This window comes from Bos taurus, chromosome 1 (genome assembly GCF_002263795.3).
Source record: "Bos taurus isolate L1 Dominette 01449 registration number 42190680 breed Hereford chromosome 1, ARS-UCD2.0, whole genome shotgun sequence".
NCBI classification, from domain to species: domain Eukaryota; kingdom Metazoa; phylum Chordata; class Mammalia; order Artiodactyla; family Bovidae; genus Bos; species Bos taurus.
In genome coordinates this window covers 7,662,500-7,734,588 of record NC_037328.1, presented here as the reverse complement: position 1 = coordinate 7,734,588, position 72,089 = coordinate 7,662,500, and positions in this window count along the sequence as shown.

Below are 72,089 nucleotides of genomic sequence, written 5' to 3'. Positions count from 1 at the left end.
AATTCCAAGAAAAAAACCAACACTGTTTTTGCTGATATTTGGACCTATGGAGGGCTTCCTGGGTGGCTCAATGGCTTAAAAAAAAAAAAACCTGTCTGCCCATGCAGGAGATGCAGGTTTGATCTCTGGGTCAGGAAGATCCCCTCAAGAAGAAAATGGCACCCTGCTCCAGTATTCTTGCTGGGATAATCCCATGGACAAAAGAGCCTGGCGGGCTCTAGTCCATGGGGTCACAAAGAGTTGGACACAAATTAGTGACTGAGTATGCATGGATGCAAGCACCTAAGGGACCAGGAAGAGTAATCATGATCTTAGGACTGCTTCTTTTCTATGGTTTCCCCTGATAAAACCATTTCTATACTTTATTCTCTCTCCTTACTCCTATATGTTCATGTGATCCTACAATCATGCCCATGAACCTGACTCTCTTCCCAGACAGTGTGTTGAATCAGGTGGGAGCCTGGTGAGGGAGACTCATAGGTTTTAGTGTTATTGAGGCAAATAAAACTGACCACTCACTAAAGGACCCTGATCCTTATAGCTTAATATCATTCAATGAATTAAACTTGATTTCTTAAAATGTCCCATCCCTGCTCTGTCCAAAAAAGAAAAGTCTAAATATGTAAAAACTGAGAGGAAGACAGGAGATCTTTAAAACGACTTTGGCTTTTCCTCCTTAACTGTCCTTGGTTCACTCAATTCTGTCCATTTACCTTCTCCCCAAACTGCAACTGTTGAAACCCAATCTTTCAACATCTAGCCTGAGGAATCCCTTAGGGAAGTTGTCCTTGCTCTGGCCCTAAGGAAACAGGCTATGAATTACTCTGTACCCTGAGCACTTACTTCTGTTGTTGGTGTTCAGTTGCTCAGTCATGTCAGACTCTTTGCAACCCCATGGACTGCAGCATCCCAGGCTTCCCTGTCCTTCACTATCTCCCAGAGTTTGCTCAAACACATGTCCATTGATTCAATGATGCCATCCAACCATCTTACCTCTGTCATCCCCTTCTCCTCCTACCCTCAATCTTTCCCAGCATCAGAGTCTTTTCCAAAGGGTCAGCTCTTCACATCAGGTGGTCAAAGTTTTGGAAATTATCAGCTTTACCATAAGTCCTTCCAATGAATATTCAGGGTTGATTTCCTTTAGGATTGACTGGTTTGATCTCCTGGCTGTCCAAGAGACTCTCCCTTGAAGCATTCATTGTGTTTTTGTATTTTGTGGCATATGAGTGTGACTGTGATTGGAGTTAATGAAGCAAACACATTGTCATATAAGCAATACCAATTAGAAGGGTTTCATGGAAACATAAGCCATGAATCCTTTACCCCAACCTCACCATCTCCTTACTGAAAATAACACTTTCCCTAACCTAACCTAACCCTACCCTAAGCTCTTCCCTCCACATTTTCAAATAGCAACAATGTGATTAGCCTTCCATTGTATTTCCTTATCGGTGATGCAGTTCTTCTTTCCACACAATGGGAGACAGTCATAATTGAAACTTTGTATAATGGATTGGCAGAGTATATAGTCTAAACATCTGGATTCCACTATACATGGTTCATTAGCTGTTGCTGCAGAAGCCAATATAATCTCTATACTGATGCAATTAAATGCGACTGGAAAAATACATGCTTCCCATATTTTTAGTTATACATATGTATATATTTGGCATACAATTCAATGCAGTCACAGGAATTTTTAAAAGAAACGCTTTCTACAACCATGTCTGTTAACCATCACTGTGCTACTTCCTGGAAGCAGAGGGAAAATGAGTCCTGCTGGGCCGCCAGCCACTTCAGCACATTGCCATAGTGAGAGAAAATCTAATGATAAATACATCCAGTTGAGTATCAGGATACTTAGTCTGCTCTTCCTGGTGGTAAAAATAGGCTTCAATGTGAAATTGTCCAGAATTGAGTACAAATGAGAGTTTTTAATCCAGTATTGCTTAATTTGCAAGAATGTGAAAAGAGGTGATTGTTAATAACACTCTCACCCATGTTGCTGTTGTACTAAAGTGACCCGAAAAGTGTGTGGCCTCACACTGGGTCAGAAGGAGAACACAATTCATTAACTCCACAGTCCTCGGAGAGCCAGCCCAGAGTGAAATCCAATAGCAGGGGAATAGAGAGAGAGGCAGGCTATTACTCTTTCACTTTCGCTCTTGCAGTCCCAATTTTGCCCTTTTTGAGGCCAAAGGAAAGGAATCTACACCCTAACTGGGGTGCTCTTTTAGTCTTTCCTTTTCAAGTTTCTGTAGGCATCAGAGGCTCAGAAAAAAAGAGGGCACCCTCCTGTATTTCTTCTTTTATAACTGTTGCAAATGGTGCACTTTCCTTTCTCTGTATTTGGTCATCTACCCTGGGAAAATATTGAGTTACGTATTTCCCTTTTACCTGATGTATCTCACCCTCATTCCATACTAAGTAAATACTAAACCAAAGGTGGTATGCTGTTATTAATTTAAATCATTCAAACTGTCCTACAGGGAAATAAATGTGCAGGTTGTCTTCAGTCAGATTTCCCAAATGCAGACATTGAGATTTGCGTACAGGGGATTTGTTGGCAAATCTTCACAAGTAAAACGTGTATACGGGAGTGATGGAAGCCTAGTTTTGCAGAGGGAAAAGTTGAACTCTGGTGCAGTTACACCAAGGTTTCAGCATGGAGAGCTCTGAGACCAGGATGGTCCTTGGAAATTATCCCAGGCTAAGTTAAGGGGGTCAGGCCTTTGACCCCCTTTAAGGCGAATGACCAGAGAGTGGATGCAGAGTGCTCCCAGCAAGGGAGCATAACCTTGAGGGACGGAATATCCTTTCCCCAAGGGTCGGACACGACTGAGCGACTGAACTGAACTGAACTGAACTGAAGGGCAATTCTCAGAGAGGGACACAGCTCAGAGCTTTCAGCAGCCAATATATTCAGGGTTGGGAAATGAGCATCTTGGCTCTGAAGAGGGTGATCTGGATGACACATAACAGTGTCCACTACATCCTCCCTACTTTAAGGTGTTTGGATCTACTTGTTTCTGGTAATAACTCCTCCCCAGCTAGGAGCATCTTCTTCAGAATTCTAACTGGTCTCATTCTCCAGTGAAACTTACAAGAGGAAGGTTAGTAGGATGAACTGCAGCCGTTTCCAGCACAGCTGGTCACAAAGCTCTACATGATACACAGCACTGCCCAGCTTTATTACCCATTTAGATTCTCCACACTGTCAGCTTGGTCTAGAGAGCTTACCTGATGGAATGACCTAAGAAATCTGAGTCTCTGGTTACCCTGTAATTCCTGAGTCATGGATCCTGTACTGGTCCATGACCATGCCCCCACAATGGGCACGGGAGTACCGAGAAACACGCTGGTGGATCAGTGGTATCAAACTGCCTTGGTGTGAAACAGCAAGATTTCTTCCACTTGATAATTTTGGCTCACCTACCCTGACATGAGCTTCCCAAGTGGCTCAGTGGTAAAGAATCTGCCTGCCAATGCAGGGAGCATGAGGTACGAGAGATATGAGTTTGATTCCTGAGTCAGGAAGATCCCCTGGACAGAGGAACTTGGTGGGCTACAGTCCATGGGGTTGCGAAAGAGTTAGACATCACTTAGCAATTAAACAGCAACAATGGCGCTGCCATATCTTCTTTCTTTGCCTGCTCATCTGTTGATATGAAGAAACCAAAATGACCAGGCAGCCGTAATAGCTTAAAGTTCAATGAAGTGAAGTTGCTCAGTCATGTGTGACTCTTTGTGATCCAATGGACTGTAGCCTACCAGGTGCCTCCGTCCATGTAATTTTCCAGGCAAGAGTACTGGAGTGGGTTGCCATTTCCTTCTCCAGGGGATCTTCCCAACCCAGGGATCAACCCAGGTCTCCCACATTGCAGGCAGACACTTCACCCTCTGAGCCACCAGGGAATCCTGGATTCTTATTATTTCTCCTAATAAAAACTATTCTCCTTCTAGGATCAAGGACTTTCAAACCCACAGTGCCTAAAATTAAAGGGAAAGGAAGCTAAAATTCCCCCCAGAGAGGTCATGAGAGTGGTGGCAAGCTGCACCACTCCATTCCTATTTCTATACACTTTTATTTCATCTGCTGGGAAAACAACATCGTGGTCACTGATTTAGGTTATTTAATACAGCCTGTAGCATGGCACTGCATCCTGCCAGGTGTCAACACCAAGGTGACATAGTTGTACAAAAAGTCATCCCATTTCTCTTTCAGGCTAAGAACTTCTAAAATATAACCACTCAAATTATACATTTGAGGAAACCAAGGAAATGACTGCCATGTGAATCTGAAGAAGGAGCCCACTCACAATGAACTTGACCTCCTTTTAAATACCCTTTTCAATAATGAAATATGATTGTGCCTTCAGTCCCTGGGTATCAGTGAAAGCTCGGATCCTATGTTCAATCACCCTTGAATTGTCTACATAGTCTTCTATACGACCTCTATATTACCCAAATAATATTCATATGCCCCTTCGGTGAATGCTTTGTGAAATCATTACTGAATAAGCATGTTGTGTTGCACTGTGTTTCTTTCTGATGGCCATAACAACTTTAATAACTTCTCCAAAAGAAATCTAATCCAGGAAAATACTACTTGAAATACACATGATAATAATAAAGTCATGTATATAATTTACACTAAGATCAAAAGAGCGTTTTTGTCACCCAGTCGTGTCTGACGCTTTGCAATCCCATGGACAGTAGCCTCTAGGCTCTTCTGTCCATAGAATTCTTCAGGCAAGAATACTGAAGTGGGTTGCCATTTCTTTCTCCAGGGTATCTTCCCCACCCAGGGATTGAAACTCAGGTCTCCCGCATTTCAGACAGATTCTTTACCATCTGAGCCATCAGAGAAGCCAAAAGATCAAAAGAGCTCAATTGTTTATCTATATATCTATGTTTAGCTCTGTCTATGTATCTATTGGTACATCTATTTACTTATAAATATACATGTATATGTGTATATATACATATAATATTTCTGAACAAAAGACAACAGTTAATAAACAACTGGAGTTTTTGTAAATGAGAGAAAAAAGCATTCTTCCTACCTTGTGCAAAAGTAACATCTCTGTGACTACTTGCATTTCATGACATCCAAGACTCTCCCCTCCCAGGCAACAGGCGTGGGTCTCGCACAAGTGTAAGACCCCATATACTCTTCATACAAAGTTTTTGAAGCTCTCCTTGGAGGTAATATTCCATGCGCCAGATTTCTTCATGCCCTGCCTTTCAACCAGATTATATTTCCAAGGATGTTTGTGTACTGAGCAGCCTTGAAAAATAGAGATAGTATCTTCCTGCAGTGCCAAAGGAAGGTTTGATTACATCCTTAGAAAAATGGATACAGTATCTCCCTCCAGAGTAAAGGGCATGTTTGCTGATTGGCCAGATTAGTAAAGATAATATCTGCCCAGAGCAAAGGGCGGGCCTCTTGCTTCTCGTTATTGAAGACTCGAGTTTTCTGAATTCAGAGTTCATTTGTTGTAATGGAATCCACTACATGCATAGGTTTCACCTGTCCCTGTTTACATCATCCAGTGAGAACTGGGTCTGAAGAACCAGCACAAAAATGCTGATACTCGGACTACTGCGGTGGTTGTGAGTACTAAACTGCCCTATATCTCTGACCCAAGGATCTTATTTATATCTTGTACCAGCATCCAAAAATCTGAGGAAGGCTAATTTGTTGCTTTGCAAGAAGGATAAGAGTCTCACCACCTTCACATTTCTAAACACTCTTTTATGTGGTTTTGCAAACTGTTTATTCCAAACAGCAGCAAGAGCGTTATAAACACTATTTTACAAAACACTTGGCAGATACTAACAATCATCCAGCCAAAAAATGGAGCTACTGGGCCATGAAAGTATTACCTTTCTCCAATCTTCTATTTTGTGACAGAACCCAGAGCTAAATGTTGACTGTCTGACTTTACTATGATGAGTTCTGCCTGATGAGTGTTTCTAATCTCTGTGCTTCAGAGGAAACCTTATGGACTTTTGCATCCAGAGCCCAGTTTGGAGACTTTTATACAGCTTTCAAGCTGTGATGATGGAGAGGACTCTTCAGAGTCCCTTAGACTGCAAGGAGACCAAACCAGTCATTCCTAAAGGAAATCAACCCTGAATATCATTGGCAAGACTGATGCTGAAGTTGAAGCTCCAGTACTTTGGCCACCTGATGCAAAGAGCCAACTCATTGGAAAAGATCTTGATGCTGGGCAAGATTGAGGGCATGAGAAGGGGATGACAGAGGGTCAGATGGTTGGATGGCATCAATGACTCAATGGACATGAATTTGAGCAAACTCTGGGAGATAGTGAAAGACAGACAACTGGCATGCTTCAGTCCATGGGGTCACAAAGAGTCAGACACGACTGAGTGACTGAACTGCATGCCTCTCATCTTCCAATGTTTAAACTCAAAAAGGAAATCAGCATTGCTTATTCCTACAGGAATAGAAATGCCATATTCTATCTGCCATTTATATCACAATCAATTACCAAACTACTCTGACGTCGGGACCAATGTCCTAACTCACTGTCTCAGCCTTTGTTCCTCCAGAGCAGAGTCTGAGACAGAGGCCTGCATGCCAGGAAATTCTGATCCCAAGGAGCAGAAATGAAGTCCAGAAGAAGTGAACCAGGGAATGAGAGAAAGCCAGTACAAAACTACATCATCCAGACACGCAACTGCTGCAACTTACAGGGCTCAAACCAACAGGGCTTCTGATGAGCTTATGAAATGCAGCTTAGAAATAAGAAGAAAACATTGATTCAGGACTTAAGATCCACCCGCTCTCCACCCCTTGCATTGGTTCAAGGTGATGCATGGGTGTTAATTTCCTGAACCTCCAGGTTGTATGTTGTGTGAGGGCCAACTGGGCTCCCACAGCAACACCCAAGAATCCCCATAGCAGGAGGCAAGAGATGCTTTGGAGGTGCAAGGGGGAAGCTCTTAGGTCTGTCTAATCTGCATAAAGGGTGAAAACTGAGTGCTCTGAGGTGGTGCCTGAAATAACAGGTGAGGCTGCAAGGACTAAGATTGGTGTCCATGAGCTGTCTAAAACATGCCTCTTTTGTACACATTTTCTGTTGGGAAAGGTGGTAGCCTCTCTATTTATGATCAGACACCAGCTTCTTTGAGTCCTAACCATCCTTCTCATCCACTAGAGAAATGCTATCTCTCTGCTTTTTTCACTGGCCATCTCTTAAACAAAAGTCTATAAAAATTCTTTTCCGAAAAAGAACTGCAAAGAAATAAACTGTGTTGGTTAAGTCACTTAAAAATGAATAGAATGACTTTTTAACATGTTTTACATGTTTTAACAATGTTTTACATGTCTTATGAAGGCATGAATTCTGGAGTTAGACCTGTCCTGCTCTGAGTAACTCTATGTACCTTGAGCAAATGACCATCTCTCAATGCTTCTGTTTTCTCAGCTGCAATAGGCAAAGAACAATCATCTCTACATAAAAGTTTATTTATAAAGATTAAATATATTAATATTTGCAAAGCATTCTGAAAGGTGTTCAGCATGTGGTCAGAGTCCGTGAATGTTATTTATCATCTATTAAATAAAAACTTCTTCATTTTTATATTTTTAGCTTGAGTTTAAGGTTATTTACAGAATGACAGTTTCAAGAAAACATATGGCTTGATTTGCCTATATTGGGATCCAAAATGATGAATGGGCTGGGGGAATTCCCAGGCTTCCCAGTGGTTAGGACTCTGCAGGTTCACTGTGAAGGGAGAGGGTTCAATTTCTGGTCAGGGAACTAAGATCCTGCAAGCCACACTGCATGGCCAAAAAATGAAACAGTGAAATAAAATGATGAATGGAATGTATTGAGTTTGGGCAATATATAGTCCAAATTCATCCACAAATATGTAAGAAAGGAACAGGAAGACAGTACCCAAATATGAACTTACTGAGAGCAACCATCTGTCTTAAACATCTATACAATTCCCTAAACCCAGTGATGTTCCATTTTCTCCACAATTGCCCCTGCAGTCTCATCCCTTACAATGTAAATGCCCAGGTTTCAAGGTGTTGCGTTCATGTGCTGAGTTTGGGGTTCCATGATCACATTATCCTCACTCCCACTCCATGACGCTCACAAGTTATCTCCTTTGTCTACAACACTATTTCTTCAACTCTATGACCAAAAATGTTCATCCTTCAGGGCTTAGGTTCTCCTGCCACTGGGAAGCCTTCCCAGACCCCCCAGCTCTGAGCAAGCTTTCCCTCCCCGGTGCCCTCATGGCTCCCCAGATTTCCCTGTTACGGCACATATCATCTAGTATCGTAATGACCTAGATACAGATTCTCATCTGTTTCCCTCACTGGACCAAATCCCACAGTTAATGTTTCATTTCCCTCATTGAATACAGTGCCTGGCACATACAGACCCTCAAGAAATATTTGTAGAATCAAAAAATGAGCAAATGAATAAATGCATAAATCAGTGTATAGAACAAGCAAAGGCATGGAAGATACCAGCTACTTGAATTACACACACACACACACACACAAAATGACAGATCTGAGTCTTCACTTGGTTTTCTCATTTTTGTTCTCTAGTCCTCAGCGTTGAGGCAGGCTGAGCTCACAGAAGGTGGAGTCCTCCTCCTGGACTGTGATAACAAGGTGTACATTTCCATCTGCTCCTTCAGACTGATGCCTGACCATGCAGGTCTCCTACTGGGTTTCTAGCTTTGGCTGAGGCTGAGGAGCAGAGACCAGCTTCATTCTCTTTCCCAGTAAGCAGGATAACACTGCTCCCTTTTGTCCTTTTTTAATATGACCCCAACCATGGACATCATACTCACATCTTCATCCTCTGTGAGTTGTTGCTGTTGATCAGTCACTCAGTCCTGTCTGACTCTTTGTGACCTCATGGACTGCAGCATGCCAGGCTTCCCTGTCCTTCACTATCTCCAAGAGTTTGCTCAAATTCATGTCCACTGAATCGGTGATGCTATCTAAACATCTCATCCTCTGCTGCCCCCTTCTCTTTTTGCTTTCAATCTTCCCCAGCATCAGGGTCTTTTCCAATGAGCTGGCTCTTCACATCATGTGGCCAAAGTATTGGAGCTTCAGCTTCAACATCAATCATTCCAATGAATTTGCAGGGTTGATTTTCTTTAGGATTGACTGGCTTGATGTTGCTGTCCAAGGGATGCTCAAGCTTCTTCTCCAGCACCACAATTCAAAAGCATCAGTTCTTTAGTATGCAGCCTCCTTTATGGTCAAATTCTCACATCCATACATGACTACTGGAGGTGCATGGAGGATGAAACAGAGACTCCAGTTCAGGAATACAAACTCCACTGGTACAGTGATTGGAATTCAGTGTCACCAAAGACAAAAGTCACCCACTTCTCATTACCATAAAGTATTTCCCTTCATTATTTCAGCAGCCTCTTTTTTACTGGAATGTGATAATTCTAAATGATTCCTCATTATCAATCATGAATATGGATAAGAAATAATATTTTTAAAGTGAACCAAAGATTCTTAGGTCCTCTCTCTTCTTTCTTAGTACTCTGCTCCCCAGTCCTCATAGCCTTCCACTAAAAGTTTCTCCCCTGAGGAGAATCTCCACCAGCTCCTGCGCTTCTACAACTGGCTCACAAACCTACCAAGAAGAAGGATTATAAGGCTCAAGGCTGTGATTCTCAAGTGTGATCTTACGATCACCTAGACCATAGTCACCAGAGTCTGTATCCACAACTCAGTGCAATAAACCAGACTATCTGGGTGGGGGGGCAGGGCTGAGTTTGAGGCGGGGGAATGGGCCCTTGAATATCATCTTAAACCCCTCCAATGATTACTATACACTCCCAACATTGAGCTCCAGAGGCTTGACTACTTCCAGCATTTTTAAACTTTATAAAGAAAATAACCTTCAGACTTCAAACTAATGAATGTCTCTATATATCTGAACTGAAGATCCCTTGCTGAACTACAGGAATCATCTTGGCTCACATAATCATCTATGTAACAGATTTTCACTTCGAGGTCAAGCGAATTAATGGCACTTCACGGAATTGAGATCACACCAATTTAAAGGGTTATTGACTCTGGCATCTGGCATCAGTTTAAACTTGAAGTTAGAATTTATGAGCTGCTTAGAGATATGTTTTTAACTTTTAGAAACTGAATGTTCTTGTGGTAACAAACACAGCTGGAAGTCTATAGAACCTTCAGAGATTTGCCGGCCTGTGCAGTGGATATGCATGAATACCTGAAATACTGGAGAACTTGAGAGAAATATTAATAATGCTGAAGAAGTCCATCAAAGTTGAAGAATCTGGCTGATGCATTTGGGTAGCATCCAGAATTAATAAATTGGTGAGCAATGCCCTAGGCACAGTGGTACCAGATAAATACAGTAGTGAGTGAAGTCACTCAGTCATGTTGACGCTTTGTGACCTTGTGGACTGTAGCCTGCCAGGCTCCTCCGTCCATGGGATTTTTCCAGGCAAGAATACTGAAGTGGGTTGCCGTTTCCTTCTCCAAGGGAATCTTCCCAACCCAGGGATCAAACTTGGGTCTCCTGCATTGCAGACAGACTCCTTACGATCTGAACCACCAGGGAAATATACTAGTAAACAGATAATATTTATTTAATGAGCAAAAACAGAAAAAATGCAACTAACCTCTGAACATTTTTCTTCACAAACAAGGCATTATTTTCCCATAAAGGCAATCTCATTACTAGCAAAACTCATATTTCTCAATTGATCTGTATAATTTTATTTCTCGATCTGAGTAATTTTTATCTATGATGAAATTCCTCTAAGTAAATACTATACACAAGAATTGAAGTGCACATTAGTTTTCTAACATCACCAAACAGGCTGGTGATAATCTCAATTGCAATCCTTTGACTGCAGGTTGGTTTTCACTTTGAGGGGAAAGTTGTAAATTACTGCTTTATGCTGAGAAAAGGCAGTCAGTTCCTTCTTTTCCTGTAAAAGGAACGTACATATATAGTTGTGCATTCTATGTACTTAATTAGATGTGCACTAAGACTCTAGAGGGAAAGAGAATTTCATCAAGGGGACACATGATGCCCATCCATCCCTGGTGTACCAGAGACCTCACTCCTGAGTGAGCTGATCTAACCATCTACTAAGGCTGACTCAGTAGATGCACTGCTACCATTGCTCACTTCAGATATGCCAGAAACCTGTACAGGGGTGAGAGACTAAATTTTTCTGTGCTGGCACACCATTATTTTACCAAAGAAGCGCTAGCCCTCTTTATGGCCCAAAACCAATTCCCCAACTTGGGGATCTGGCAAAGGGACTGAGAATCCCCAGGGAATTTGACTTTGAATGCCAGTGGAATTTGATTACAGAACTTCCACAGGACTGGGGAAACAGACTCTTGGAGGGCACAAAGAAAACCTTGAGTGCACCAGGACACAGGAAAAAGGAGCACTGACTCCCACAAGAGATGGAGCCAGATTTGACTGAGAGTGTCCAGAAGTCTCTGGCAGAAGTGTCAGTCAACAGTGGCCTGCCACAGGATCAGAGGCACTGACTATAACAGTCCTGGGAGCCTCAGCCTGTTGCCATAAGTCCTTTTGAAGGAGATCACCATTACTACTAACACAGTTTGACCTCAGGCCAAACTACACAAAGGGAACACAGCCCCACCCATCACAGAAAATTGGATTAAAGATATACTGAGCATGGTCCTGCCCACCAGAGCAAGACCCAGCTTTCCCCATAGCCAATCCCTTCCATCAAGAAGCTTCCACAAGCCTCTTATACTCATCCATCAGAGGGAAGACAGAATGGAAACCACAATCACAAAAATCAACCAAACTGATCACATGGATCACAGCCTTGTCTAACTCAATGAAACTATGAGCAATGCCCGATAGGGCCACTCAATTTGGACAGGTCATGGTGGAGAGCTATGACGAAATATGGTCCACTGGGGAAGAGAATGGCAAACCACTTCAGTATTCTTGCCTTGAGAATCCCATGAACAGTATGAAAAGGCAAAAAGATATGACACTGAAAGATGAACTCCCTAGGTGGGGAGGTGCCCAATATTCTACTGAAGAAGAGTAGAGAAATAACTCCAGAAAGAATTAAGAGGCTGAGTCAAAGTGGAAACAACACACCCAGGTGTGAATGTGTATAGTGGTGAAAGTAAAGTCCAATGCTATAAAGAACAGTATTTCATAGGAATCTGGAATGTTAGGTCCATGAATCAAGGTAAACTGTAAGTAGTCAAACAGGAGAGTGAATATACACATTTTAGGGATCAGTGAACTAAAATGGACTGGAATGGGTGAATTTAATTCAGATGACCATTATATCTACTCCTGTGGGCAAGAATCCCTTAGAAGAAATGGAATGACCCTCATAGTCAACAAGAGTCCAAAATGCAGTACTTGGGTGCAATCTCAAAAATGACAGAATGAACTCTACTTCTTTCCAAGGCAAATCATTTAATATCACAGTAATCCAAGTCTATGTTCCCAACCACTAACACCAAATAAGCTGCAGTCTTTGAGGACCTACAAGACCTTCTAGAACTAACATCAAAAAAAGATGTCCCTTTCATCAGAGGGGACTGAAATGCAAAAGTAGGAAGTCAGGAGATACCCAATGTAACAGGTAAATTTGGCCTTGGAGTACAAAATGAAGCAGGGCAAAGGTAATAGAATGCACTGGTCATAGCAAACACCCTCTTCCAACAACACAAGAAAAGACTCTACACATGGACATCACCAGATGGTCAATATTGAAATCATATTGAGTATATTCTTTGCAGTCAAAGATGTAGAAGCTCTATACAGTCAACAAAAACAAGACCAGGAGCTGACTGTGGCTCAAATTATTAATTACTTATTGTCAAATTCATACCTAAATTGAAGAAAACAGGGAAAACCACTTGGCCATTCAGGTATGACCTAAATCAAATCCTTTACATTTAGAGAGTGGATGTGACAAATAGATTCAAGGGATTAGATCTTACAGACAGAGTACCTGAAGAACTATGGATGGAGATTGGTAACACTGTACAAGAGGCAGTGATCAAAACCATCCCCAAGAAAAATATATGCAAAAAGGCAAAATATTTGTCTCAGGAGGACTTACAAATAGTTGGGGAAGGCCAGGGAGAAAAGGAAAGATATGCCCATCTGAATGCAGAGTTCCAGAGATAAGAAGGCCCTCCTAAGTGTTCAATGCAAAGAAATAGAGGACAACAATAGAATGGAAAAGACTAGAGATCTCTTCAAGAAAATAAGTGATACTAAGGGAACATTTCATGCAAAGATGAGCGCAATAAAGGACAGAAATGGTATGGACCTAAAAGAAGTAGAATATATATTAAGAAGAGGTGGCAAGAAGACACAGATGATCTATCCAAAAAAGTTCTTCATGACCCAGATAACCATGATGATGTGATTACTCACCTAGAGCCAGACATCCTGGAATGCAAAGTCAAGTGGGCCTTAAGGAAGCATCACCAGGAACAAAGCTAGTGGAGATGATGAAATTCCAGCTGAGCTATTTCAAATCTAAAAGATGATGCTGCTAAAGTGCTGCACTCAACGTGCTAGCAAATTTGGAACACAGCAGTGGCCGCAGGACTGAAGAATGTCAGTTTTCATTTCAAGCCCAAAGAAAGACAATGTCAAAGAATGTTCAAACTATGACACAAGTGCACCCATTTCACAAGCTAGCAGAGTAATGCTCAAAATTCTCCAAGCCAGGCTTCAACAGTATATGAACTGAGAACTTCCAGATGTTCAAGCTGAAATTAGGAAAGACAGAGGAAAAAGAGATCAAATCGCCAACTTCTGTTGGAACATAGAAAAAAGCAAGAGAATTTCAAAATAACATCTACTTCCACTTTATTGACTATGTTAAAGCCTTTGTCTTGGATCATGACAAACATGGAAAATTCTTAAAGGGATGGGAATATTAGACCACCTTACCTGCCTCTTAAGAAGTCTGTATGTAGGTCAAGAAGCAACAGCTAGAACCAAACATGGAACAACGGGCTGGCTCCAAATTGGGAAAGGAGTATGCAAGGCTGTATATTGTCACCCTGTTTATTTAACTTGTATGCAGAGTACATCATGCAAAATGCCAGGCTGGATAAAGCACAAGCTGGAATAAATGTTGCTGGGAGAAATATCAATAACCTCAGATTTGGAGATAACACCACACTTATGGAAGAAAGCGAAGGAGAGCTAAAGAGCCTCTTGATCAAAGTGAAAGAGGAGAGTGAAAAAGTTGGCTTAAAACTCAACATTCAGGAAACTAAGATCATGGCATCTGATCCCACCGCTTCATAGCAAATAGATGGGGAAACTGGAAACAGTGGCAGACTTTATTTTTGAGGGCTCCAAAATCACTGCAGATGGTGACTGCAGCCATGAAATTAAAGGACATTTGCTCCTTGGAAGAAAAGCTATGATCAACCTAGACAGCATATTAAAAAGCAGAGACATTACTTTGCCAGCAAAGGTCCATCTAGTCAAAGCTATGATTTTTCCAGTAGTCATGTATGGATGTGAGAGTTGGACTGTAAAGAAAGCTAGGCACTGAAGAATGGATGCTTTTGAACTGTGGTGTTGGAGAAGACTCTTGAGAGTCCCTTACTGCAAGGAGATCCAACCAGTCCATCCTAAAGGAAATCAGTCCTGAATATTCATTGGAAGGACTAATGCTGAAGCTAAAACTCCAGTACTTTGTCTACCTGATGGGAAGAACTGATTCATTTGAAAAGAACCTGATGCTGGGAAAGATGGAAGGCAGGAGGAGAAGGGGACGACAGAGGATGAGATGGTTGGATGGCATCACTGACCCAATGGACATGAGTTTGAGTAAGCTCCAGGAGATGATGATGGACAGGGAAGCCTGGTGTGCTGCAGTCCATGGGGTCCAAAGAGTCAGAAATGACTGAGCAACTGAACTGAACTGAATATAAAGTACATTCTGTCAGTCATTGCAGTCCTTTGAACGAAATGCTGGTGCTTCAAATTTTAGCTTAGATTCATTCTTTTTGATTCAATTGTGATGTATTCTTTCTTTTCTCATGCCTAGTACCATATTAAATATCAATAATTCAAAGAACAATGATACAATACTGACTTTGTGACAACAGAAATTTAACTTCAACAGGAGGAAATAAACCCATTAACAAATAATCACAACCCTGTGTGTTTTCACTGTCACAATATAGGATTGATTTTTTACATAAAACCTTGGCGTTCTCAAAATGATACCACCAAAATTCAGTCCTGAATAATGACAGAAAGTGAGGGATTAACCTTTGCCTCAGGAAAGCTTCAAGCGCAAAGTCAGAACTGATTGGGCAAACACAGTTTATTCAGGTGTTGGCTGGAAGATCCACAGCTGCAGCACAGAACAGATGAAGAACAGTCTCAGGAAACAAGGCTGGAAAGGCATTTTATAGTCCTCTTGTGAATGACTAAGAGGCCCTGAAAAAGTCACCCATGACCCTTCACAAAATGCAACTCTTCAACATACTAATTTTTAAACCAATTACTTAAACATTTCTCAATAAAAGTGGGCAATATGAAACTTTCCACCAAAGTCAGAAATATTTGTTGAAAAAATTACAATCTTATGACCACATACCCACGTGAAGCGTAACATTCCACTTGACAGAATCATAAACATTGCTTTTTGAAGTCACACACAGCTCTGACAGTTCATAATTATAAGGAAACTAAGCAGAAAAAAAAAAAAAACTAGGTCAGCAATGTAGGACACTAATCATCCCATCCTACTCAGTCTGTTTTAGAGTTCTGGAGACTAACGCTTCCAGGATGTGAAACTAGAAGCTTGGCTTCTTTCTAATCTTAGTGGGAAAGTAAAGCAAAAATACATTCAAATCTTTGGAGCTAAAAATGGTGTGTAATTATTGGACCATTTCAGTAGACGTGGATGGTCTTCTATGTTCTGTCCCCATTGGTATAATAGCACACTTCAGTCCAGTATTTACAGACATTCTAGAAGAAAAGAAATGAATCTTCTAATAAAAGCAGGCAAACACGATGAGCTTCCTCCCACCCCTCTGCCCAATCTCCCTTCACCCATCCCAGTTTAACGCAAAAGAGGATTCTATAGAAGTCTCTACCTGTTGACTGAAGAGCAATATTTATTTTAATTTTTTCTCTTTTTTTTAACTTTTCTCCTCCTATTTATTTAATTTTACTTTTCTCCTTTTAAAGTACAGTTGCTTTACAATGCTATGTTAGTTTCTGCTGTGCAACAATGTAAATCATCTGCATGTTTATATATACATATATATCCAATCCCTCTTGAACCTCCCTCTCACTGCCTCCGTTCCACCTCTTCAGGTCATCACAGAGGGGCTGAGCTCCCTCTGCTATACAACAGCTTCCCACTAGCTATCTGTTTTACCCATGGTGGTGTATATATGTCAATGCCACTCTCTCAATTCATCCCACCCTCCCCTTCCCTCTTGGGTCTACATGTGAACCTTCATTGCAGTAAAGAAGAGATGTTATTCAAGGAAAGTGAGATTTTGAATCTCCATCTTCCAAAATATGTTACCATTTTGACCTCTTTACTTTTGTGACTGTGTGTTCTCCAAATGCCCACCATTTTTAATTATCTTGATCACCAGAGCCATATGCTGTGCAAGTCTTATGCAACAGGATGTTCAAACTTTTAGAATATTGTATTCATATATGAAAAAAATAACCACAGCATAAAAAATGAAACTACATGTTCTTGCATCATTTTGAGAGAATTAGCATTAACTCTGTATAATTTTTTTCTCTTCTCTAAATGGATAATCACAGCCTGTATGTTACATGCTAAAGTTCAGCAACAGGAAATATATTATTTTGGTGATGTAATAACCTGCAGAGAACTTTTAAATATTTTTCTTGAAATTTCAGAATTATTTTAGCCATCTGCTTTGCTCTCATACTGGAAAGCCTAAGACATATGAAATTATCAAGGACACTTATCTTTCTAATCCTGTTTTAAGAGTTAGCCATTCCTAGGACTGAAATTATTTTTTCCAATAGTATTACTATATTGAAAGTTTTAGTTTATGGTTCACTATCCTTATATATTCACATTTAAAACAGAAATGTACCACTTGGCAATCTCACTAGTAGTAGTGTTAGTTGCTCAGTCATGTCTGACTCTTTGTGAACCCATCGACTGTAGCCCACCAGGCCCCTCTGCCCACGGGATTCCCCAAGCAAGAATACTGGAGTGGGTATCGTCATGACGCAGGGATTGAACCAGGGTCTCCTGCATTTCAGGCACAGTCTTTAGCACCTGAGCCACTAAAGAAGCAGTGGCAATCTCACTAGTGCATATTAGACTAACCATTTCACATGCAACAACTAGAAAAGATAGGTTAAGTATTATAAATATACACACAGACAAAAATAAATTATATATATTCATTAAGTAAAGTCGCTCAGTTGTGTCCAACTCTTTATGACCACATAGACTGTAGCCTACCAGGCTCCTCCCATGGGATTTTCCAGGCAAGAGTACTGGAGTGGGTTGCCATTTCCTTCTCCAGAGGATCTTTCCCACCCGTGGATAGAACCTGGGTCTCCTGCGTTGTACGCAGACGCTTTACCATCTGAGCCACCAGGGAAGATTTGATATATATTCATAAACATGTGTAAATATACATATCAGTATCAATTCAGTCACTCAGTTGTGTCTGACTCTTTGCAACCCCATGAACCACAGCATATGAGGCCTCCCTGTCCATCACCAACTCCCAGAGTCCAACCAAACCCATGTCCATGGAGTCGGTGATGCCATCCAACCATCTCATCCTCTGTCATCCCCTTCTCCCCCTGCCCTCAATCTTTCCCAGCATCAGGGTCTTTTCAAATGAGTCAGCTCTTCACATCAGGTGGCCAAAGTATTGGAGTTTCAACTTCAACATCGGTCCCTCCAATGAACACCCAGGATGTCCTTTAGGATGGACTGGTTGGATCTCCTTGCAGTCCAAGGGACTCTCAAGAGTCTTCTCCAACACCACAGTTCAAAAGCATCAATTTGTTGGTGCTCAGCTTTCTTTATAGTCCAACTCTCACATCCATACATGACCACTGGAAAAACCATAGCCTTGACTAGACGGACCTTTGTTGGCAAAGTAATGTCTCTGCTTTTCAATATGCTACTTAGGTTGGTCATAACTTTCCTTTCAAGGAGTAAGTGTCTTTTAATTTCATGGCTGCAATCACCATCTGCAGTAATTTTGAAGCCCAGAAAAATAAAGTCAGCCACTCTTCCCCCATCTATTTGCTGTGAAGTGATGGGACCAGATGCCATGATCTTAATTTTCTGGATGTTGAGCTTTAAGCCACCTTTTTCACTCCCCTCTTTCACTTTCATCAAGAGGTCTTTTAGTTCTTCTTCACTTACTGCCATAAGGGTGGTGTCATCTGCATATTTGAGGTTATTGATATTCCTCCCAGCAATCTTGATTCCAGCTTGTGCTTCTTCTATGCTTCTTCTAGTCCAGCATTTCTCATGATGTACTCTGCATATAAGTTAAATAAGCATGGTGCAATAATCAGCCTTGATGTACTCCTTTTCCTATTTGGAGCCATTCTGTTGTTCCATGTCCAGTTCTAACTGTTGCTTCCTGATCTGCATACAGGTTTCTCAAGAGGCAGGTCAGGTGGTCTGGTATTCCCATCTCTTTCAGAATTTTCCATAGTTTATTGTGATCCACACTGTCAAAGTCTTTGGCATAGTCAAAAAGCAGAAATATACATATATAAATAAATATTTGAAGAAGTATTGATGCAATGAACCTTGAGGTATCAAGATTAAAGAATAGGGAAGGACAAGACGTTAAGCCCAACAATCTGGTTATATTTTATCCTCCAACAGACATGTGCTGTTTCTTAAGCAAAACTAAAACACTAAGAAGCCATTTTTAAAAATATTCCATATATATATGAGCTCATTTTTTTTTCTTTGACTTATTTCACTTAGAAAAATGCCTTCAACTTTTATCCATATTGTTGTAAATGGTGGACTTTCTTTTTTATTGCTGAGTAATATTCATATATGTGTATTCATATTTATATATATGCATGTATATCTCATCTTTATCCATTCATCTATCAATGGACATAGAGTGATTTCATGTCTTGGCTGTTGTAAATAATTCTGCAGTGAATATGAAGGTGCACATATCTCTTCAAAATAGTGATTTCATTCCTTTTTAATATAAACCTATAAGCAGGATTGCTGTACCGTATGGTAGTTCTATTTTTTAATTTCTTGAGAAACCTTTATACTGTTTTCCATAGTGATTGTACCAATTTACATACCCCCTAACAATGCACAAGGATTTCTTTTTCTCCACATCTTTGCCAGTACTTCAGTTCAGTTCAGTCATTCAGTCATGTCCAACTCGTTGTGAACCCATGGACTGCAGCACTCCAGGCTTCCCTGTCCATTGCCAACTCCCAGGGCTTGCTCAGACTCATGGCCATCAAGTCGGTGATGCCATCCAATCATCTAATCCTTCTCCTTCTGCCTTCAATCTTTCCCAGCATCAGGGTCTTTTCCAATGAGTCAGTTCAAGTATTTGAGTTTCAGCTTCAGCATCAGTCCTTCCAATGAATATTCAGTACTGTTTTCCTTTACGATTGATTGGTTAGATTTCCTTGCAGTCCAAGGAACTCTCAAGATGCTTGGGGCTGGTGCACTGGGACTGGTGCACTGGGCTGGTGCAGAGGGATGGTATGGGGAGGGAGGAGGGAGGAGGGTTCAGGATGGGGAACACATGTATAATTTTTTTAAATTAAAATTGAAAAAAAAAAAAGAGTCTTCTCCAACACCACAGTTCAAAAGTATCAATTCTTTGGCGCTCAGCTTTCTTTATAGTCCAACTCTCACATCCATACATGAGTACTGGAAAAACTATAGCTTTGACTAGACGGACTTTTGTCAACAAAGTAATGTCTCTGCTTTTTAATATGCTCTCTAGGTTTATCATAGTTTTTCTTCCAAGGAGCAAGCATCTTTTAATTTCATGGCTGCAGTCACCATCTGCAGTGATTTTGGAACTCCAAAAAGTAAAATCTGTCACTATGTCTATTGTTTCCTGTCTATTTACCATGAAGTGATGGTACTGGATACCATGACCTGAATTTTCTGAATGTTGAGTTTTAAGCCAACTTTTTCACTCTCCTTTTTCAGTTTTATCAAGAGGATCTTTAGTTCCTTTTCACTTTCTGCCATAAGGTAATGTCATCTATGTATTAATATTTCTCAGGCAATCTTGATCCAGCTTATGCCTCATCCAGCCCAGCATTTCACATGATGTACTCTGTATAGAAGTTAAACAAGCAGGATGCCAATATACAGCCTTGATCTACTCCTTTTCCTATTTGGAACCAGTCAGTTGTTCCATGTCCAGTTCTAACTATTGCTTCTTGACCTGCGTACAAAATTTCTCAGGAGGCAGGTAAGGTAGTCTGATATTCTCATCTCTTTAAAAATTTTCCACAGTTTGTTGTTGCCAGTACTTATCTCTTGTATTTTTATGACAAATTTAACAGGTATGAGGTGATATCTTATTGTGATTTTGATATATTTTCCTGATGATTTGTGATATTGAGCATTTTTTCATGTACCTGTTGGTCACTTGTATCTCTACTTCAGGAAAGAAGTCTATTCGGGTCCTCTGCACATTTTTACCAGATTTTTTTTTTTAATTTGTTGTTATTGAGTTGTATGAGTTCCTATGTATGTTAGATATTAACCACATATGTTATATATGGCTTTAAATACCTCCTCCCACTGAATAGATTGCCTCTTCATTTTGCTATTTATTTTCTTTGAAAAAAACTTTTGGTTTGATGTTATACTACTTATTTATTTTTGCTTTTGTTGACTCTGCTTTTGGTGTCATATCCAAAGAATCATTGCCAAGACCAATGTCAAGGAGGTTTTTCCCACTGTTTTCTTCTAGGAGTTTTACAATTCAGGTCTTACATTTAAGTATTTAATTCATTTCAAGTTAATTTTTGTAGGTGTTATAAGCTACAGATCCATTGTTTTGTTTGTGAATATCCAGGTTTCCTAACACTATTTATTGGAAAGATGACATTTTCTTCTTTGAGTATTCTTGGCTCCTTTGCTGAATATTAATTGATCATATATGTGTCGGTTTATTTCTGTGCTCTGGATTCTGTTGCCCTGTAATGCAATGTAATCTGTTTGTTTGGTCTTTTTTTATGTCAGTATCATACTGTTTTGATTACAGTTTGAAATCAGGAAGTATGATGCCTATAGCTTTGTTCTTTCCTAAGGTTGATTTGACTATTGGGGTCTTCTGTGGTTCCATATGAATTTAGTATTGTTTTTTCCTATTTCTGTGAAAAACTGCCATTGGAATTTTGATAGGGATTGCATTGAATCTATACATAACTTTGTGTTGTATGGACATCTTGCTGCTGCTGCTGCATCGCTTCAGTCGTGTCCGACTCTGTGCGACCCCATAGACGGCAGCCAACCAGGCTCCCCCGTCCCTGGGATTCTCCAGGCAAGAACACTGGAGTGGGTTGCCATTTCCTTCTCCAATGCATGAAAGTGAAAAGTGAAAGTGAAGTCGCTCAATCATGTCCTACTCTAGCGACCCCATGAACTGCAGCCTACCAGGCTCCTCCGTCCACGGGATTTTCCAGGCAAAAGTACTGGACTGGGGTGCCATTGCCTTATCCGATGGACATCTTAATAATGTTAATTCTTCTGATCAACAAATACAATATCTTTCTACTCATTTGTGTTTTCTTCAGTTTCTTTCATCAGTGTCTGTAGTTTTCAATGTATAGACTTTTTATCTCCTTGGTTAACTTATTCCTAAGTATTTCATTGTTTCTGATGCTATTGTAAATGGAATTGTTTTCTTTATTTCTCTTTCAGCATTAGTGTGTAGAAATGCAATTAATTGCACCTAATTGTTTTGTATGTTGATTTTATATTCTACAATTTTACTTATTTATTAGGTCTAATATCGTTTTGTTGAAACTTTAGGATTTTCTCTATATCTAACTGTCATCTGCAAGCAAAGACAATTTTACTTCTTTTCTTATCTTGATGTCTGTTATTTCTTTTTCTTATCTAATTGCCCTAAGACTTTCAGTACTATATTGAATGGGAGTGATAACAGTGGGCATGTTTATTTCTGATTTTAGAGGAAAAGCTTTTAGATTTTCATGGTTGAGTACAAAGTTAGCAGCATATTCCTTTTGTACCCAATTTGTCAACAGCTTTCTCATGAAAGAGTATTCACTTTTGTCAAATGCTTTGCATTTTTTTTTTTTGCATCTATCAAAGGGTCATATATTTTATCCTTCATTCTATTAAAGTGGTATATCATATTTTTATTTCCATATTTATCTTTACATCACAGGGATAAAACTCATGATCATGGTGCATGATAATTTTAATGTGCTGTTAAATTTGGTTTGCTAGAATTTTATTGAGAATTTTTATATCTATCTTCATCATGGGTATTGACCTGTAGGTTTATTTTCTTGTTGTATCCTTATCTTGTTTTCATATAACTATAATACTGGCCTTGTAAAATCAGTTTTGAAGTGCTTTCTTCTCTCTTAACTTTTCAGAAAATTTGAGAGTTATTGGCATTAATCCTTCTTTAATGTTGTCTGGTTTAAAAAAATAAAGCTTTCCAAATTAAAAAAAATCAAAGAACAATCTCTTTGATCTTTATATTAAAGTCTTTTTTAATATATTTTTATTTTAAACTTATGTAAAGTGTTCTTTCTTTTGTATCTATTTACTCATAGTTTAAAAATATCATATATCATTTCTGTGCATTCATAAACAGAAAAATAAAAGTAAAATAAGTTGATTAAGGTATTCTTAAGTTTTCTTTTATTTTTGGACAGAGAACAATTTTATTTAAATATCAAAAAAGAAAATAATACAATTAATCAAAACCTTTGTGTACCATTACATTAGTCAAGATAATGTAGGCTGGTTGTTTTAACAAATGACTGAAATTTTAGTTGCTTGATACCATTAAAAGTCTGGTTTTTTTTTTTACTTTCCGCACAGTTCATTGTGGATTGGGAAGCTCTTTCTGGTGTCTCTCCTCCAATCAATGACTTGAGGATCCTTCCATTAGGTGTTTCAGCCACCTCAGCATCTTTGACTCCTAGCCATGTAAGTGGAATGTGGAGAGGCTCAAATATTACATGGGACATACTATGAATAGGTCTAGAAGGGAACAAATCAATACTACTTACATTCCATTGGCCAGAACCCCATCATCTGATGCTAAACTAACTGCAAATGAGGCTGGGAAACCTTATCTTTTCCAGGGTGACCTTAGTGTGCTTCTGGTCAGTCTCTGCCACAATTACATTTACTTCTATTTCTATACTCAGCTGAAGTTAAAAAAAAGTTGTGGGGAGCTTGAGCTTGGGAATAAAACAAATTAAAAACTCTTCTTGTTAACAATTTCAAAATCATACCTTATGTTTTGTTTTTCTTTTTAAAATTAATTAATTTATTTTAATTGGAGGCTAATTACTTTACAATATGGTAGTGGTTTTTGCCATACATTGACATGAATCAGCCAGGGGTGTACATGTGTCCCCCATCCTGAACCCCCCTCCCACTTCCCTCCCCATCCCATCCCTCAGGGTTATCCCAGTGCACCGACCCTGAGCGCCCTGTTTCAGGCATCGAACCTGGACTGGTGATCTATTTTATGTATGATAATATACATGTTTCAATGCTATTCTCTCAAATCATCCCACCCTTGCCTTCTCCCACAGAGTCCAAAAGTCTGTTCTTTATCTCTGTGTCTCTCCTAAATTCCATATATATGCATTAGTATACTGTGTTGGTGTTTTTCTTTCTGGCTTACTTCACTCTGTATAATAAGCTCCAGTTCCACCCACCTCATTAGAACTGATTCAAATGTATTATTTTTAATGGCTGAGTAATACTCCATTTTGTATATGTACCACAGCTTTCTTATCCATTCATTTGCCGATGGACATCTAGGTTGCTTCCATGTCCTGTGTATTGTAAACAGTGCTGTGATGAACATTGGGGTACCACGTGTCTCTTTCCCTTCTGGTTTCCTCAGTGTGTATGCCCAGCAGTGGGATTGCTGGGTCGTATGGCAGTTCTATTTCCAGTTTTTTAAGGAATCCCCACACTGTTCTCCATAGTAGCTGTACTAGTTTGCATTCCCACCAATAGTGTAAGAGGGTTCCCTTTTCTCCACACCCTTTCCAGCATTTATTGTTTGTAGACTTTTTGATAGCAGCCATTCTGACCAGCATGAGATGGTATCTCACTGTGATTTTGATTTGCATTTCTCTGATAATGAGTGATATTGAGTTTGCTAGCCATCTGTATGTCTTCTTTGGAGAAATGTCTGTTTAGTTCTTTGGTCCATTTTTTGATTGGGTTGTTTATTTTTCTGGAATTGAGCTGCATGAGCTGCTTGTATATTTTTGAGATTAATTCTTTGTCAGTTGCTTCTTTTGCTATTATTTTCTCCCATTCAGAAGGCTGTCTTTTCACTTTGCTTATAGTTTCCTTCATTATGCAAAAGCATTTAAGTTTAATTAGGTCCCATTTGTTTATTTTTGTATAGTAAAGTTGCAGGATATAAAATTAACACACAGAAATTCCTATACACTAACAATGAGGAAACAGAAAGAGAATTAAGGAAACAATTCCATTTACCATTGCAATGAAAATAATAAAATACTTAGGAATAAATCTACCTAAAGAAACAAAAGACATATATATATAGAAAACTATAAAACACTGGTGAAAGAAATCAGAGGACACTAATACATGGAGAAATATATCATGTTCATGTATTGGAAGAATCAATATAGTGAAAATGAGTATACTAACCAAAGCAATCTATAGATTCAATGCAATCCCTATCAAGCTACCAACAGTATTTTTCACAGAACTAGAACAAATAATTTCATAATTTGTATGGAATTACCAAAAACCTCAAATAGCCAAATCAATCTTGAGAAAGAAGAATGGAACTGGAGGAATCAACCTGCCTGACTTCAGACTATACTACAAAGCTATAGTCATCAAGAGAATATGGTACTGGCACAAAGACAGAAATATAGATCAATGGAACAAAATAGAAAGCCCAGAAATAAATCCATGCACTTTCGGACACCTTATCTTTGACAAAGGAAGGAAGAATATACAATGGAGGAAAGAAAATCTCTTCAACAAGTGATGCTGGGAAAACTGGTCAACCACTTTTAAAAGAATGCAACTAGAACACTTTCTAACACCATACACAAAAATAAACTCAAAACAGATTAAAGATCTAAATGTAAGACCAGAAAATATACAACTCCTAGAGGAAAACATAGGCAAAACACTCTCTGACATAAATCACAGCAGGATTCTCTACGACCCACCTCCCAGAGTAATGGAAACAAAGTCTTTTTTTTAAACAAATATAAAGAGGAAACTACTCACTACCTAACATTCTAAAAGAAGTTTGAATGATTGAAGATAAGAACACAAAGGAGTCTACAGAGTTCCTGAGAACTTGAAAGAATTGTAATTAATAAACTTTCTACCATCAGGACTTCAAAGTAAAACTGTGTATTATTGCTGCAATACAGTAGTGACCATTAAACTCCTGTTGCATTCAAATCCCTTACTACCTCCTATTCTTTCTTTTGTTAAATTGTCTTTTTAATGACCTGAAAAATATTATTTAGTAAATTTGGACATGCAATAATATACTATAGTTTATTTTTTTAATGTGTATACATTTATTGCCTCATTTCCATTCTAAAACTTAAATCTACTATAGATTTCTAGTTGTTCAGACTGATAAAAATTGATGTTGAGTTGGAGAGAGAGAGAATTTTTAAATAGAGGCATGCTAAACTGATAAAATGAAAAGGAAAGGAGAGGATAGAGAGAGGAGGAATAAAAGAGAGAAAAGAGAAAGTATGTTTATAGAAACTCAAAGACTGTATGTGTCAACTGTATGTAGGGCTCAAAGTAGGCACTCTGGCTTATACAACATCAGAGCACTGAGTATGGAGGATGAAGAGAGACAGTGAGGTGAAGTTCCATGATCTGTAAGCTTCTGCTGCTTCCAAGAAGTCAGAAAGAGGTCAGGATATAAGCTAGGTTTCAAACAAAAAAGACCTAAATTTTCCACCCAGAGAAGATGAGCAATAGTGAGTTGCCCCATTTTGCCAAGGTTGTCAAGGCAAACCCAGATGTTAATTTCTTAACACAGTCTTCCTTGATGTTCAGATTAAAGACATCATTTGCCCTTCACTCTTACTCCAGTGCTTTCTTTTCTGACTAGTTAAATATATATAGTAACTATGAATCTCCATCTGCAGACCCAATTTTTAACTTTAAATCTACTATTTTTTAAAACTTTAGGTCAAATTTTATCTAATCCACAGGGATGACAAGTTCATCTCAAACAGCCCAGGAGACCTTACCAACTCAGGGCTGCTCCAGAATCCAGGATCTTAATGGGATTCCTAAAATGAAAAAGAAGGTTCTCACCATCTAACCATCATGGGCATGACTGACGTTTGTGGTTTCCACTCAGTGGTAGTTTGGTGGGTCTCTTATCCCAAGCTGTGGTTGAGATCTAGCCTCTAGGGTATGCTACCTAGGGGCAAAACCAACCAGAAGGGCTTGGATTCATGCTCTTTCCCAAGCTGTGGTTGAGATCTAGCCTCTAGGGTATGCTACCTAGGGGCAAAACCAACCAGAAGGGCTTGGATTCATGCTTTTTCTGAAAACCACTACTTATTTTCTTTTAATTCTTGACCAGTCTCCATTTCTCTCACCTCAGCTTGATTCTCAAAGGTCTCTTCACTTCTCTGTCTCTCCTTTCTCTCCTTCCCTTAGGCTACATATCACAATATCTTTGGTGAACCCTAACTTTTCCAAAATATTCTTTTGCCCTTGGCATAAAGAGACCTATCTATCTGAAACAGGAAAGAGGAAAAACAAACCAATTAGGTACTTCAATGTTTAGTCTTATCTATTATCTCATGAAACAATTATTTTCATCCCACAGGGAAAACTTACTTTTGATCCAGATCCCATCCAAAACAAGATGGAGCCAAGCCTCTAACATGAATTAAGAACAGTAACCTTAGCGCTTGTTCAAAAGCTACTTTGGTCTATTTTCCCTAATCCCCCCAAATACTGGTTAGGTAAACTTGGGTACCAGGCAAAATTTTTGCCCCTCAAAACATACAATCTCCCCTTGGAGAAATTCTTTCCAACCCACACTCAACATAGTCCATCTAGGTGAGTTATTACATTATTAATTCAGTATATATTAAGTATCTGCTATGTGCTAGCATTCTAAGCACTGAGAAATCTCACCAGTTTTCCTTCTATGTTACAGTCTCTGTAACATATATTCCTTTTGTGGGTACTATATTCCAGAAAAGGTAAGCTCAAAACTCTTAATTTTCTTTTGAAACTCAGCAAAACTCTCTCTAGGTAGTCATGGGTGTCTAGTCATTGCTGAGACCACATTTCACCCTGTTTACTCCAGACCAACACTGGCAGTGTGATGGTTAATTATGTGTCACTTTGGCCAGTCTATAATGCCCAGACCTATACTCAAACATGATTCTGGATATTTCTGTGAAGTTGTTTTAGGAGGAAATTAACATTTAAATTGGTGGGCTTTGATTAAAGCAAATTATTCTCCATCATGTGGAGAATATCCAATCAGTTGAAGGCATGAATAGAACAAAGACTGCTCTCCCTTGAGCAAGAAGGAATTCTGCCAGGAGTTTGCGTTTGGATTTGGATCTCAAGTCTTCCGTGGGTCTCCAGTCCACTCCTCCCTCCCCCACACTGCAGATTTTGGACTTTGCCAAGCCTCCGCAACCATGTGAACCAATTTTGTTAAATCCCTTGGTGTGCCTGTCTGTCTCTTTCTCTTTTTTTCCTCTCTCCTGTATATCTCTGTTGTTTCTGATTCTCTGAGAACCCTAATACTCTTTAACTACCTGATGCGAAGAGCCAACTCACTGGAAAAGATCCTGATGCTGGGGAAGATTGAAGGCAAAAGAAGAAGAGAGCAGCACAGGATGAGATGATTAGATAGCATCCCTGACACAATGGACATGAGTTTGAGCAAACTCTAGGACAGAGTGAAGGACAGGGAAGCCTGGTGTGCTGCAGTCCATGGGGTCACAAAGAGTTGGATATGACTTAGGACTAAACAACAGCAGCAATGCTTATTAGGGGTGCCTTATCGAGGTAACTTTGTGATTGATTATGATAGTGTTATCCCTCAAACCCTGCAAAGTAGCAACTTTGGGCTTTTCATAGCTATGATAATCCTCTTTGCCCCACACAGAAGTCCCAAGAGGGGCCGGACATGGCAAAGCACAGTATGTTTCTCACTCTCTGGCTTAAGGAGTTGAACAACCAATTATACTTCCTCTCCCTCTTTTCACAGCTCCCTTAATACTCAATAAATTATTCTACCACATAAAAGCATGTGTTTTTGTCTTTACCACTAGGGTGTAAACTGTTCAAGGGCATGAATCTTATGCTCCACAGGCCATCACTGTAGTACCAACACACTTATGGTGAAATCTCATACATAGTAGAAACTCCATAAATAGATGATAAAGGAAAGAAAATTGAGGAAACTGTTTGCTGAGACACTGAATGAGAAAGCTTGACCTAATTTAACCCCAAGAATTAACCCAAGCACACAGGTGTATCTGGTTTTGCATACCTTCTCTGAAAAATGACTTACCAAGCAGAATTTCACACATTGCGGTTATTAGGATGAATTTTTTCACTGGCTCCAGTTCACATGGTTTAAATAACATTTCGTTTTGCTGTGAACTTTATTTTCATTTGAAACTCCACTAATGTGAAACCATTTGAATCAAACCAGATGCAAGCATTCAGAATGCCCTGTGCATTGTTTTAAGCCTGTTTTACTTGTGAAACAACTGAATTTCACTTCACTTCGAATAAACTCTCATTTGGAGTACCTGTTTGCTCAGAGGTTTTTCAAACCCCTCCATCCTTACTAGATGTTTTTTTGGAGAAAATCAAATAACCTTTAAAAAATCTTCTGCCCTGATTCCTTAAAAATAGGATTCCACCCCTCCTTTGGCAATTGTAAAATAATACAGAAACATATGTGTAAGCACATCACATGTATGTGTAATGTTTGCTTATTCAACTCACCCATACACACTCAACATTCTCTTAGTTCACTGTAGTTTATATGGACCTATAATAATAGGCCAGTTCAGGAATGTCGGCCTTAACATTAACAGAAACGTGAAGACAAAGTTTTCCATTGTCACATACCCTACTGTTTGGATATGTAAGCTCTAATGTGGTTGGCACATGAGAAACAAATGATACTTGTTCCGAATTCAACTTGGAACCCCAATCTAGCCTAAGCATGGACTTTTTCTTTTGCTGTGTAAAATTCATAGACAGCTAGAAAACAGATGAATTTGCAACTATAGAATATCCTCAACTATTCCCATTTTTTTAATTCAGGTTCTACTTTGAAAATCTTATCTTTAACATAGATTGCTAAAAATGCTGGACTAGTGACAGATAACGTCATTTTCCATCCAAACATCGAAGTGAATGGCCTCTATTCTAGTGAGTTCTGCTATATTCATTTTAGCAGCAGCCACATTACATATGTCCATCTGTACACACAAACAATAATCAAAGGATGGAAATAAATCTCTATGGCATTCACTTAGGGAACATTATTTATAAAAAATGTAAATGCAACAAGAAAAATTATGGTATATGTTAAACTAGAAGAAGCACAGGAGAAAACTTTATTTTCCCCATCTTTCAGTGATGGCAAGTCACACAGAAACACAATGAAAAGTAGTTCCTTTGTCATTTTTGCTCTTCTGAGTCCCTGTTGTGGTTTAGGGAGGAAAGAGAAAAGCAGTGACTTGCTGCAAACTGATCTGGCAGCCCTGGGGGGTGGGGGTGGGGAGGGTCCACTGGGTGGCCTGGCTTGGGGCCATTGACAGTTCTGCTGGGATATTCAGAATACAGACTGTACAAAACTAATGATCATATATTCTCGATATCTACTACTTTCCAGGTGCTTTGGAAGCCTTACCAATTCTTTCAACCATGCTTCATTTACTAAGTGTTATTATACTGATTCTTCTTATAAAGAAATATGTTTGGCAGAAGCAAGTAGGTTAGCCCCAAATCACAGAACTAATAAGTCATGGGTCAGGGTTCAAATTTTGTAACTAATCTATTCAAAAGTTCATGCTTTTCCTACTATTAAACCCTGGAAGAACAGAGCACCAGTGCTCCCTTTTTTTTTTTTTTTTAATTTTTTAAGATCATGCCATGTGGCATGTGGGAACTTAGTTCCCTCACCAGGACTTGAACCTATGTCCCTGTATTGGGAGCATGGAGTCTTAACCACTGAACCACCAGGAAAGCCCTTTTATTCTTTTCAAATATTCCTATCTTACAGTACCTTTCTTTGTGATACCAAATCTGTACATTCCCTGGCCCATTCTAAGTCAAGTGAAAGTGACACTCAGTCATGTCCAACTCTTTGTGACCCCATGAACTATACAGTCCATGGAATTCTCCAGGCCAGAACACTGGAGTGGGTAGCCTTTCCCTTCTCCTGGGGATCTTCCCAAGCCATCGATTGAACCCAGGTCTCTCACATTGCAGTTGGATTCTTGTACCATCTGAGCCACAAGGGAAGCCCATTCTAAGTCAAAGATCCATAGTTTCTCATGTTTCACTTGTTGATTAAAGTACTGAATTCTATTTAGGAAAAAATATAATAAAGTTGGCTGGGGTAGATGGAAGTACACATCTCATGGGCTGAATGGTAGCTCCCTAAAAAAGATATGTTAAATCCCTAACCCCTAATACCTCAGAATGTGACCTTATTTACTAAAAGGATCTTCATAAAGTCTATCAAGTTAAAATGAGGTCCTTCCAGTGGGCTCTAAACCAATATGACTGGTGTCCTTATAAAAAGGGGAAATGTGAACACAGGGCCAGATACAACAAAGGTCCATATAGTCAAAGCTATAGTTTTTCCAATAGTCATGTACAGATGTGAGAGTTGGACCACAAAGAAAGCCAAGCACTGAAGAATTTATGCTTTTGAACTGTGATGCTAGATAAGACTCTTGAGAGTCCCTTGGACAGTAAGGAGATCAAACCAGTCAATCCTAAAGAAAATCAACCCAGAATATTCATTGGAAGGACTGATGATGAAGCTGAAGCTCCAGTACTTTGTCCACCTAATGCAAAGAGCTGTCTCATTGGAAAAGACCCTGATGCTGGGAAAGATTGACAGCAGGAGGAGAAAAGATAAACAGAAGATCAGACGATTGGATGGCATCACTGACTCAGTGGACATGAGTTTGAGCAAACTCTGGGAAATAGCAAAAGACAGGAAAGCCTGGCATGCTGCAGTCCACTGGGTCACAAAGAGTTGGGCACGACTTAGTGACTGAACAACAATAATAACAAATGTTGAAGGCACAATCAGGAGAGGATAGCCATATGTTTGGAATGATGTATCTACAAACCCAGGATCACCAAAAATTGCCAGAAAATCACCAGAGGCTAGGACAAGGAAGGAAAAGATTCCTCATCAGTTTTCAGAGGGAGCGTAGCCCTGTAGACACTTTGATTTTGGATGTCTAACCTCCAGATCTGTGGAAGAATATATTCTATTGTTTTGAGTCACCAAGGTGGTGGTACTCTGTTATGGTGGAAACTTAATGTAGCCTCCAATGAGTGAAAATCAAGAACGGCAAAGCCTTGCTACGATCAGAGTGATCCCAGGACCAGAAGACCCTGCACCACCTAGAACACCAGAGGGGCCAGGCCAGGCCAACAGACAGAATCTGCCCCTCACCAACCTCCTGAGGTGAGGCACATGCGCATTCATGGAGGAGCACTACAATAGAGATGAGCGATTATAAATGGGATGGACAGTAAATTCAGATGATTTGTAGCTCAGAAAAAAAAAAAAAGAGGAGGAAATATGGCCAGATGGCACTTCTAAAATGTTGTTTCAGGACTTGAGGCTCCAGAAGGCACGTGGAAGAGACATATATGTATAGCTGGGCAGGAAGTGAAGGTCTTCACCAGAAAAAGCCAAGAATATCCCTGTGAAACATGCAGGGACCTGGCATGGCCAAGAAAGAGAAAACAGGAGGAGACCCAGGATGGCCACAAAGAGGAAAAGCTGAAAGTGCATTCAAAATCAGAGGATATACGGGGAAAGTAGAAAAATGGTACAGATGAACCCATCTGCAGGGCAAGAATAGAGATATAGATAGAGAACGGATGTATGGACATGCTGGGGGATGGGATGGTGGGATGACTTGGGAGTTTGGGATTGACATATATACATTTCTCATCTTTGGGAAGCTTGTCAGCACTCTGGCTGCAAGTATCCAGGCAACTGTGCGATGAGGAACAAGGTTGGCCACAGGGTTGGAGGGAAAAGATGATAAGACTATGCATCTGGTATATAGCTCAGGAAGCTCAGCTCAGTGCTCTGTGATGACCTCGAGGGGTGGGATTGGGGCGAAATGGGAGGGAGGTCCCAAAGAGAGGGGATATACATATACATATAGCTGATTCACTTTGTTGCATGGCAGAAACCAACAGGATATTGCAAAACAACTATACCCTGATAAACATACAACAGGAAATCCAAGAGATGAGTGTGTGACAAAGGACAGAAGCTGAAGTGCCATCAGCAGGCTCAGAGTCAATCTGGTACATCTTCTAATATCTGAATAACTAGAGCACCCGGGAAGCATGGGACATAGCAGAACTCTTGGTTATCATGACCCTTCTACAAAACCTTTTCATTAATTCCTATTAAGTAAATTTCATCCTAACTATCCTAAATTTCATAACTAACTATCCAGAAATATTGAGAGAAGAATGCCTCCTAAGGAGAAGCCCTAAACTATCCAGCAATTTTGCACAGGGGCTCTGGGTCACGGCTGGTGCTGGACTGGTTCCCTCCAAAGCACATGGACTTGACTCAAGTTGAAGTCATTTGCTGAGTTGTGGGAACTTGTTCAACACACCTAGGAAGATAAGGGACATAAAATAAGGGAGACGTGACTGACCCTAGCTGAGATTTGGAACAAGGGGTAAATATGCAGAGTCTGTTCCAGATGGCAAAAGTTCCAGAGAAGAAGCTTCTCCATCTGAGTCTCAGCTTAGAGAGACCTCTGAAATAGAGAAAACTGGAATTAATTGCTCAGAGACTGAAATCGGGCTGATAAGGGGCTGAAACTGATAAACTTTATGGGCTACTATCTTCTAAGCAGATCCACATCCTTGTGATAAAATTCTCATCAGTATAGTCATTAGTGGTCCATACAGTTTCAAACGGAAGGCTAGAAATTTTTTATTCTTTCCTTTTCCCAATTATGGACATCACATGCCAAAAATCAATGGAAAAATTTGAACCTTTGGTTGGAAATAATCCAAATAATAGTTTTACTCCAAATGTTTTATTTTAAAATCTCTCAAAAAATAGGATGAACCAGAGTCATATACATGCCTTTGCTTAACTCTGACAAAGTCAAATTATCCATCCATTTTTAATTTTTCAACTTTGTAGCAGTTAAAATATTCACTAGAGATGAAAAGATTTAAATATGCACCAATAGAAAATTTGTGACAGAATAAAATATCTGTTTTATAGATTAGAGAGATTGTTGAAAACATATTTCTGCAATTATTGCATATAAGTTTACTAAGGATTCTTATTTTGAGTAATAACTAAGTGCAGTGGCAAAAAAAAAATCTTTTAAACTATTAAGATGAACATTCTAAACAGTCTACTTAGAGAGCAAATGAGATTGGCATATCAACATTTAATAACTATAACACAGATTGCAAAACACTAAAATGCAGAAAGGAAAGCCCTCTGCAAATGCTATCCTCCACCACCCTCCCCCACACATACCCAGCCAAGATGCCTCCCATTTTTTTAAAACACAGGAAACATTTGTGGGACAAGCGTAGACTAGGAAGAACTAGATCATGCTCCCAAGTCAGCTCAATTTGAAATAAATCAGAAGCTAAGGACACTGATACCCTTGTCCTATTTCTTCCTCTCTGCTTGCCATTTTCAAGGCCCAATATTTAGAAATTACAGCCTTCCATGACCTCTCTCTCTCTGAATTTCAATTTTCGTTTCCATTTATTGATATGTGTTTTAAGGTACACATATAGATGTTATGGAGAAAAGAAAATGAATATCTTCAGACATTGGGCCTGCAATTTTTTTTTGACTTTCCATTTTATATTGCCACATTGCTGAGCACAAAAGAACTCAGCCATACATACACAAGTATCCATTCTCCCCTAAACTCCCCTTTCATCCAGGCTGCCACAGAATATTGAGTAGAGTTCCCTGTGCTATACAGCAGGTCTTTATTTGTTATTCATTTTAAATACAGCAATGTATATATGTCCATTCTGAACTTTCTAACTATCCCTTCTTCCCAACCTTCTCCTCTGGTTCATCCTCTAAGTCTGTGAGTCTGTTTCTGTTTTGCAAATAAGTTCATTTGTATCATTTCCTTTTAGATTCCACCTATAAGTGATGCCATAAGATATTTCTCCTTCTCTGTCTAACTTAACTTCACTCAGTATGCCAATCTCTAGGTCCATCCACGTTGCTGCTAATGGAATTATTTCATTCGTTTGAATTGGGCCTGGAATCTCAACAATAGGATGAGACTGTCTGGAGAAGGAAATGGCAACCCACTCCAGTATTCTTGCCTGGGTGATCCCATGGACAGAGGAACCTGATGGACTACAGTTCATGGGGCTGCAAAGAGTCGGACATAACTGAGCAACTGAGTACACATTACTAGTTCACCTATGTTATTATTTGAAACAGCCTAATTCAGAGTAGAAAGACTGCAGCCGAAATTGCCTACAAGCATCACTCATGTCCCATCTTAATGCAGCAGCCTCAAAAGGGAGCTGTGTGTATGAGGAAATACTATACCTAACAACTCTTAGACTAAAAGCAGTCCTCAGGATGGCCATTGGGTTTCTTCAAAGATTTGTTTATACCAAGAGTTTGGCCACTGCTCATGTATATACATCACTGTTGAGCTTTCATTCCCCCAGGGAAGCCCAGAAACATTCACTAAGTTAAAGGAACTTTTCTCAAAAAGGCCAAGATGAACCTAGTATGTGTCATAAAGCAACTTGCCCAGCTGCTAACCTTGGCTAAATGCTGCTACATAACTGTGGGCTTATGACAACATCTCGTTCCATAGTCTCCAGACAATTGGAACAAAGCAGGGAAAACGATATCAGGCAAAGCCATGTGATCCTTTTGTTTCATATCGACACAGTCATGTTAGAAGTTGACGTTTCACTCCAAGTGGACTCTTCAGAGCAGCCTGGGACACCACCTTCCTTGTCATTATAATCTGCAGCATATCATCATTGATAAACTCTTTGTGACCCTCTGGACTGTAGCCTGCCAGGTTCCTCTGTCCACTGGATTCTTCAGGCAAGAATACTGGAGTGGGTCACCATGCCCTCCTCCCGGACCCTGGGTTCAAACCCCCATCTCTTATATCTCCTGCATTGGCAGGTGGGTTCTTTACCACTAGCAACACCTGAGAAGCCCATAAATCAACTATATTCCAATTTTTTAAAAATGTGGCATACTTAATGAAATCTGGGTTGTCAGAGACTCATACAAGACTTCAGTCATATTTGACACAGCTAAAGTTAAGCCAAAATCACTGCAGATGGTGGCTGCAGCCATGAAATTAAAAGACGCTTACTCCTTGGAAGGAAAGTTATGACCAACCTAAATAGCATATTCAAAAGCAGAGACATTACTTTGCCAACAAAGGTCCGTCTAGTCAAGGCTATGGTTTTTCCAGTGTTCATGTATGGATGTGAGAGTTGGACTGTGAAGAAAGCTGAGCGCCAAAGAATTGATGCTTTTGAACTGTGGTGTTGGAGAAGACTCTTGAGAGTTCCTTGGACTGCAAGGAGATCCAACCAGTCCATTCTGAAGGAGATCAGCCCTGGGATTTCTTTGGAAGGAATGATTCTAAAGCTGAAACTCCAGTACTTTGGCCACCTCATGCAAAGAGCTGACTCATTGGAAAAGACTCTGATGCTGGGAGGGATTGGGGGCAGGAGGAGAAGGGGATGACAGAGGATGAGATGGCTGGATGGCATCACTGACTTGATGGACATGAGTCTGAGTGAACTCCAGGAGTTGGTGATGGACAGGGAAGCCTGGCATGCTGCAATTCATGGGGTCGCAGAGTCAGACACGACTGAGTGACTGAACTGAACTGAAAGTTAAGCTAACATATTGATAAATTCATCGAGCTCTGGAAATCACAGGCTTTCTGTTCCTGGAGAGGAACTGGGATGATGACTGTCACCGGTATTTCACATAAGACGTGAAACTCTAACCCATGCATCTTCAAACTCTATGAAACCAAGATGCTAACCAGAGGTCAAAATGATTGGAAACAAAAAGAATGAAAGATGATGAATCTGAAGTCAAAGAAATTAATTTTAGTGAGTCATGTCAAGAGAAAATGAAATGGTAGAGGATCAAAAGGAAAGAAGAGGAATGCTGACCAGAGTCTGTGGTCCAAATGAAGCAGAGAGGAAACATGTTGTTGTTTAGTCGCTAATTCATGTCTGACTCTTTTGTGATCCCATGGACTGTAGCTAGGACCCCATGGACTGTAGACTGGAGTGGGTTGCCATGTCCTTCTCCAGGGGATCTTTCTAGCCCAGGGATCGAACCTGTGTCTCCTGCACTGGCAGGTGGATTCTTTACCACTGAGCCACCAACGCTTCCATGGTAAATATAGAAGCTATCTAATTCAATGTCTTCATTGTGCAGATAAGAAAATCAAGCAAGAAAACCCAATGATTTACCTAAAGATTGATTAAGAGCAGTAATAGAGAACCCAATTCCGTTCTTTCTCTACCTATGAAGGAACATCTGTACCATTAATAAAATTCTCAAGAAAAAGGGACAGATGGCACCATTATAAAAATCTAGTGGGAATCAGTTTCATCTATGAAAGCTACATCTTTCTCTGTATTTATTCAGTTCAGTTCAGTTCAGTCGCTCAGTCATGTCTGACTCTTTGCAACCCCATGAACCGCAGCACACAAGGCCTCCCTGTCCATCACCAACTCCCAGTGTCCACCCAGACTCATGTCCATCGAGTTGGTGATGCCATCCAACCATCTCATTCTCTGTCGTCCCCTTCTCCTCCTGCCCTCAATCTTTCCCAGCATCAGGGTCTTTTCCAATGAGTCAGTTCTTCACATCAGGTGACCAAAGTATTGGAGTTTCAGTTTCAACATCAGTCCTTCCAATGAACACCCAGGACTGATCTCCTTTAGGATGGACTGGTTGGATCTCCTTGTAGTCCAAGGGACTCTCAAGAGTCTTCTCCAACACCATAGTTCAAAAGCATCAATTCTTTGGCACTCAGCTTTCTTTATAGTCCAGTTCTCACATCCATACATGACCACTGGAAAAACCATAGCCTTGACTAGATGGACCTTTGTTGGCAAAGTAATGTCTCTGCTTTTTAATATGCTGCCTAGGTTGGTCATAACTTTTATTCCAAGGAGCAAGCATCTTTTAATTTCATGGTTGCAATTACCATCTTCAGTGATTTTGGAGCCCAGAAAAATAAAGTCAGAGACTGTTTCCACTGTTTCCCCATCTATCTGCCATGAAGTGATGGGACCAGATGCCATGATCTTAGTTTTCTGAATGTTGAGCTTTAAGCCAACTTTTTCACTTTCTTCTTTCACTTTCATCAAGAGGCTCTTTAGTTCTTCACTTTCTGCCATAAGGGTGGTGTCATCTGCATATCTGAGGTTATTGATATTTCTCCCGGCAATCTTGATTCCAGCTTGTGCTTCCTCCAGCCCAGTGTTTCTCATGATGTATCTGCATATAAGTTAAATAAGCAGGGTGACAATTTACTATCCTAAAGTAGTTGAATTAATCCACTCACTGAGTTAATTTCATATTTTCAGGGCATGTATTTCAACTCAATAATTTATAAATGTTCTTTTAAAAAATAGAAATATCCATAACACATGCATATCAGGTTTGACCATCATTTCTGTCATCCACCAGAAAATGAGGCAGAAAAACCCATTAGCATTTTGTTAATGATGGTGCCTACAATGTAAAAAACCACAATTCTAGATTCTTTCTAACAACACTTAAATCTAAAACTGTTTTCCATCCCAGTTTCCCCCTTGATTATTCATTACTTGGCACACAAGAAGCATCTCTTCTCTTTCAAGAACATCTTTGAACACAGAACACAGTGTATCATACAAATATCACATTGACTACAATCTAACTGAAAACCATGTGGTCCTGACATTTGCTGCTGTCCCTTCGTCTCTCTGCTAGCACCATATCCTAAATTTACAATCTGCTAGAGAATATTCAGCTTGGCTTCAGGGGCATTCTGGTGGCAAGAAACCTCCTTGGGGATATAATTCTCAAGTTCGCACAAAAGCAAATTTCTCATCTTTGGGAAGCTTGTCGGCACTCTGGCTGCTAGTATCCAAGTAACTATTAGATGAGGAACAAGGTTGGTCATAGGGTTAGAGAGAAAAGATGATAAGAATGTATGCATCACTTAAAATAAATCAGATCCATGATCCATTTGTCTAAGCTTAAGTGCCATGCATGTGTGCTCAGTCATGTCTGACTCTTTGTGACCCCATGGACTGTAGCCTGCCAGGCTCCTCTGTCCATGGGATTCTCCAGGCAAGAATACAGGAGTGGGTTGCCATTTCCTCCTCCAGGGGATCTTCCTGACCCAGGATCAAACCCATGTCTCCTGCATTGGCAGGCAGATTCTTTTAAAATGCACCACCTAGGAAGCCCATAAGCTTAAGCGCCACTCTCACTATAACACTGAGAGAACAAGAATTGTGAATAAAGAGAAAACTTAGCAGTTTCAAGAGGCTTATCCTTTTTATTTCTCCTGACTGCCTGACACCTAGTGCCAGATTTATTCCTTTGCATCCTTGGCCACACTCAGATATCAGTCTTTCTGCACCCACCATTCCGCCCATTCTCTTCCAATCTGACTTCACCACAGGGCATCACACCTCCTTTTTAAAATGATTTTTTATATATCGAGAGCTTCCCCTGTAGCTCAGTTGGTAAAGAATCCACCTGCAATGCAGGAGACCTGGGTTTGATCCGTGGCTTATATATTCATTTATTTTTTTTTACTTATCTGGCTGCACAGGGTCTTAGTTGTGGCACGCAGGATCTTTGATCTTCCTCAAGGCATGTAGCATATTTAGTTGCCACACACAAACTCTTAGTTATGACATCGAACCTGAGGCCCCTCCATTGGGAGCACACAGTCCTAGCCACTGGGACACCAGGGAAGTCCCTCATATCTCCTTGTTAGGAGAAGAACATTCATCTGAAAAATGCAAGTGACTTGTAGCTAGACTTAATGTGCTCACCCTCCCAGAAGCATTTTACATTTCTGAAAAGGAACATGTTGCTCTAAAGAAAAGAATTTCTAGTGGTGCTGGAATTTGGGCTGAGATGTCTGGGGGACTCAAAGGCCTTCTCAGCAGTTTGGAAATACTAGATGGGGTTTCTCCATAAATAGATATACTCAGCTCTAGGGTAGAGTTAGAATAATAGAAATCATATGAATTTAGGACATTTGGGACAGTGGTTCTCATCCCACAAAATAAGAATCAAGTAAATCATTTTACCTCTCCTCCTGCACTTACTCGTCCATGGAACAGGTTTCAGAATACCTGCTTCACAACCCTTTCATGGAGATCATAGGTTAATATGTATGCAAAACATTTTACAAGCTTGAGTCACCTTCATTATTAAAAGTGATTTCCCTCATGATGTTGATCATTATGGAAATACCCTCCACTGATTCTAGCTTTTTAAAGGATTCTTCTAAAGTAAAGGTTGGCAAACTTTGTCTGTAAAAAGATAGCAAACAATTTTGACTTTGTTAACCATACAGTCCGTTCCACTGTGAAACTCTGTCGTTGTAGGTAAAAGCAGCCGTGGGTGATATATAAACATATGAGTATGGATAGATTTAGCTCACAAATTGTATTTTACTGATTCCCAAAGACAAAATACCAAAACAGGGATATATGTTCATTACAGATATGAATGAGTCAAGGCATCTATTTTGAATGTAAGCATTCACCTTCTAGCTCTTAGATCAAACAATGTACTTGACAGAATATTGACCTGTTTCTTTGACTTTCATCCTAGCTACTCCATAAACTAGTACTTTAACTAGTTCTCTAACAAGCAGATCATAAGCAAAGTGTAAAGATGATGTGCCTTCTTATGTAACTGCAATCTATTCTCCACTTTGGCAGGCAAGTTCTTTACCACTAGCGCCACCCGGGAAGCCCAATTCTCTTGTATACCAAGTGTTTGAAGCACTGGTTTAGAGAAGAAGAATCCATTTCCAGAGATGACCTGGCCCTCTTATTACCTGCCCATATGGTGTCAAACTGGTCCACTTGCCCTTTCTTCTACCCTCATAGGTCCGGTGGAAATATGATAGAGCTGGTTGGCATGGTAGTTAAGTGTCTCTCCAGGGTTTGTTTGTTTTTTGTTTTTGTTTTTTTTTCTGGAAGCATAAGCTTGGACTCTCAGAAGGGCTGTTTGTTTCTTTGCCTTTTGGAGGAGAGCTTTTCCCTCCCCAAAGCCCAGGCCGTAGGCTGCACTCCCCACCCCGTGTTTTCACAGAGCTTCCAACGTGGGGGGTGAAAGGTGGCTCATTGAGGGAAGACATGGAACTTGAGTCATGATCTGTGTCCTTCCAGCTGCGCTCTCTGTTGGCATGCAGTGGGAAAGCTGGTGGTGGGAGGGGTGACTTCATCAAAACACTGCACGCAGTATCTTGAAAGCTCCTCTCACGGGCCAGAGCTGGGTCTGCATACCCGGGGAGCCAGGCTTGTGCCCAATTTAATACCCATTTGCTGAATTAATAAATAATAGAAAGAAGCCATCAGTCAAGAAAGGAACAAATGCGTAAAAAGCCCAGACTCAGGGAGAGAGTGGGCTGAATACCTTGAAAGGCATTTTTGTTATGCACAGGCATGATTTTTGACACAGTAATTCAACACATCTGCTTGCTGGTTTGCTCTTTGGGAATGAGATTCTGGAAAAGATTGGCTATAAGAAAGAGTATGAATTATACTCTCTTTCTGTGATCGTTCTCTCTGTGATTTCACTATTCACCAAAGCCAATAAATAGTAAACTTCTAATTTATTCATTATTCCTACTGTTGGGATTCTGACGGGGCTCCAACAGAACAGCTGCCCTCTGTCCTCATTTTGGACAAACAGAACATTCTTTAGGAGCATATGGATGTGTGGGTGTGGGCCTGTGGTGCATGGTGTGGGGGAAGGATCGTGAAGGCCTGGAAAAAGTAATACTTTGAAGCTCAAAAAGCAAATTGCACCTATTTCAGCAAATTGGAAATTGATGGTGTGTAACTCTGAAGGGCCTAGCAGTAGCTATTATTTCCATTCAGGCTATTATTAACTGGTAATATTTTCTCTAGTAAACATTCAGTTGCCATAGCAACAGGAGTCGTGTCATATGGACACAAGGACTCCCTGGCTTTGCTGGAGAAATGGATGGTGTTTTAAATGAACTTTAGAAAAGGCAAAGAGACTTGCCAAAAGATATTTTGGAAACACTAAATTAAATTTTTTTGCTGGAGACAAAGGAAAGAAGGGAGCTCTGATAAAGTGGAAAACTGCACAAACCCTCTGCTGGTACCTCCTCAGCAAGCACAGAAGTGTCTTTCTTCTTGCCTGAACCAAACCCTTCACTGTGCCCTAGGTGTTACCACATGCCCCCTGCTCATGAGCTTACTGACAGGGGCAAATGTTGTTTCTAAATCCTCTAGTTTCCGTCTCTCCCCTCACAACGTCTCCCCATGGATATCTTTTAAATTACCATCTGTACTGACATGCACATGCCGGCAAAAAATAGCAAATAATCAGAATACAGCTCAATAAACTATTTCAAAGAGAACAAAAAGTACACCTCTGTGCCCGCTGCAAAGTCAAGAGACAGAATACAGCAGTGCCCGGAGAGCCTGTCTAAGCTCCATTCTGTATATTAATTGCCACACGTTAGGCAATGGCACCCCATTCCGGTACTCTTGCCTGGAAAATCCCATGGATGGAGGAGTTTGGTGGGCCGAAGTCCATGGGGTTGCTAAGAGTCGGACACGACTGAGCAACTTCACTTTCACTTTTCACTTTCATGCATTGGAGAAGGAAATGGCAACCCACTCCAGTGTTCTTGCCTGGAGAATCCCAGGGATGGTGGAGCTTGGTGGGCTGCAGTCTATGGGGTCGCACAGAGTCGGACACAACTGAAGCGACTGAGCAGCAGCAGTAGCAGTAATAACCACCAGAAGTTAATTTCCCTTGTGTTTAAAATTTATATAACTAGACATTCATACTACACACTGTACCATCTAGCTTCATTCACTCTAAGATACAGTCACTAGAATCATCCATATTATTGCATGTAAGAAAATATGTCCATTTCATTGTGTATTAGTTTCCTATGGCTGCTGTAACCACAAACTAGGTGACTTAACAGAAGTTTGTTGTCTGACAGTTTTGGAAGCTAGATGTGCAAGATTGAGGCATCAGCAGTGCCGATTCCTTGTAAAGGAGAGTCTGTTCCATGCTCATCTCTCAGCTTCTGGCGGCTTGTGGGCAATCTTTGGCACTTCCGGTCTTGTAGATGTATCATTTTGTTCTCTACATTCATGTTCACATGGCACTCTCCCTGTGTGTATTTCTCTCTCTTTACAAGGCATTATTTTTATAAGGACACCAGTAATATCAGATTAGAGGCTCAACCTACCTCAGTATGACTTTATCTTAAATAATTACATAGGCAATTACCTTATTTCCAAATAAGGATTGGGACTTCAACATGTGCATTTGGAGGAGAGCACAGGTGGCCCTAGTGGTAAAGAACCCACCCCCAATTCAGGAGATATAAGAGATGTAGTTTCGATCCCTGAGTCAGGGAGATGCTATGGAGGAGGGCATGGCAACCCACTCCAATATTCTTGCCTGGAGAATCCCATGAACAGAGGAGCCTGGTGGGTTAGAGTCCATGGGTTCGCAAAGAGTCTAACATGACTGAAGTCACTTAGTATGCACAATTAAAGCCATGACAAGTGCTATCAAGTATTCCATTGCATACATATTCCATGATGTATGTATTCACTCTACTGTTGGATATTGGGTAATTCCTAATCTGAGCTAGTCTTTTCCTTTTTAATTAATTTATTTATTTTTGACTAGGCCAGGTCTTCACTGCTGCACAGGCTTTTCTCCAGTTGCCATGCACAGGCTTCTCATTGCAGTGGCTTCTCTTGTTGCAGAGCACAGGCTCTAGGGCATGTGGGCTTCAGTGCTTGTGGCACGTGGGCTCAATAGTTGCGGCTCCTGGGCTCCAGAGCACAGGCTAAGCAGTTGTGGTGTGGTATGTGAGATCTTCACGGATCAGGGATCCAGTGCATGTCTCCTACATTAGCAGGTGGATCCTTTACCACTGAGCCACCAGGGAAGCCCTGGGCTCTTCTGTAATGGAACAGGTTTAATCCTTGACAAAATGAAAGAGCATGAAACTTACCTTTGATATTCTTTATTTCTTTGTTCTGGATGTCCCATTGTATATTTTCCTCCCTTCTCAGTGTCTTTTTTCTCTACAGGTTCTACTCTGTCCTAACTACTTAACAGAAACTGTAAGTTTTGCCAATTTGGTCTTCAGAAGTTACGCTTCTGTCCAAATTTCCCTTTAGAAGGAGATTCCACAAGACCAGAAATCAGCTAAACTTAATGGAATGCCTCTCTACACTTCAACTCCAGGATGTGGGAAAATCCTTGGAGGCGGGTTGGCAAGAGTTTTTCCCCAAATCAAACAGGGAAACCCATGGAGACTTTCATTACACAACATGATCCACACATAGTGTGCTAGTAGGCACCCTGTGATAGGATGATAGCAAGAGTGAGAAATGGTACAGATGAATCTATTTGCAAAGCAGTAGAGACAGATATCAGTTAGTCAGTTCAGTAGCTCAGTCGCATCCAACTCTTTGTGATCCCGTGGACTGCTGCATGCCAGGCTTCCCTGTCCATCACCAACTCCCGGAGCCTAGTCAAACTCATGCCCATTGAGTCGGTGATGCCATCCAACCATCTCATCCTCTGTTGTCCCCTTGTCCTCCTGCCTTAAATCTTTCCCAGCATCAGGGTCTTTTCCAATGAGTCAGTTCTTCACATCAGGTGGCCAAAGTACTGGAGCTTCAGCTTCAACATCAGTCCCTCCAATGAACATTCAGGACTGATCTCTCTTAGAATGGACTGGTTGGATCTCCTTGCAGTCCAAGGGACTCTCAAGAGTCTTCTCTAACACCACAGTTCAAAAGCATCAATTCTTCAGTGCTCAACTTTCTTTATAGTCCAACTCTCACATCCATACATGACTACTGGAAAAACCATAGCTTTGACTAGATGGACCTTTGTTGGCAAGGTAATGTCTCTGCTTTTTAATATGCTCCCTAGGTGGGTCATACTTTCCTTCCAAGGAGTAAGCATCTTTTAATTTCATGGCTGCAGTTACCAGATGCAGTGATTTTGGAGCCTAGAAAAATAAAGTCTCTAACTCTTTCCATTGTTTCCCCATCTATTTGCCATGAAGTGATGGGACCAGATGCCATGATCTTAATTTTCTGAACGTTGAGTTTTAAGCCAGCTTTTTCACTCTCCTCTTTCACTTTCATCAAAAGGCCCTTCAGTTCCTCTTCACTTTCTGCCATAAGTGTGGTGTCATCTGCATATCTGAGGTTATGGATATTTCTCCCAGCAATCTTGATTCTAGCTTGTGCTTCACCCAGCCCTGCATTTCTTATCATGTACTCTGCATATAAGTTAAATAAGCAGGGTGACAATATATAGCCTTGATGTACTCTTGTCCCAATTTGGAACCAGTCTGTTGTTCCATGTCCAGTTCTAACTGTTGCTTCTTGACCTGCATACAGATTTCTCAGGAGGCTGGTCAGGTGGTCTGGTATTCCCATCTCTTTAAGAATTTTCCACAGTTTGTTGTGATCCACACAGTCAAAGGCTTTGGCGTAGTCAATGAAGCAAAAGTAGATGTTTTTCTGGAACTCTCCTGCTTTTTCGATAATCTGGCAGATGTGGAGAACAAATATATGGACACCAGTAGGGAAGGGGAGAGGAAGGAAATGGGAGATGGGGATTGATACGTATACACTATTGATACTACGTATAAAAGAGTTAACTAATGAGAACCTACTGTATAGCACAGGGAGCTCTACCTAATGTACTGTGGTGACCTGAATATGAAGGAAATCCAAAGGGGAAGGAATATATGTAGACACACAACTAGTATTTTTTGCTATACCATAGAAAGTAACACAACATTGTAAAGCAAGTATGTTGTTGGTATTGCTGTGTATTCGCTCAGTCATGTCTGACTCTTTGAGACCCCATGGACTGTAGCCTGCCAGGTTCCTCTGTCCATGAGATTTCCCAGACAAGAATACTGGAGTGAGTTGCTACTTCCTTCTCTGGGGGATCTTCCCAACTCAGAGTTCAAACCTGCATCTCCTGCACTGGCGGGCAGATTCTTTACCACTGAGCCACCAGGGAAGCCCAAAGCAAGTGTACTCCAATTAAAATTAATTTGAAAATGATAACAGGTGCATTTTTTACTGCCTGAATAATGCCACACAGAAAATATCCACTTCCATTATCCATAGCTTAGAACAACAATAATTTATTCTCACTGATCTGAGTGTCAGCTGAAGGTCAGCCGAGCCAGGCTGGACTACTGATCTAAGTTGCAGGATAGGTTCAAGTCTGCTCAACATGTGTTTTTTCTCATGTCCAAATTTCAAATGCAAGAAAGGCAAAGTTCGTGTCCAGACACATCTCAAGCCACTGTTCACCTCACCTCAATTCAATGTCCAGTTATCATTGACAACAGTAACTCACATGACCAAGAACACAGAAGTGGGGAGGGGAGGTATAGTCTTCCATGGAGATGAGGGCCATGACTATTTGCTGAATAGTAAGATCATCTGTCACAGAAAAGATGAGACATTTCTATGTTTAGATGACATGAGGTACAGATAGAGACTAGCTGAAATGATTTATCTCTGACTTGATGATTTCCTCAGATTAACTAAGGATTTCCAAGCTGAATATCTTCCCTCTCTGGTGAGCTGACATGATATAATGGTGATTGCCTTGGTTTGCTAAGGCTGCCATAGCAAATACCGCAGACTGGGTGGCTTAAACAATAGAAATTTATCGTCTCACAGTTCAGGAGTCTAGGAGTCCCAGCCCAAGGTGCTGACAGGGCTGGTTTTGCTGAGCCTTCTCTCTTGGCTGGCAGATGCCTGTCTTCTCCTGTGTCCTCACATGGTCTTCCTCAGCATGTGTCTGTCCAAATTTCTTTACTTAAAAGGACACCAGTCATATTGGATTAGGGCCCACTCTAATGACTTCATTCAAGTTTAGTCACTTCTTTAAAGAACTTATTTCCAAATGCCATTACATTCGGAGGTACAAGAGATCAGGATTTCAACATACAAATTTGGCGGGGGGACACAAGTCAGCCTTGTGTGGGTGCATGCTCAGTCTCTCAATCATGTTGACTTTTTGGGAATCCACGGATGCCAGGCTCCTCTGTCCATGGGATTCTCCAAGCAGGAATACTGGGGTGGGTTTCCATTTTCTCCTCCAAGGGATCTTCCCGACCCAGGGATCGAACCCAGGTCTCCTGCATTGGCAGGCAGATTCTTTACCACTGCATAACCTGGGAAGCCCTCCAACTCAACCATAAACAGTGGTCAAAAGCATAGGTTCTAGAATCAAACAGCAGTGGCTTTGAATCATGCATCAACCCCTTTCTAACTGGGTGACCAACTTTTCCAATCTCTTTTCCCATCTGTCCTGTCTCTAAATCTGGAGATCATAATATCTCCTCAGCAGATGGCTTTGCCATCACCTTTAGGAGTAAATACACAAAAGACTGTCACAGTGTTTGATACCATGTTATAAAACTCACAAATCATTGCTGTTGCCATTATTATTTTATTATTAAAATATTTTAGCAAAGTACATTCCAAGTCAGGTACTTCATATAACTATTGATTTATAAAGTCATGAAATAAAAAGAAATTCCTTTGCAGTATCTGTGAAACCAATATGCCTTCATTGGTAGGCCAATAGCAAGCCCTAAATAATTTTATGTGTCTTTATAGAAATGTATTCTTTTTTTTTTTTTAGTTTTTTTTTTAATTGGAGGATAATTACTTTACCATATTATGATGGTTTTTGCCCTACATCAACATGAATCAGCCATAGATATACATGTGTCCCCGCTGATTCTGAACCCCCCTTCCCACTTCCCTCGCTACCCTATCCCTCTAGGTTGTCCCAGAGCACCAGCTTTGGGTGCCCTGCTTCATGCATGGAACTCACACTGTCATCTAGTTTACATATAGTGATGTATATGTTTCAATTCTATTCTTTCAAATCATTCCACCCTCACCTTCTCCCATAGAGTCCAAAAGTCTGTTCTTTACATCTATGTCTTCTTTTAATTAAAAAAAAAAAAAACTTTTTTTAAAAAGCACCTTCTTACTCTTTCCCTGCAAAGGTCTTCAGAGTTAAGTATGCACTTTATTTTGCAGCTGAAGAAAGTGGGGCACATGGAGGTTTAAGCAATTTGACTGTCAGTGTGGGGTTTGGGGAAGATAAGCTGCTACAGGAATCCAGTCTTTTTCAACAAGCTTGGCTCACAGATCTCAACTGAACTGACTTTACTCCTTCCTTTGCTTCGATGATCATATACAGTTTGATTGGAGAGTTAAACTATAATTTCACAGTGATTACATGCCCCTGAAGATCATTTTGTAAGTAAATGTTTTGAAACCAAAGATAATCATTGTTGTATGACCATAAGCCTTTTTCTTATGCCATATTCTCCACCAAAGAATGTAACCAAGCCAAAGTTACGTTTTGGAGTTTCTGTAGCTGGCTCTGGGCTCCGTTCTGCATTTCTGGAACGCCAATGCCGCTGGGGTCTCTGGAGACACATTACTGTTTCCTGGCCTCTGGGATAACCTCTATCCTTTCCACTTCAGCACAAACACAAAGAAAGCTGCCATGGTGCTCTTGACACGAGGACTCACAAACACAACAAGCTAAGATGAATCAGAACCCAGTCCTTGTATAATAAGCTATTCAAAAGTGGAACATCCTGTCCAGAAGCTCTGAAATGTATTCTGATATCTGGGCATACCAAAGGTCCTCCTCTCCTTTTAGAAACTTCCTAATTGCTTGGCCACATTGTCTCCAGGAACATGTCCAGGTTCAAGAATTCTCTAAGTTGGTTGGTCAGAGCTGCACCTACCTGATAACTCCAGAGGATAGCTCAGAACTGTGGCTTCCTTACTTCTCTATTGACAAAGCAATAAACTACAGTACTGGATGTGGAGATGGAAATGGCAACCCACTCCAGTATTCTTGCTGGAAAATTCCATGAACAGAGGAGCCTAACAGGGTTGAAAAAGAGGGACACAACTGAGCGACTAAACAACAATAGTACTGTATAACAAGGACACTTTTTCTTGTGTCAAGGTGGTCTACCTTTCCTGAATTTTCAAACCAGCCTGAGATTTTTATAAAGAGTGATAAAAATTTAGATTATACATATTTATAGACCTACAGAGCAAACATGTGATTATTTGTGCAAAGCCACTTCAGTCATGTCCAATTCTTTGCAATCCTATGGACTATAGCCCCCAGGCCTTTCTGTCCATGGGATTCTTCAAGCAAGAATTCTGGAGTGGGTTGCCATGCCCTACTCCAGGGGATCTTCCCAAATGTGAGTCTCTTATGTCTCTGTTTTGGCAGGTGGGTTCTTTACCACTAGCACCACCTGGGAAACCGGAGTGATTCTTTACTCATGAGATTAGCCTTCTGGTTCATGAGTCGCAGAGTAAAAAGCAAAAGAGAAGCATCTTAATAGTCACATCTGCCTTTGGCATTTGACAATAAATTATATTCATCAGCTACCATTTTTCCAGAGTCACAAGAGAAAATGTGACACTTTTTTTTTTTTAGATGATATGAAAAGGGCTTACAGTTTACATTTCTTCAGTCTCTGTCATTTATTTCTCAGAACCCTGTCTCACTCCTTTGTGGTCATGTGGTAAATCTCATCTGGAACACATGATGTTTATATTGACTTGCCTTTTTATTCCATTTTCACTTTTTGGTGTAAAAGCAAAGGCTTTCTGGGCTTAATAATGTTTTTCACTCTTTTCATGGAAATGGTTTTTAGAAACAGAAATGATAGCAGTTTCCATATTCACATTTCCCAATAAACTTGTCATCAAAAGTTCTCAAAGAGTTCTCATTAATCACTTTTAGTCATTTCTTCCACGCAAATGAAGAGAGCTTGAAATGATTTGAGCTGTGCTTGCAGTGGATTCAAAGGCAAAACCTAAAATAATATTGCCTTTTATTTTTCAAAGAATTGAAGATGTCCCTCCATAATTCCTGGATATTGATAACACTAGGGGATCAGATTTTCCTAAAGGCAGGAGAACACACCTCCTGCTGGAAGCAAGATAAACAAGAAAACAATAAGAAGCATCTTCTTTAGAACAGACCCAGAAAAAGATGTCATTTAAATTGAACAGTTTCTATTGTTGCTCATTTGAATTTGGTGGATACTGTCTTGAACACTGAACTGTTGAAATCAAGAGATCATAAACCATGGAGAGAATCAAAATTAAAAGTTAAATCCTTGCCTGTGTGTGGATGTGTGAGGCTGTGTATATTTTCTGCAGATGGACAAGCCAGCTTGTACTTTCCTTGCCTGAGTGTGGACGTGTGACGCTGTGTATATTTTCTGCAGATGGACAAGCCAGCTTGTCCTTTCTTTCATTTGCAGCCTGTTTTGCCACAGACTGCCCTTCCAGAATTCCGGATAAACTATTTAGGTGGGATTTCTGGATCAGTTGCTGGAAATGCGATCCAATCTACCCCCCTGGTTTCCTGTGTAACCCGGAGACCTTAATCTCTGAACCCTGTTTCCTCATCAGTAACTTTATTCAAATGTGGTGGAGTAGGGGAGGTGAAGAGGTGGGGGAGTCATATGGAGGTCAAGAGGGTGAAGGGAGAAATACAAAGAATAACTTTTTGTGAGAGCAGTTATGTAGATTGCCTGAATATCCCATCAAATCTTCATGGGTCACACATTTTTGCTGGGAGAATTCATGAATTCATTATAAAAACAAGAAAGAGAAAAGATTGTGTAGGTATATCTATTTATATATCCTAAGACTATTACAGTTCTGTACATTTAGGTTCTGGATAAAATATAGAATGAAGGGGGTGTGGTATACATTTCTACAGACCACTGACTCTCCCTAACTAAAGTCTCTAAACTATCAGATTGTAAGCAGAGAAGCAAGAGTAAGAATATTTAAGTTAGTTTAGTTTTCTTAATGTGACTTAATGTGAAACAGTGGTTTTCAGCCCAAACTAGGCATCAGAACCTCATCTAAATCTTTCCAAAAATATAGATGCTTGGCTCTACACTTAAGCTACTTGAATCAGAATTTCTGAAATACTCATAAATCTCCACAGGTAATTCTGAGAAGCAAAATTGGGAAATATGTAGGCCTGAAGGATTCTGATTCTTTTGGAACTCATCAAGAACATTCTCATCACTGATTGCTATTTTTCCTTGCTCATTTTAAAAACAAGTGGACATCATCTGAATTAAACACTTGAGTTTGTGTTGGATACTCACAATAGGTACTTTCCTGTATAACACTGTCCAAAAAAATTATTCGTATTTCAAATTCCTACCACCCCACCATGTGAATCTTATTTTTGATCAGTCCTTCAGTAGAATCTTGTTTTTGATCAGTCCTTCAGTCATGTCTAACTCTCTGCGATCCCATTGATTGCAGCAGGCCAGGCTTCATTGTCCTTCACCATCTCCCAGAGTTTGCTCAAACTCATATCCGTTGAGTTGGTGATGTAAATATCTTTCTGTGAGTCAAAGTTTCTCACCCTTAGTACCATTATCATTTTAAGTAAGATGACCTTTTGTTGTGAGGGACTGCCCTGTGCATGACAGAATGTTTACCAGCATCCCTGGCCTCTGTCTAAGAGAACCCGGTTCGATCCCTGGGTCAGGAAAAGCCCCTAGAGAAGGGATGGGCTACTCATTCCAGTATTCTTGGGCTTCCCTGGTGGCTCAGACAGTAAAGAATCTGCCTGCAATATGGGAGACCTTAGTTCGATCTCTGGGTTGGGAATTTCCCCTGGAAGAGGGCATGGCAACCCACTTCAGTATTCTTGCCTGGAGAATCCCCATGGACAGAGGAGCCTGGTGGGCTACAGTCCATGGGGTCACACAGAGTCAGACATGACTGAGCAACTAAGCACACTAGCTTCTGTCTGGCCAAATATCCCCTAGAGCACAGAATCAGCTCCAGCTGAGAATCACTGCTTTGTTTGAGAGGAAGAAACACACAGCAGTAGCATTGCATTAACTATTTCTCATCTGTCAAGCTTTCCTTGGACTTCCCTGGTGGCTCAGATGGTAAAGAATCTGTCTGCAATGCAGAAGATTGAGGTTCGATCCCTGGATCAGAAAGATCCCCTGGAGATGGGAATGGCAATCCACTCTAGTATTCTTGCCTGGAGAATTCCATGGTCAGAGGAGCCTGGCAGGCTACAGTCCTTGGTGTCTGACCTGGGTCTCCCAGAACACTCAGGGGATCTTCCTGATGCTCTGGCATCAGTGGTTTAGTTTAGTCGCTGTTTAGTCGATGCTGCTGCTGCTAAATTGCTTCAGTTGTGTCCGACTCTGTGGGACCCCATAAACGGCAGCCCACTAGTCTCCTCTGTCCCTGGTATTCTCCAGGCAAGAATACTGGAGTGGGTTGCCATTTCCTTCTCCAATACATGAAAGTGAAAAGTGAAACTAAATTCTCCCAGTCGTGCCCTCTGAGTCATGTCCAATTCTTTGTGACCTCATGGACTGCAGCACATCAGGCTCCCCTGTTCTTCACCATCTCCTGGAGTTTGTTCAAATTCATGTCCATTAAGTCGGTGATACTATCTAACCATCTCATCCCCTGCTGTCCCCTTATCCTTCTGCCCTCAATCTTTCCAGCATCAGGGTCTTTAATCCTTCAATTATCACCTCTTACTATCCCTGTGGTCTCCACCAGGGAGAGGTAATTACTAGTGAATAACCACTGCTTCATTCCGCCATCTCTAGGGCAATCATAGAGCTGCTCAAGGCCATTCTTCTTCCAAAGACTTCTCCTAAGAAGCCATTCCCTCAAGATAACTCTATTCCAAAGAATTAAGTGTGAGAGGCTCTGGATGTCAGGCATCACTGTGACCTTGATGGACCTGGAAAAAGAGTAAATTGTCTTCCTTCTGAGGCATAATAATTTTATATTCAATTATTTACCATTGTAGTTTCTCATCTCTTTTACTATGTTCTTCCCCCAATCACTGAAGTAACTGGAGGGTTTTCTCTACAGAATCTTGACAGATACAGTCTGAAGTACAGTTACTTGAAACACTAGATAGGTCTTGTAAATCTATAGCAGAAACAAATGTCATGAAAGCCAAGATGATACATATGTTCATTCTGGGATTCAAATTACATCCAAAGGATAAGAAGGTAAATGGGAAAGAGAGAATCTTGAGTTGACAAAATTTAAATACTAAATTGATACATGCCAAGGCAGAGTGATCATTGCAACTTAAACCGGAATAGTCAGGCTTGGGTATAGATAAGTTATTTTTAAAATTATATTTCTGCAGGTGAGAATGTATAACTGTTAATGACAACCCCTGCACCATTTTCACCCTGGACAAAAACCTCTGAACTCCCCAAAGGACCTTCTCACTTCCACTTGAGCCAATGGTTTTTCCATTTCCCCCTCACTGGATAAGCAAACTCGATTCTATGACAATTATTTTATGATCTTTTTTGTCCCCAAGATTGGTGATATCATGTAAAACTGTTGCATTTTTTTTATACATTAGAAAATGCACACATTTTCGCTGTGCTCTGTACATTATCTCAAGTAAGTATCTCCATTTTAAAAATAAGAATCAGGCAAATAAAGATGAAGTAACTTGATCAAAGTTAACAAATGGCAATTCCTAGACTACCACGTCAATCTGCTGATTTGAACACCATGTCCTGCACAATGTATCCTGGTAGCTAAATATTCCAAAGTGCTTTCAATTGACAGGAAATAGTTTTATGAATATCTTAGATTATAAGATAATTGAAGCAAAGCAGCGCCTTTCTATGTTTGTTAATCTGCACTGTTTGGCAAGTAACAGTACAATGTTGCAAAGGGCACAAACGGAAATGGGATTCTTGACATGTCATAACATGTCATTGTGGCTGGCTTCTCAACAATCTGTTATATTTTATATAGGCACCATTTTCTCTCCTGAAGGAGGAAATAGCAACTCACTCCAGTATTCTTGCCTGGAGAATTCCATGGACAGAGGAGCCTGAAAGGGTCACAAAGCATCCGGAAGGACTGAGCATGCACGCACTTTCTCTTGTCAGATCTCTGACTTGACCTTCTTTGCATCTGTGTTGTTTTTGCTACTGTGGATCTCTGGGATAAGCCTCATCATGTCCAGAAATCTTGTGTTCTGGAATGGTTTGTCTTACAGCCCAAATACTGACTGTTCAAACCACTCTGATGCCTTCCTCTAAAGGTCAGTACATAATGGAATCATGGTCACTCATGCTCAGATGCAAACAGCATGTTCAATTTTATATTCCATTCTAATGAATGTGGCGAATACATATCATTCCTCTTCCTGTCACCACCCTTCCCAAGGACCTACAAAAAGGGAGGGGACAGGTGGGGTTTTCCCTTTTAATAATCAGGTTTCCTGGAGTTTTCTATTGTTTCAACTGGGAATAGGCTACAAACAAGCAAGTAATATTCTGAATTTATCACCTTTTCACAGAAATTTCCAAATCCTTTCTGATAAATAGAAATCATTTTCCAAACGTGCTCAGGGAAAGCAGGAACATCCCCTGGTCCAGGAACATTTGGTCATCCTAGCTCATAATCCTGCTACAAAAATTTTCAGCCAATATAAAAGGCCACTGCTTAATATTAGTTATGACTAGGAAAGTTCTGGAACAAAATACTATTAATGATACACTTTATTAACTGGATATTATTCTCATTCCTTCACAGCTGCCTACATATGGAAACTTATGAGTGGGTGAATTATGCTAGATACAATTGTTAGACAAACAAATTCTCTAAATAAAATTCTCAGTAAATTGAGTAGAAGGGGGAGAGAAGAGAAGGGGGAGAGGCAGAATGTTAGAGAAAGCCCATAATTATCATCAGTACAAAGTGAAGTTACTACAGCTGTATATCTGGCATCTCTTAAACTCTGGGAGCTTGACAATAAGACCTAAATCTGCCAGTTTTGTTTTATTTTATTTTTTTTTTCCCCTCCAGTTCAGTTCAATTCAGCTCAGTCGCTCAGTCGTATCCGACTCTACGACCCCATGAACCGCAGCAAGCCAGGCCTCCCTGTCCATCACCAACTGCCGGAGTCCACCCAAACTCATGTCCATTGAGAAGGTGATGCCATCCAGCCATCTCATACTCTGTCGTCCCCTTCTCCACCTGCCCTCAATTTTTCCCAGCATCAGAGTCTTTTCAAATGAGTCAACTCTTCACATTAGGTGGCCAAAGTATTGGAGTTTCAGCTTCAACATCAGTCCTTCCAATGAACATCCAGGACTGATATAATGAATGTGTAAATACAGTATGAATTGTCATTTCTATAAAGCACTTTGAGATTGTATATATTTTTGCTGTTTAAGACAATCCCATCCTGTTCCATTACTACCATCTACTGAGGTGTCTGCCTTTGACTCCCCCATAATCAAAGATCTACCTGATATCTCTGCTCAAATGGCTCACAGGTAACAGAACCTCATATATCCCAAGTGAAGCAATTCCACTAAGTAAAATAGAACAAGCATCTGAAATTCCAAAATTGGACTTATTTTATGCCTAGTAAAAATGTGTTTAACAGATAAATGAGTGTTAGTTGCTCAGTCGTGTCCAACTCTGCGACCCCATGGACTGTATCCCTCCAGGCTACTCTGTCCACAGAATTCTCCAGACAAGAATACTGGAGTGGGTAGCCATTCCTTTCTCCATGAGATCTGCTCTACCTAGGGATGGAATCCAGGTTCCCTGCGTTGCAGAGACTCTTTATCATGTGAGCCACCAGAGAAGCTACAGGTAAATACAAAACAAAAGTAGAATATGCTACTTTATTTTTTAACTTATCTTTAATTGGAGTATAATTGCTTTACAATGTTGTGTTCATTTCTGCCATACAGCAACATAAATCAGCCACAAGTATACATATCAATATATCCCCTCCCTCTTGTTCTTCCCTCCCACCTCCCCCAACCCATCCCTCTAGGTCATCACAGGGCACCGGAGTGAGCTCCGTTTGCTACACGGCAACTTCCCACTAGCTATCTATTTCAAACACGGCAGTGTGTCTATGTCAGTGCTACTCTCAATTCAGCCCACTCTCTCCTTCCCTATTGTGTCCACAAGTCTGTTCTCTACATCTGCAGAACTGAACTAACTACATGGGAATGGGGACATCAATACCCGATTTAATCTTATTCCAGTGTTCACTTGTTTTTGATTCTCCTAAAAGCATGGATAATTATTAAGTTTAAAAAAATTGATGACATTAAATGCCTTTATTATAATTAAACAATGCTCCTACTATACCATTTCCCTCTAAAACTCCAGTGTGTGTTCCCTCCTTCCTGTTCTTATTTGCTCACATTTTATCCTTCATTTTATTTACTTTATTAATTAGGATCTTTAAGGCTCAATTAAGTTTGAATTAAATATGATAACTATTAAAACAGACTTCTATTGATCTATATTTCTGTCTTTGTGCCAGTATCATACTCTCTTGGTGACTGTGGCTTTGTGGTAGAGCCTGAAGTCACGCAGGTTGATTCCTCCAGTTCCATTCTTCTTTCTCAAGATTGCTTTGGCTATTCGAGGTATTTTTGTATTTCCATATAAATTATGAAATTATTTGTTCTAGCTCTGTGAAATATACCATTGGTAGCTTGATGGGGAGTGCATTGAATCTATAGATTGCTTTGGGTAGTATACTCATTTTCACTATATTGATTCTTCTGATCCATGAACACAGTATATTTCTCCATCTATTAGTGTCCTCTTTGATTTTTTTCACCAGTGTTTTGTAGTTTTCTATATACAGGTCTTTTGTTTCTTTAGGTAGATACATTCCTAAGTATTTTATTCTTTTCGTTGCAATGGTAAATGGAATTGTTTCCTTAATTTCTCTTTCTATGTTCACATTATTAGTGTATAGGAATGCAAGGGATTTCTGTGTGTCAATTTTATATCCTGCAACTTTACTATATTCATTGATTAGCTCTAGTAATTTTCTGGTAGAGTCTTTAGGGTTTTCTATGTAGAGGATCATGTCATCTGCAAACAGTGAGAGTTTTACTTCTTCCTTTCCAATTTGGATTCCTTTTATTTCTTTTTCTGCTCTGATTGCTATGGCCAAAACTTCCAAAACTATGTTGAATAGTAGTGGTTAAAGTGGGCACCCTTGTCTTGTTCCTGACTTTAGGAGAAATGCTTTCAATTTCTCACCATTATTTGCTGTGGGTTTGTCATATATAGCTTTATTATGTTGAGGTATGTTCCTTCTATTCCTGCTTTTTGGAGGGTTTTTTATCATAAATGGATGTTGAATTTTGTCAAAGGCTTTCTCTGCATCTATTGAGATAATCATATGGCTTTTATTTTTCAATTTGTTAATGTGCTATATTACATTGATTGATTTGTGGATATTGAAGTATCCTTGCATCCCTGGGATAAAGTCCACTTGGTCATGATGTATGATCTTTTTAACGTATTGTTGGATTCTGATTGCTAGAATTTTGTTAAGGAGTTTTGCATCTATGTTCATCAGTGATATTGGCCTGTAGTTTTCTTTTTTTGTGGCATCTTTGTCAGGTTTTGGTATTAGGATGATGGTGGCCTCATAGAATGAGTTTGGAAGTTTATGTTCCTCTGCAATTTTCTGGAAGAGTTTGAATAGGATAGGTGTTAGCTCTTCTCTAAATTTTTGGTAGAATTCAGCTGTGAAGCCATCTGGACCTGGGCTTTTGCTTGCTGGAAGATCTCTGATTACAGTCTCAATTTCCTTGCTTGTGATAGGTCTATTAAGATTTTCTATTTCTTCCTGGTTCAACTTGGAAAGTTGTACTTTTCTAAGAATTTGTCCATTTCTTCCACGTTGTCCATTTTATTGGCATATAATTGTTGATAGTAGTCTCTTATGATCCTTTGCATTTCTGCGTTGTCTGTTGTGATCTCTCCTTTTTCATTCCTAATTTTATTGATTTGATTTTTCTCCCTTTGTTTCTTGATGAGTCTGGCTAATGGTTTGTCAATTTTATTTATCCTTTCAAAGAACCAGCTTTTGGCTTTGTTGATTTTTGTTATGGTCTCTTTTGTTTCTTTTGCATTTATTTCTGCCCTAATTTTTAAGATTTCTTTCCTTCTACTAACCCTGGGGTTCTTCATTTCTTCCTTTTCTAGTTGCTTTAGGTGTAGAGTTAGGTTATTTATTTGACTTTTTTCCTTATTTCTTGAGGTATGCCTGTATTACTATGAACCTTCCCCTTAGCACTGCTTTTACAGTGTCCCACAGGTTTGGGGTTGTTGTGTTTTCATTTTCATTTGTTTCTATGCATATTTTATTTCTTTTTTTATTTCTTCTGTGATTTGTTGGTTATTCAGCAACGTGTTGTTTAGCCTCCATATGTTGGAATTTGTAATAGTTTTTCTCCTGTAACTGAGATCTAATCTTACTGCATTGTGGTCAGAAAAGATGCTTGGGATGATTTCAATTTTTTTGAATTTACCAAGGCTAGACTTATGGCCCAGGATGTGATCTATCCTGGAGAAAGTTCCATGTGCACTTGAGAAAAAGGTGAAATTCATTGTTTTTGAGTCAAATGTCCTATAGATATCAATTAGGCCTAACTGGTCTATTGTATCATTTAAAGTTTGTGTTTCCTTGTTAATTTTCTGTTTAGTTGATCTATCCATAGGTGTGAGTGGGGCATTAAAATCTCCCACTATTATTGTGTTATTGTTAATTTCCCCTTTCATACTTGTTAGCATTTGTCTTACATATTGTGGTGCTCCTATGTTGGGTGCATATATATTTATAATTGTTATATCTTCTTCTTAGATTGATCCTTTGATCATTATGTAGTGTCCTTCTTTGTCTCTTTTCACAGCCTTTATTTTAAAGTCTATTTTTCTGATATGAGTATTGCTACTCCTGTTTTCTTTCAGTCTCTATTTGCATGGAATATCTTTTTCCAGCCCTTCACTTTCAGTCAGAGATAAATCCATGCACCTATGGACACCTTATCTTTGACAAAGGAGGCAGGAATATACAATGGAGAAAAGACAATCTCTTTAACAAGTGGTGCTGGGAAAACTGGTCAACCATTTGTAAAAGAATGAAACTAGAACACTTTCTAACACCATACACCAAAATAAACTCAAAATGGATTAAAGATCTAAACGTAAGACCAGAAACTATAAAACTCCTAGAGGAGAACATACCCAAAACACTCTCTGACATAAATCACGACAGGATCCTCTATGACCCACCTCCCAGAATATTGGAAATAAAAGCAAAAATAAACAAATGCGACCTAATCAAAATTAAAAGCTTTTGCACAACGAAGGAAACTATAAGCAAGGTGAAAAGACAGCATTCAGAATGGGAGAAAATAATAGCAAATGAAGCAACTGACAAAGAATTAATCTCAAAAATATACAAGCAACTCCTGCAGCTCAATTCCAGAAAAATAAACGACCCAATCAAAAAACGGGCCAAAGAACTAAATAGACATTTCTCCAAAGAAGACATACAGATGACTAACAAACACATGAAAAGATGCTCAGCATCACTCATTATCAGAGAAATGCAAATCAAAACCACTATGAGGTACCATTTCAATGGCTACTATTCAAAAGTCTACAAGTAATAAATGCTGGAGAGGGTGTGGAGAAAAGGGAACCCTCTTACACTGCTGGTGGGAATGCAAACTAGTACAGCCACTATGGAGAACAGTGTGGAGATTCCTTAAAAAACTGGAAATAGAACTGCCATACGACCCAGCAATCCCACTGCTGAGTATATACACTGAGGATACCAGAATCAAAAGAGACACGTGTACCCCAATGTTCATCGCAGCACTGTTTATAATAGCCGGGACATGGAAGCAACCTAGATGTCCACCAGTAGATGAATGGATAAGAAAGCTGTGGTACATATACACAATGGAGTATTACTCAGCCATTAAAAAGAATACATTTGAATCAGTTCTAATGAGGTAGATGAAACTGGAGCCTATTATACAGAGTGAAGTAAGCCAGAAAGAAAACACCAATACAGCATACTAACACATATATATGGAATTTAGAAAGATGGTAATGATAACACTGTATGCAAGACAGCAAAAGAGACACAGATGTATAGAACAGTCTTTTGGACTCTGTGGGAGAGGGTGAGGGTGGTATGGTTTGGGAGAATGGCATTGAAACATGTATATTATCATATGTGAAATGAATCACCAGTCCAGGTTCGATGCATGATACAGGATGCTCAGGGCTGGTGCACTGGGATGACCCAGAGGGATGGTATGGGGAGGGAGGTGGGAGAGGGGCTCAGGATGGGGAACACATGTGGCAGATTCATGTTGATGTATGGCAAAACTGATACAATATTGTAAAGTGATTAGCCTCCAATTAAAATAAATAAATTTTTATTTTAAAAAATGAAATAAAATAAACAGACTTGTTTGTTTTTAAAAACAAATATGGGTGACCAGCCATTTAGACATCAAAATAATCACTATATCAGAATATAGGCATTATAAGTGGGTTAATTTTGCCACTTGGTTTATGGTTACTGTTTTGAATCTAACAGTTCTTAGTGACAGTCTTTAAACATTCCCATAATGCTACCAATGGTTTTATTTTTTACACTTTACCCATCCATAAAAGTACCTACATGACATTACAATTTGGCATTATTAATGATTAAATTCCAAGCTAAAGCACTCAACTAGAATGAGACCTCTGATTTTTTAATCAACACTTTTCATATGTTCTATTTTTAGAACATATAAATTATGTAGTTTGTGGTGTGTCCAATAGAGTAACCGTGATGAAATTTTTAAAAACTTACAAGTAAGAATGTGGCCTGTTAGTCAAATTGTGCTTTTAATCTGTAAAGGCATTACATCATGAGTCATTTAGAGGAAAGGGTAGAGTTTCCTCTTGAATTCATTACTGCATGAAAAGTAACATTTAGAAGGTAAAGTGTACAAAATGAAATTATACCTCTCAGGTATAAGTATTTTTCCCATGAGAAAGTACACCTTCTATTTAAAAAGAGACCAACAGTATTCTTTCTCTATTTCTTAATGTATAAATAGCTGGAAACTTATGAGCTCATTAGTAAAATCTTTAGGACTTCTGATGCCAAAAAGAGGCAGTGCAAATCAAGGCCATATAAAAATATAGCAAAAGGAGACTGCTTCATTTAAGGAAATAGTACATGTAGATTTGTTCACTAGAGTCTAGAAATTTTTCCAGAAGCAAAAAAAAAAAAAATCCAGTCAAATGTATTTCTTCAAGAGCACTGTGTAAATAAAATGGATAGCTTCTCTCACACGCTTATGATTTAAAAACTGAATATTCAGGAACTTCCAATATTCATGTGCTTGATTAAACATTAAGACACGTTAAAATTAAAATTTTAATGTAATGTCTGAACTGTGTCTTTCTTGCAATAGTTAATTTTTTAAAAAATGAAAAAAGAAAGGCCATAATATAAAAGGCTAGTGAGTATCAGTTCTCTTCTCTTCCAACCAATATCCCTGCCTCTCAGATTTTTCACTGTTAATGCAGTTTTACAAGTTCTTATCTATTTTGCAGAATGGGAAAGACTAGGGATCTCTTCAAGAAAATCAGAGATACTAAAGGAAAATTTCATGCAAAGATGGGCTCGATAAAGGACACAAATGGTATGAACCTAAAAGAAGCAGAAGATATTAAGAAGAGATGGCAAGAATACACGGAAGAACTGTACAAAAAAGATCTTCACGACCCAGATAATCATGATGGTGTGATCACTGAACTAGAGCCAGACATCCTGGAATGTTAAGTCAAGTGGGCCTTAGAAAGCATCACTATGAACAAAGCTAGTGGAGGTGATGGAATTCCAATTGAGCTATTCCAATTCCTGAAAGATGATGCTGTGAAAGTGCTGCACTCAATATGCCAGCAAACTTGGAAAACTCAGCAGTGGCCACAGGACTGGAAAAGGTCAGTTTTCATTCCAATCCCAAAGAAAGGCAATGCCAAAGAATGCTCAAACTACCGCACAATTGCACTCATCTCACACGCTAGTAAAGTAATGCTCAAAATTCTCCAAGCCAGGCTTCAGCAATATGTGAACCGTGAACTTCCTGATGTTCAAGCTGGTTTTCGAAAAGGCAGAGGAACAAGAGATCAGATTGCCAACATCCGCTGGATCATGGAAAAAGCAAGAGAGTTCCAGAAAAACATCTATTCTGCTTTATTGACTATGCCAAAGCCTTTGACTGTGTGGATCACAATAAACTGTGGAAAATTCTGAAAGAGATGGGAATACCAGACCACCTGATCTGCCTCTTGAGAAATGTGTATGCAGGTCAGGAAGCAACAGTTAGAACTGGACATGGAACAACAGACTGGTTCCAAATAGGAAAAGGAGTTTGTCAAGGCTGTATATTGTCACCCTGTTTATTTAACTTCTATGCAGAGTACATCATGAGAAACGCTGGACTGGAAGAAACACAAGCTGGAATCAAGATTACCGGGAGAAATATCAATAATGTCAGATATGCAGATGACACCACCCTTATGGCAGAAAGTGAAGAGGAACTCAAAAGCCTCTTGATGAAAGTGAAAGTGGAGAGTGAAAAAGTTGGCTTAAAGCTCAACGTTCAGAAAACAAAGATCATGGCATCCAGTCCCACCACTTCATGGGAAATAGATGGGGAACAGTAGAAACAGTGTCAGACTTTATTTTGGGGGGCTCCAAAATCACTGCAGATGGTGACTGCAGCCATGAAATTAAAAGATGCTTACTCCTTGGAAGGAAAGTAATGACCAACCTAGATAGCATATCCAAAAGCAGAGACATTACTTTGCCAACAAAGGTTCATCTAGTCAAGGCTATGGTTTTTCCTGTGGTCATGTATGGATGTGAGAGTTGGACTGTGAAAGAGGGCTGAGTGCCGAAGAATTGATGCTTTTGAACTGTGGTGTTGGAGAAGACTCTTGAGAGTCCCTTGGACTGCAAGGAGATCCAACCAGTCCATTGTTGGAGATCAGCCCTGGGATTTCTTTGGAAGGAATGATGCTAAAGCTTAAACTCCAGTACTTTGGCCACCTCATGAGAAGAGTTGACTCATTAGAAAAGACTCTGATGCTGGGAGGGATTGGGGGCAGGAGGAGAAGGGGATGACAGAGGATGAGATGTCTGGATGGCATCACTGACTCGATGGACGTGAGTCTGAGTGAACTCTGGGAGTTGGTGATGGACAGGGAGACCTGGCGTGCTGCGATTCATGGGGTCGCAAAGAGTCAGACACGACTGAGCGACTGATCTGATCTGATCTATTTTGCAAGGTTACTATGAGAATAAATTCAAGTGACGTTTGTGAAAGTATTGGGAATCTGAGCTATAAAAGGGTGATGTAATGAACAGTTGAGAGAATTTGAGCATAGTTAGCATATTAAGCCTGGAGAAAAGATGATGTGGGTTGCATAGAATAGATATCATCAAATATTTCAAGAACTGATCTATGGAAGCAAGATTAGAACTATTCGATCACACACACACACACACACAAATAAACTAATAAGTATAAATAACAAGGGAATAGGTCAGGCTCAGTGGAAAGGAAGACATTTGTAAAAGAACTTTGGGAAGTATGAAATTCCCTACACTGAAAATGTTCAAATATAAGTTAAAAGCCATTGAATATTATTACAGGTGCTCAGGAGAAAGTTAATTTACCAAAGGGCAACTGGAGTATGTGGTCTTTATGTCCTTTCAGAATTAAGAAAGTAGTAATTTGGAATGTGTACAAGGCATAAAAACAGAGTTCTTATTTCTCTTGTATTGTTATTTTCAATGTTCTTTTCATCAGGGCCAAAGCTAGATGAAGCATGGGCTTCATAAAGCTGTAATGTTCTTCCACAGAGGCAGTGTTTTATACCTTGATCTTCTCCAGGTCAAGGATAAGCAGAAGTGGGAGAAATGCCCTAGGAGCAAACCACAAAGTACGTGGATACATATGTAACAACAGGCTGGAAGGCTGGACAGGCAAGAGAGTCACAAGAGAAGGATGAGGACTTACAAGCTGACATTTCTTTGCTCTGGGATTAGCACTGTGCCTGCAAAAAATTGGTTACTTATATGGCTTGGGTTTAACCAAATTGATAGGATCCATGTTATTGAAGTCTTTGTATCTGGCTGTAGGAAGATAAAATGTACATCAAAAAAATTGTTTTAATTAAGTGATTATCAAAATAATTTATTGAAATCATTAAGAATAAATTCAGGGGCTTCCCTGGTGGCTCAGTGGTAAAGAATCCACCGGCCAATGCAGAAGACACAAGTTCAATCCATGATTGGGGAAGATCTCCCATGGCACAGGGCAATGAAGTCCATGTGCCACAGCTGAGCCTGTGCTCTAGAGGCCGGAGCTCAAACTACTGAAGCCTATGCACCCTACAGCCTGTGCTCCACAGCAGGAGTCTGCTGCAGTGAGAAGCCCACACACCGCACCTAGAGAGTAGCCCACGCTCACCACAACTGGAGAAAGGGCCACACAGCAACGAAGACCCAGCATAGCCAAAAATAATAATAATCTTAAAAAAAAAAAAGAATACATTTGATAATCATCTGATTTTAAAAGTTACATATGGTCTAGTTAATTCAGGTCCTAACCCTTTCTTTTCCTCAAGGTCGTTGTTCCTTGTTGTTTTTCCATGAGTTGCCCAGATAATTCTCTCAAAGCTCTGTATCTTTGTTTGTCTTTCTGGAAACATCCTTGCTGAGCTGTGAGCATAATGCTAACACTCCAGCAGTGTTCTAAAGAACTTTGGCAACATCTAACATTTTGCTGGGAGGCCTGGAACTGCCTCTTAACCCAATTTTAGCATCAAATTCAAAACACACTCAATATTAAATCAAAAGAACATAAAAGTTTATTTAATAAACATGTTGGGGTGTCTTATGCTAGGAGTTGGAGCCATAAAGATAAAGATTGCCAACAATGAGTTTCTGTAGTCCAACAAATCCATTTTCAATTGCTCTGGATCCCACCTCAAAATATATATGTACACAGACTCAGGAGTCTAACATGAACTCTTCATAAGGTACTTGTGTTGCTTATAATAAAAAAATTCAGAAATAAATTAAACATAAAAGCCCTTTGAATAGAGCACCATACTGACTGATAAATTTGAGTCTAGATCAAATGATAATTCCATCATTTTTTATATGTAAAGTCATATATATATAACCAACTTAATGAAACTGATTATAAGTATTATTTCTTAAATACTTCTAACTATGAAGAATTGAAAAATCAATTCTAGGTAAATATGGCAATATAGTTAAGCCGTAGCCAGCCTGAAAATCTCAGGGTCATTAGTGTTCAAACATCTCACCAGAAATGAGAACTCAGTGAAATCCAAAGTTCTTGAAATGTTCAAAAAAAATCATCCTATTATAAAAACAGCAATGCTTCATTCCTCAAGCTGTTTTTTTTTCTTTTTAGCCACAAGAGCCCACTAAAATAATTATCCATGTTACAAATCATTTCAACAGGAAGAAAATCTCAGAAAATCAAGCATATTTAACTCGATAAAAACCATGAACTAAACAGGAAGTTCCAACTAAAATTTTGAACTTATAATATGCTGTCATTTGTGCTTTATTCAAATAAGAGAATATTGAATTGTAGCAACTAGATAGAGTTCAGCTGAAGGCAGAGATGTAAAACTCACCTCTTCCCTGGTAGTTCAAAATAATACTGGACACACATTTGCACTTGGCTAAGACACAACAGCAGGCAAGAATACCTTGTACAGGATTCTTCATTGCCCTCGTTTTATCTTCTTCCTCTCTTCTTTGTTAATCTTGATTCTCTTAGGATAGGAGAAGGACAGTGGGATGGGAGTGGGGGTGAGTAGGTAGAATTGCTGGGAAAGAGAAAGAAACATGGCACCTTCTTTTAAGAACTGGGTCTTTTCAATTCACAATTCCCCTAGTCCTTGGAACAAAACAGACATGCAATAAATATGCATAATGAAATTAATGTTTTCTTCCAATCTGAGTTTTATTTCTTCTTCTTTGTCCTCATTTTTCCTTCGCTTCATCTCCTCACACCATTACCCGATTCAACTATGTCTTTCAAAAGCATAACCCACTTTCCTGATACATTTTCAAATGAATTCATGCTCCTAGATAAAAGTGGAAGACCAAAGAAATATCAATATCTGGAGATAAAAATAATTAACGGGGTAGGTACTCTTTTAGTTCAGAGCCAGGCAGGGAAATTCTTGCTCTATTCATCATGATCTGCCCAATCCCAATAATTTCTTGGACTGGTTTTGCTGGGAGGTAAAATCTGGAACCCCTATATTGACGTAGAATGCAGAAATTTGCTGGTACACTGACCACCTGAATCAAAATCACTTAGCATCTTCATTAAATATTCAAATCCCTGGGTCTCACCCAGACCTGTTCCAATAGAACCTCCAGGGGAGCAAACATGAGTATCTGTTTTTTTCTTGAGTTCCCAAAGTGATTCTCAATGAAAACTATGGTTTGAAAACCACCATTACAGGAAAGTTGACCCAATTTCTAACCTCCTTGAACTTAGGTTTTTTTTTTTTTTTTTTTGAACTTAGGTTTTCTCCAACTTTTTCTCAAGAAGACTTATTCATTTATTCAGCATTCATTCAACGTCTGGTTCAGACTTCCGGAGTCACAAAGAAAATTAGCCTGAGTTTACATATGAGAATCATTAACCTCCTACAGAAAAGTACTTGCTTAATCAAGAAATTAATACATTCTGCAGACCATGGATTTTTAAAGTGGTTTTTAAAATTTTCCTTTAGAATAAATCTCTAATTGCAAAAGCAATTTCTTAAATGTTTCATTGGAATTCATCATTATGCATATCAATGGTTCCATAAAAAAGGTTATCAAAATGGTACATTAATAAACAGCGAATGGCTTACTGCATCAAAAATGATAACAGAACCAATTTGGAAGCATAATCTCCATCATACCTGCCAGCCTGAAACCTTCATGGGTGTTACACCTGTGTAGTTACAGAGTCTCACTCTCAGTGGAGGTCCAGCACTTGGTTTAATGCACCGCTGTCTCTTTCTGGAAATTTTTAATAATCCAAACTCTGAACTTGAGTTGTGTGAGTTTAGACCTCTGGGACCATGAAGCCTGTGCATGAGCAAAGGAGATACAGTCCTCTGGCAGCCAGCCAACACATGTGCAGACACAGGTTCAATCAGTGCTGAAAGTGGGCAGCTTGGAACATCCAGCCTGGCCAATCACTCTTAAGATTGGGACCCCTCTTGACATTAACAATGGAAGCTACAGCAGGGGCTGCAACCCTGGAGGATAGGAGGGCCTTCTGTGGGGAAGGACCCTCTTTGGGAAAGCAGCTAGCCTGCCCGTGCCTGGAGTTCATCCAAGCAATATCTGTACACCTCTTAACTCTCTGGCCTAGCACAGGGACAGACACTTCCAGTACACAAGCTATAAACGTTGTCAGTATTATTACAAAGTAAAAGTGTGCACGGTGGACACGGCAAGAAGACATATCAGGGAGTTGCTATTAGAATCTGTCAGAGTTTAGAGCCTGTGGTTTTGAAAACTGCTTGCAATATTACCAAGCAGGTTATCTGCAAGCTTTGGAAAGGCAATTTACTTTAAAGATCATCACGTTTCATGGGAAAGTATTATTGTTATTTTATTCTGGCACAAAATACTATATTTTGTATTTATAAGTTTATGCCATTACATGTTTATCTTATTACTTCTATTTAATATTATTAGTTGGAGAAGGCAATGGCAACCCACTCCAGTACTAACAATATTTTTAAGGGAAAAAGCTGTATATTTTACTTTCAATTGCACTTTGTAATTTTTTTTTTTTTTGAATGAAGGACCCTGCATTTTTACTTTCAATTGTGTCCTATAAATGACATAGCCACCACTGCCTTTGAGGCCATTTTACAGTCAAGAGAAATAAAATCTGTAAGGGTTAAATGACTTTGCCATGGTCCCAAGCCCCAAGGCCAACTAAGGAGAACCAGTTCCTAGACTTAGAATTTGGGAAGGTAGGGCCTTGAAGCCATAAAGAGCCCACTGAGAAATCTAATTATGAGACAGAAAGCCTCAGGAGTACTCGCCTTGTTAATAACCACAGAGAGGACTTCCCTGGTGGTCCAGTGGTAAAGAATCCACCTGCCAATGCAGAGGACGCTAGTTTCATCCCTGGTCCAGGAAGATTCCACACGCCATAAGGCAACTAAGCCCTTATGCCACAATTACTGAACCTGAACATCCTAGAGCCTCTGCTGCACAAAAGTAGAAGCCACCATAATGAGAATCTCAGGCACCACGCTAGAGAGTAGCCCAGGCTTGCTGCAATGAGAAAAAGCTCACATGCAGCAAAGAAGACCCAGCACAGCCACAAATAAATAAAATTTAAAATAACAATAATAATAACCACAAGAAACAGAGGAGAAGCCAAGGTACACAGTCACCAGGCAGAGCAGAGCAAACTACAGAACAGACATACTCGGAACACCTGGCATCCAGCAGAGAAAGGAGTCCTCAGACTCAGCAGAATCTATTGTATCTTTATCTTCCCAATGAAAACCTGCATTCCTTGGCAATTGTCTGTGGGTACCAGCCAAAATCCCTATGTGCTGTTAAGTAATGATGACTATTTTATTTACGAGGACCCAGCAACAATTGGCAGATGCCACAGAGTGCAGATGCACTCTGGCCTGCAGAGTGGATTCAGAGCTGCCGGAACTCATTCTGATGGGTCATTGCCAGAGTGACCGATTGTCCAATGTTCTGACCCTCACACCAGGATGGGGCTTCCAGTAAATATGTGTTAAATGACCCTGTGGAAAGACTTCAAGACGTGCTGCAGCACAGACAGACCCCTGTTCATTTTTTTCTCACTTACTCAACTACTGATCCTTTAGGGGCAAGCATTGATCTAGCTCACCCACATATCTTATGAAGGGGAAAACTGGGAATCAGAAGCTTGAGGTTATTCATCCAAGGTCTGACAGCTAGGGAGAAGCCCACGTAGGGCCAGAAATCAGTTCTCACTCTGAAATGTCATGTCCAGTTGAGGTTTCCTAAACTGAAGGATAGTTTAGTCGGACTCTCATAGAGGGGTCACAATCTATAAAGTTAATATTGTGAATCAGCTAAACTATTTGAATTAATGTTACTTAATATATATAGCACGGACTTCCCAGGTGGCACCAGCGGTAAAGAACACAACTGCCAATACGGGAGATACAGGAGACCTGGGTTCCATCCCTGAGTCAGGAAGATCCTCTGGAGGAGGGCATGGCAACCCACTCCAGTATTCTTGTCTGGAGAACCCCACAGACAGAGGAGCCTGGCAGGCTATGGCCCAGAGCGTCACAAAGCATGAGACACAACTGAAGCAATTTAGCAGGAACAAGTGTGCATAACTATATAGCACCATTTCTGTAACTTTAAAGTCTCAATCTTGAAATATATTTCAATCAGGGCTCTGGAGATATTGTGGTCTTCCCAGGTGGCTCTAGTGGTAAAGAACCTGCCTGCCAAAGCAGGAGACATAAGAGATGTGGGTTCGATCCCTGGATTGGGAAGATTCCCTGGAGAAGGGCTTGGCAACCCACTCCAGTATTCTTGCCTGGAAAATCCCATGGACAGAGGAGCCTGATAGGCTATAGTCCATGGGGTCACATAGAGTAGGACAGGACTGAAGTGACTTAGCAGCAGCAGCAGCAGCATTCACACACATGGAGATAGTATATGAACTTTCTACTGAATCTAAAATGTTTAGGTCATATTGTTCAAAACACCTCACTGCAGATGCAGAATTGAACTAAAGTGGCTCACTTAACATCACATAGCTCTTTCAGTTCAGTTCAGTTCAGTTGCTCAGTCATGTCTGACTCTTTGTGACCCCATGAATCACAGCATGCCAGGCCTCCCTGTCCATCACCAACTCCCAGAGTCCACCCAGATTCATATCCATCGACTCAGTGATGCCATCCAGCCATCTCATCCTCTGTTGTCCCCTTCTCCTCCTGCCCCCAATCCCTCCCAGCATCAGGGTCTTTTCCAATGAGTCAACTCTTCGCATGAGGTGGCCAAAGTATTGGAATTTCAGCTTCAGCATCAGTCTTTCCAATGAACACATAGCTCTTTAGTGACACAATAATACCAAGACTCAGATCACCTTACTCTTCCTGTGGTGTTCATTCCTCACAATCACAGCTGCACTCACTTCTGTTTTTCAAAGGAAATGTCTGTGTGAACGACCCGTTTAGCACAAAGCAAGCTGCCATGTAACCGTGTAATCATGTAACCTGAATACAAGTTTATTTTTCTCTGGGACAAGGTGTGAACAACCACATCTGAGAAGTGAGAGGAGCCCTGCAATGATGTACTGCTGTAGCCTTGAGGAAACTGCCCTCTACTGGGAAGCAGAAGGGAGTCCCCTAACTATACCTAAAGGAGCAGGGTTTTTGTTTTCTTGGTTGGTTTTTTAGATACTTTTATTGGAGAAGAGGGCAGCAGAGGATGAGATGGTTAGATAGCATCACCGATTCAATGGACATGAACTTCAGCAAATCCTAGGAGATACTGGAGAACAGGGAAGCCTGGAATGCTGCAGGCCATGACCTCACAAAGAGTTGGACATGACTTGGCTATAACCCCATGGACTGTAGCTCACCAGGTTCCTCTGTTCATGGAATCTTCCAGGCAAGAATACTGGAGCAAGTTGCCATTTCCTACTCCAGGGGACCTTCTTATCCAGGGATCAAACCTGCATCTCCTAGGGGTCTCTGGCATTGGCAGATAGATTCTTTACCACTGAGCCACCTGGGAAGCCTAGGTGTACAGTCAGGTATGCTGCTAAATCACTTCAGTCATGTCCGACTCTGTGCAACCCCATAGACGGAAGCCCACCGGGCTCCCCCGTCCCTGGGATTCTCTAGGCAAGAACACTGGAGTGGGTTGCCATTTCCTTCTCCAACAGTCAGGTATACATACACATATATTCTCTCCCTTTTGGATTTTCTTCCCTTTCAGGTCACCACAGTGCATTAAGTCTTATTCCTTGGGCTACACAGTATGTTCTCATTAGTTACCTATTTTATATGTAGCCTTAATAGTGTAGAGATGTCAATCCCAATCTCCCAGTTCCTCCCATCCCACCCTCTTTCCTCTTGGTATCCATTAATTTATTCTCTACCTCTGTGTCTCTACATCTGCTTTGCAAATAGGATCATCTATACTATTCTTCTGACTGAACAACTAAGCACAGCACTAGGGCTTCCCTGGTGGCTCAGATGGTAAAGAATCTGCCCAGGTTCAATCCCTGGGTTTGGAAGATCCCCTGGAGGAGGGCATGGCAACCCACTCCAGTATTCTTGCCTGGAGAATCCCCATGGACAGAGGAGCCTGGCAGGCTACAGTTCATAGTGTCACAAAGAGTTGGACACGACTGAGCAACTAAGCACACGGCACATGCTATCCTTCTAGATTTCACCTATTATGTGCATTAATATATATCGGTAGGTAGAAGGAAAATGTCTTGCCGTGTGCCTTGGTGGATAATTATTCTCCAGCTGCAGTCATACTCATTTTACAAAGGCATATGTGTTTGTAAGACCCCTTCCCCCCAACAGCCTCTTCATCCAGCATCCGGCTTCTTCAGCATGGCCCTGGGGCATGCTGGGTTGGATGGTCTCTTATGAGAAATCTGAGAGGTACATTCCCTGCTTTTCCACCACCCCAAACCATGAGGATGCAGTGGTTACTTTTGTGTTACCAGAAAAGATTACAAAAGGAATTCTAGAGGTGCCTGTGATTCAGTTTAAGGCCAAAATTCCTACCACCTCATCACTGAAGGGCTTTGCAGAGGAAATAAGCATCATCAGGTTGCAAGGGTGATTTTCCTGTCCAATCCTAAAAAGGAACTGCCCTCAATAAATCATCTTCCTAATGGAAATGACAGAATTATTCTCCCAGGAGGGGTCCACCGGGAGGACTCTGCAAACCACACGTCCCTCTCAAGGGCAATAGGAAGGAAGCACACAGCCATCACTGCCCAGGACGACCTAAGGCTGCCTGGGGACCTGTTCCATCTCTCTCCCTCTGAGTTCACTTTTAATCCTTTCACAAGCCATTGTTTACATATAAAGATAGAACTCCTCTCAGTAAGTATGCTGTGTTTAAAATAAAAGTTGTGGTTAATCACAAGGGG